The sequence below is a fragment of the Rhinichthys klamathensis genome, unplaced genomic scaffold, assembly GCF_029890125.1.
Source record: "Rhinichthys klamathensis goyatoka isolate OS25496 unplaced genomic scaffold, OSU_Roscu_1.1 h1tg000181l_1, whole genome shotgun sequence".
NCBI lineage: Eukaryota > Metazoa > Chordata > Actinopteri > Cypriniformes > Leuciscidae > Rhinichthys > Rhinichthys klamathensis.
The window spans coordinates 4,474,501-4,546,589 of record NW_026606709.1 but is presented as its reverse complement, the minus strand read 5'-3'; the positions used below and the strand labels follow the sequence as shown (position 1 = coordinate 4,546,589).

At 39.3% G+C, this 72,089-nt stretch overlaps 1 protein-coding gene and 1 long non-coding RNA gene across 2 annotated transcripts; one reads left to right on the top strand and one right to left on the bottom strand.

The window, feature by feature from the left end:
* The first annotated feature begins 19,458 nt into the window (after positions 1–19,458).
* LOC130094850 (protein arginine N-methyltransferase 8-B) lies at positions 19,459–70,286 on the top strand. The gene is made up of 10 exons (XM_056261343.1): positions 19,459–19,783; positions 32,702–32,941; positions 34,107–34,262; positions 45,038–45,101; positions 51,075–51,217; positions 51,346–51,433; positions 53,881–53,996; positions 56,159–56,309; positions 58,060–58,181; positions 69,859–70,286. The coding sequence occupies exons 1-10, from the start codon at positions 19,715–19,717 to the stop codon at positions 69,940–69,942; spliced, it is 1,233 nt and encodes a 410-aa protein (XP_056117318.1). The 5' UTR covers positions 19,459–19,714; the 3' UTR covers positions 69,943–70,286.
* On the bottom strand, positions 22,954–51,463 carry LOC130094853 (uncharacterized). The gene is made up of 3 exons (XR_008808009.1): positions 51,326–51,463; positions 51,006–51,195; positions 22,954–22,991 (listed from the first exon to the last, which is right to left on the bottom strand). It is a non-coding gene; the product is annotated as an uncharacterized LOC130094853 (long non-coding RNA).
* Positions 70,287–72,089: the final 1,803 nt, after the last annotated feature.

Here is a 72,089-nt window from a genome sequence, read left to right as displayed (position 1 = left end):
TTATGAATCAACACTGAACTTACTTAAGCTGCAATGACACTATTTTCTTCTAGAGCTGCTGTACAGCCAAGACTAACTTTGTTGCATTATTTTCCTAATCTCTGTAAAGCTGCTTTGAAACAATCTGTATTGTATTGAAATAATATTGTCAGATAAATACCTACACTAAGTTTAGTGTTTTGTTCTTCCCTCATATTTTAAAGTATTTAAAATATATAAATATAAAAATATTTTCCTCATAATTTGATGGTTTAAGCAAACTTGTAGGGTCATTTATTTATTTATTTTAAAACTCGTTTTTGGCCACCACTGTATATTTGGTATGGTCAGTGTCACAATAGTGCTATTCAATAGCCTGCTAACTGTGGACTGAAGGGTCCGAGTCATCACAGGTGCACTGCTGCATTTTTCCAGTCGCCAAAAATGTAATTATTACTTTTATTTCATTGCTATAAAATTCCTTAAAGGTAAGTTACAAAAAGAATAACTTGCTGATTAAACTTTTTTTTCGTTTGATCAACTCATTTAACTACAATACATCATATTTTCGTTGAAACTGCATGGCCGCGTCCTCTCTGCTTAACACTTAGGAACCTTTATGAATCACGCTTATTCTTAAGTTTAGGAATAAGAGTAAAATTATGTAATAATTCTTAGAATTTTGACAGACTTGAGACTAAATTTTTACTCTGAGTGGCTTTATACATACGGGCCCAGGGCCCGTATGTATAAAAGTTCTAAGAAATGCTCTTAAGAATAGTCTTAAGCTTTGACTTAAGTGTCAAAAAATACTTAGTAAAGAGTAGGACTTTTCTAAGAGTAGGAGACATTTATAAAGCAGCTAAAAGCAACTTTCAGTAAAGTATAAGACTGATTCTTAAGTGCTGACTGAAGTGGGACTTAAGTGCTGTGAACTAAGGACTACAATGATGTGAACCCAAAATGGCCGCCCTGAACCTCTGAATCAGCCAATAGTGAGCCTGCAAGGGTGAGGTCACAGCAGCATGACACAATTAATTCATTATTTAATTAAGACATAACAATTATTTCAATGTTTCAATTGATTTAGAATAATTCGTTTTTGCTTTGTGCAAAAAGATTACAAATAAGTACATGCATTTATTTCACACAATTTTAATAGCGTTTCAACACATTAATTAAATGGACAAATGTGATGCTATTTAAGTAATTAAGCTGATGAATCACATAATAAAAAATTGCACTCACAGCTGTATATAAAGGAAAGACAAAAGTTGCAAATTGGTAAAAAATGGATGCAAAAAGAAAACCAAACTGGTCCAAGGAAGAAAATCTTCTTCTAGTGCAGTCAGTCCTTAAATGGAAGGACGTGATAAGAGGAAAATTCAGTCCGACTTTAACAAGCAAAGAAAAGAAAAACGCATGGCAACAGATTGTACTGACAGTAAATGCAGCATTTCCTCGGACAAGACGTTCAGCAGAGGATTGTGAGAAAAGGTGGTACAATGTGTTGGCAACAACACGCAAGGAAATTGCAGCATATAAAGAAAGCATGCGAGCCACAGGTACATTTTATTTTAGCTTATTAAACCATTTTATATGAAATGATTGTCTACATGTGGTCAGCAGCTGAGTTCTTGTCAAACAGGTGGGGGCCCTCCATGTAAACCTCTGTCTGAGATTGGTGAAATGGTAGAGGAGATACTTGGTACGGCCAATCCCTCTATTTGTGGCATTCCAGATGCCCCAGACCCTGCACTTCTCAAATTGAAGGAGTTACAAAGATGGTAAGAAGAAAATTATGCATGTAATAATGTATGCATGTAATGTGCCTTTTTAATAAATTGATAGTATTTCAATCACCACATTGAATTGAATAAACATGTTTGCACTGTTTAATATTTTCTGCATGTGAATGTAGTGTGGATAATTCTGGAGGCGGTACATCAGATGCATCTTCTCCTGTATCATCTCAGGACATCTCCCTGTGTCCTCCAGATGACCTTCTGCCTCACAAGACACTGGATTTGCACAGGGCGCAGCCACTGAGGATGACATTGAGTCCCTTAAAAGAAAAAAGCTCAAATTGCAAATTAAGTTGCTGGAAATTCAAAATGAATATTACTCACTAAAACTGAAAAGAATTAAGAATACTCAATAATTGTTCATATTGTAAAATTGTGTAAGGAAAAATTAGTTTGTTGTTACTTATTGTCTACAAGTTTGCTTACCCAAAATGTGAGTTAGCAAAGCAGTCCCTGAATGATGCTCTCCCCGAAATGCTTTGTAATGTGTGTTCGCTGGTATTGTCATCATTCTCATCATAATCATGATCACTGTCATCATCACCATGATCGTCATTTTCATCGTCGTCATCATCATCATCATCATCAAGCAATGGGAGGTTACGAGCTTTGCAAATATTGTGCAAAATGCCACAAGCCATAATAATGCGACAAGCACGCTCAGGTGAATGTCGAATCTCTCCATGAAGGACATGGAATCTTCTTTTCAGCTGTCCAATTCCTCTCTCCACCACGGCTCTTGTTACTTTGTGTGCTCTTCATGACGCAAAAACAATGAAAGAACATAGGTCAGATAAGTCAAGAATGCACTCATTGAACAAAATTGGTATCTTGTCTACAGTTCAGTCAAGTACAGTACCTGTTATAATTGAGCTGCTGTTCTCCTTGAGGTCTTCTGTAAGGGGTGAGAAGCCAGTGTTTTAAAGGGTAACCTGAGTCTCCCAGCAGATGACATCCAGGGCGAACATAATTTTGTTCGAATAACCCAGTGAGGCCACTCTGGGAAAGAATCCGAGCATCATGTGTTGACCCTGGCCATTTTGGCACAAGATCGAGGATCTTGTAATTGGCATCAAATACGACTTGAACATTGATGCTGTGGAATCCTTTTCGATTGATGTATGTCTCCTCATTTATACTTGGAGCAATGATGCGTACATGGGTGCCATCGATGGTTCCAACAACTCCAGGGAAACCCGCAAATCCTCATAAAATCTGCTTGCTTTTGCCGTATAGTTTGAAGGTCAGTTGGGAAGTCAATGAACTGCCTTACTATGTCTGGTGTAGTTAGTGCAGCAACAGTGGTATTTAAGACCCTGCTAACTGTGGACTGTGATGGCCCTAAGTCATCACTGGTGCATTGCTGCATTTTTCCAGTCGCCAAGAAACGCAGAGTCATTATAACTTTCATTTCTGCAGTTAAGGCATTGTTTCTTACAGTGGGAGAAGTTATTGAATTTCTGACTAGGTCAGTAACAAAAATAATACCCTGACGATCAAGCCTGTATCGTTTGATCAACTCTCTGTCATCATATAATTCCAACACATTCTTACGTTGTTGGAAACTGCGAGGCCTCCTCCTCTCTGCTGCCATCTTGTTACTCCTAACTGGTTAGGAGACCTCTCCAGCTCTCTTAAATAATTTAGGAGCTGAGACCTAGTCTTAACACTTAGGAACCTTTATGAATCACACTTATTCTTAAGAATAAGAATAAGAGTAAAATGACGTCATTCTTAGAATTTTGACACACAAAAAAATTTTACAAAACAAGAACAAAAAATTTACTCTGAGCGGCTTTATACATACGGGCCCTGGGCCCGTATGTATAAAACTTCTAAGAAATGATCTTAAGAATAGTCTTAAGCTTTGACTTAAGTGTAAAAAAATACTTAGTAAAGAGTAGGACTTTTCTAAGAGTAGGAGACTTTTATAAAGCATCTAAAAGCAACTTTCAGTAAAGTATAAGACTGATTATTAAGTGCTGACTGAAGTGGGACTTAAGTGCTGCAAACTAAGGACTACAATGATGTTAACCCAAAATGGCTGCCCTCAACCTCTGAATCAGCCAATAGTGAGCCTGCAAGGGTGAGGTCACAGCACCATGACACCAATTATTTAATGTAATTATAATAAAATAATTTAATTAAGACACTGAAACTTTAATATTTAAATGTATTTTTTTAAATGGCTTTGCATTGTGCAAAATTATCACAACTTAGTATTGAAGGGAAATTGTCAGATTCACCCTTTATTCAAATAGTATTAAAAATGTGTTCAATATTTTGTAAGCGTATTTTGTAGTTGTGCCTGGAGTCAATTGTTAATTTGTGATAACACAATGAAACATTCCAAATTGACATAATTTTTAGCTAAGCTGTCATACAAATAAATTATGAACAGGTGAAAAAACTAGAGAGGAAAATCAAATATTAATAAATGATTATGTTGCAGACAATATATGATTTTTTTTCTCCTGTGAGCTTTTTAATTGTAATATCTGTATTCTCCACCAAGGTGGAAAATTGTCTTTGGCTCACCAGCCATTCAAATAAATATATCATCACAGGTGCACTGCTGCATTTCTCCAGTCGCCAAAAATATAATTATTACTTTAATTTCATTGCTATGAAACTTTTTAAAGGTAAGTTACAAAAAGAATACCTTGATGATTAAACTTTTTATTTTTATTGTTTGATCAACTCATTTAACTACAATTCATCATATTTTCGTTGAAAAGTGCATGGCCTGACCTCTCTGCTGCCATTTTGTTACTCCTAACTAGGTTAGGAGACCTCTCCAGCTCTCTTAAATAATTTAGGAGCTGAGACCAAGTCTTAGCACTTAGGAACTTTTATGAATCACACTTATTCTTAAGTTTAGGAATAAGAGTAAAATTATGTAATTCTTAGAATTTTGACAGACTTGAGACTAAAATTTTACTCTGAGTGGCTTTATACATACGGGCCCAGATCTTTAGAGAGCACGCCAGTGTTTCCCTCATGTGAGACGTGATATTAATATTAATATATTAATATAAATATTCTTGAAAAACAAAGTGACATTTAAATTGCACATATACAATCAGGATCTGTACAATGACAGAATCAAATGGGAACTAAATCACTTTTGAACCACCCACCATGTTTTTTGAGCCACTGTGTAATTTGTTTACTAAAAGTCATTTAGCTCCTAAATATTTGATTTAGGATTTTTTTCTAGTCTAGAACCCTGTTTTATTTAGGAGTATGCTGTGTAGATTGAATGTGATGGATGGAGCTGCCATGAAACACAGTAGTACAAAAGCAATAAGTAGACAAACATATCTCTCTGTTCTGTTATTCTCTCTGGTCGCACACAATAGCAAAAATACTGCAAAACCAGGCAGAATGAATGAATCTTATGAATTGTGTCATTATTTTTATAATGTCCAACTCAACTCATGAACTGAACTGGTATGTATTATGTGTACTTGAGGCTTGCGATTTGAACACTGAAAACCCTAATGAAACCTATGTACAATATTATTGACTTGGAGTATTACCTATTTTTAGTATAAGGACCAAGAACTGCGTCATGAGCTTCTCAAAAAAATCATTCAAAGTAATTATGTAATCGCTACATAGAAAAACAACCAAACTTCCCTACAAATCGCATCCAGAAAAACAAATAGACCTACAGAATCTGTCACCCATCCATCGCATTCCGCTATGCTATTACTGATTATCAGATGTTTATTTGCCATAAATCTTGTAGAAGTTTTGTTTTCAGGATTTGGAATCTGTGAAATATCCATCTCTGTCATCGACAGTTGTCTGCCTGTGACATGACAATTATTCACGTCTAATTCCAGTGAAGCTACACTTCTGGGACAGAGAGCCGGAAGAACATGAAACTTCAATCTGTAGCTTGTTCACTGTGCTGTCTCAGATGTGGGCAAACACATCAGAAATGTCTGACATCCACCTGCATCGGTGCCATCAAGGCAAATATGGATTTGCAGCTCATCTGAGCTCCCTGAATTACTTGTCACAGTGTGAAAGAATTCTGGCTCTCATTTTGTGAATATGAAACTGTCAAATGGTCAGAAACAAACTTGATAATACAGTTTGTCTTTGTATTGATTTGTAAGGGGAACTACTTTCAGTGGAAGGATATTTTGGGGGTATGAGCCTTGAAATTTGTTGGATGCTACATTGTTCCTGTCAAGCACTGTGATTCTAATGGTTTGTGATTGTGTGGCTGTAATGGGTGAGCGCTAACTATACAACGACCTTAAAAAAAAACATCACATGCCTCAGGACAAAACTTGCTAGGAGACCACTGCTAAATCTCTGTAAATGTCAAAAGGTGTTAAGGGCAGTATGGTGGGTTGTATGCCATAAGCACATTTAAAATGAGAACATTGATGCAATATTCACATGCTGGTTGTGGGCCACCATTAGCTACCAACATTCTTGGTAGTTACCAATATTCTTCTTAAAAAAAAACATTAAAAAAAACATTGCAAACAATAATACATTACCTAAATTAAATATGCATCATATATAGAGTTCTTATGTTTCTTCAGAAGACTTAGATTAAACCACTTGATTCATATGGATTTATTTTATGATCACTTTATGAACGAGTTTTGGGTGAATAGAATTTCAATGCGGGACAGAAATATCTCAGACTTTATTTAAAATATATGAATAACGAAAGTGTTATGGGTTTGGAACGACATGAGGGTGAGTAATTGATGACAGAATTTTCATTTTTGGGTGATCTACCCTATATAGAAGTACTCTGGCCCACTAGAAAAGCTAAATTAACGTAATGTATTGGATGTAGTGAATCTATTGTACAAGTAAACCCATTGTAATTATTTTTTTAAGTTGTAAATAAAACAGATTATTGGCGTATGCTTTCAACTGACACCGTATTCAACTGAAAACAGTTAAAATTTTATGCGTTTTGGCCGTTCATTTACACGACAATAGCATTTTGGGGGCCTGAAAACGCAAACCTTTGAAAACAGGTTTTGAAACCAATGCCTTTACATCTCCTTGTAAACAACAAAAACGTGAATTTGTGTAAACGGTGACGTCATGCTAATGCATTTTACATGTTCACGCATGCGTATTATGTGTTTGAGGGGTGTTACTTGACAAAGTGAAATCGCCAAATACAGCCTTTTTAGTCATTTTCGCAGACCCATGTGAACGGGGATTGTTTTGACAACGTTGTTGTCTGTTTCAGTACATCATTGTCATGTAAACATACCCTCAGTCACTCATCGCCTGGCCTTGAACGTGAACACTGACTCCTTACCTCTTTGCTGTTTCAGCTAGTAACCCTTGTTTATCTCCTGTGTTGATTCACCTGTGTTTCCTCCATCTCTCCAACGATCTCCTTGTCTTCGTGCCTGAACCCTGTATACTCACCGTGTTCATCAAGAGGTTTGTGCTTCATCCAGTTCTTCTACCATCATCACCATTCACTGCAATGAAAAGAAATCCAAGTTATCCACCAGCATTAACTCAGTAACTGTTTATCTGCCATTTGCTGACCTGAACTGTCCCATTCGTCCATCTGTTCAATAAACAATTGTTTGGATTGTTTATATCTGTCGTTGAGTCTGGTTTAGCCAGACAGAAAATAGTTTCTGCACCAAACTTTTTTCAAAATGCTTCTTCCACATAAACTTAGCAAAATCCAGGGACTATATAATGTGATAAAACGAATGCAAGAACATTAGTGAAATATCGATTGCATAATTGGATCACAGTCAGTCAGTCCCATTGTTGAGACTAGACCTTGGACAATTATCTTTCCAATACATAGGAGTTTTCCATTTTATATTTAGCTATCTCTCCTACTCTGCTCATAAAGGAGAAAATGAACACACGTATCCCAGTCTGCTAGCTTTCACATCATAGCTAAGCTCAAGATAGTTCCTAGTGAAGGGTACGGTTTACAAATAACAAATTGTAAATCATAAAAACAATAAAAATGGTTTCCATTTCATTCCCGTGGTGGTCTTGAGCAAAAAAATCAATAAATGTGTATTTATACTGTTGTCACTTGAAGTTGAAGTGTCTCAGGTAATTAATTGGGACAGTTTTGTTTCACATTATGTTATTCTGTTGAAGACTAGTGCTATTTGTTTACTCTGCTAATGCTGTTGTGTTATGCCCCCTGGGGTTATAATTTCAACACAGCTGTTTTCTTAATAAAGAGATTCCATCTTGCACTAATTGTTTTAGCTTTAATGGATGAGGGGGAAAGATAAAGAACGTTATGTTCACTTTTATATATCCACATGTCTACACCACTCATATTGTTTTACAGACCTCTTTGTAGAGTCGCCTTCATTTTTCTCATGCAGCATGAACAGATGAACTCTGTGGATGTGAGTCCTTGTCTCAGAATCCCGAGCTGAGCACACAGGACTAATCTTTCCTTGGCTCATTTTCTCCCTAATGAGATGAAGATCAAAGATGATAGAGGTTCCAAAACAAACAGCTGGCTCTATATCAACACAGAACCCAATCAATTTCCACACATCCTGGGCCTAAAATGAAAACACTCAGATAAGCGATTTATTATAAAGAGAATCATAATTAGGAAAGGGGCGTCGCAAATTCGGTGTGAACTTAGCTTGACAGCTCCGATTAAATCTTGAAAGATTACTGTGAGGTCTGCCTCTGGTAGAATCAAACCTTCTTTTCATTTTTTTTTTTCATTTTTTTTTGCGAGACTTTACAAAAGCTCTTTGAAGAAAAGAAACAGCGTATGTAGATACTCATGCCAAAATCAAAGAAAATTATCTTAAAACCCTTTAAAGAAAACATTAATTTATGATTTTGGGGATGGTTTTCCCAAAAGCAAGTAGTGAGGCCATCTACTCTTGAGTACTAGATGGGCTTTTCTTCAGTAAAGGCAGCTGTATTATGCATCTAGAGGACAGGTTATACTGTAGCAGGTGATCCGTGCGCTCTAAGGACCGGTGGAGAAATCTGCTGGCTCTGTAGGCACTAGGCAGATGCCAGAATATGACACTTTTTGTGTCGCTGGCATTAAATCTACTGGGGAAGTATTCAAGTCCTAGTAACAAGTAGGTCACTATGACAACAGCATTGGCAAAACTATGATGCACTGATTTAAAACAGGCATGTAAAAATACTGTATAAAAAATACTGTATATAAAAACTGTATATTTTTTTCAGATTCACCTCAGAACATTCCTTTTTAATCGTTTTCGAAGTAAATACAAAAAAACACAACAGTTACAACAGTTTGTGTGTAAATTTATGCGTTTGACCAACGTTTTCCACTTCTGATGTCATTTAGCGAGAAATTACTATTGTAATATTTAGATATTTGCTTAGTTATTGTCTCAAGATGAAGAAGACGGATGAAGACTGGATACAAATGTAAACATGATTTAATAAAACAAAAAGGCAGACGGGCATAACAGAGTGCATAACATACACATACAACAACCAAATACAGAAAGGAACTAAATACACAGAGATAATGAAATGAAAACAAACAGGTGTGATGATTAGATGAGTGTGTGCAGGTGTGAGCCAGGATGGATTATGGGAAATGTAGTGTGCTGAGGTGACTTGTCTGGTGACTGAGGATTGTGACAGTTATCACCAAAGCTCGCTCTATTTTGCTGTTGATCAATTATGCTGCCTCAGAAGTCTGTCCGAAACCTGTTTTGTCAGGTACCTTTTTGTGCAAACACTGCCTACAAAATCATTGCCTGATAAGGCAGCGATGTCTCGTTTATGTTCATGTGCTATTTTGTTTTCCCGTCGATCTCCTGCGTGTTACGTATTGGATTTATTTATTAAAGAATGTTTTTGTTGATCTCCTTTGTCATCGTGCGCTTTACTACAGCCACAACATTACAATTTAATGCTGTTTTGTGATTTTTCCTCATAAAGCCAAGCCCTGACTTTTCTTTTCACCTGTTCTCAGAGCCGTCAAACAGATTTGACTCAGAGATTTACTGTGGCTGAAGTTACCTCAGGTTTCCTGCCTGACTCAAAAGGGCTAAAGGCAGACTGTATTATTGAAGAGAGTGCTGTTCTTTTCTCAGGTTAGCTCTGCAATGGCCCATTTCTCATGGATCATTAAATATGAATACCACCCCGTCAAAGTGTAAAGAGAGGAAAAGAGTTGCATATCCTAAAATAGACCGAAAGAGAGAATAACCAAATGCCATATTCATCACATCTCTTGTTTAGGCTTATAAGATCTCCGGTCCGATTTTAAATCCAATATACGCATCTGCGTGTCTATAAAGTTTGGATCAGCTCCAGCACTGCAGGGTAACACCAGCTGTAGAGCTCTCTCTCGGAACACCATTAACCAGGGCCAGATGCCTAGTGCTAAATATGTCAAATACATCACAATGTCATTGCCACAAGGTAACACACTCCAGTCTGGCCACACACACAGTTTAAATACACACCCACAAACCGCTAAACATGACACAGCAGCAGTCTAATTAACCTGAGAGTAGGCCTAACATGCCACCTGGACTCCTTCCATTAAACTGCACACACACAATCTCACACACAGACACATGTGCATTGATGCAAACCCATACAACACTTTAAATGATGAGCTTGCATTCTGTCTATGGCTGTGTTCCTAAGTGAGCCACCTTGGTTCCTACATAGGCAACTGTTTCCTACAGCCCCATTAACACTATCAGTGTTCCTGGATGTCAGGACATTGTTTTGCAATAAAAATATTTTGGCAATAAAGTATTGGCGGCTGAAAATTCGGCTTTGCCATCACATAGGACAGCGCTACAACCAACCAGAGCAACGAACGGCTGTGGCTGTGTGAGTCCCATGCGTTTTTCCACCAGCGGAGCTAGTTGATATATTAAACTTTTGCCGTATCCAATCGTCAAAACTCCGAACACATCTTCCTTTTTTAAGAATGACTTAAGTTACGTTCTATTAACTCCAAGTCCTCCAGAGTCGCGGCCAAATCCGATTCGAAAGACCGCTGTTCGCCAGCAGCATCTTCTTTGTTTTCAAGTAACGTTAGCAGGGAAATCACCTATGGAAATCACGCGGAACCGTCACATCTCTGCCGTCATTGTTAAGCCCGCCCACCAACTCTATACATGTGATTGGCCTGACCAGAGTTTGGTTTTTCCAGCTCGAAAAGCCAATGGAGAGTTGCTAGACCACACTTTGCTGCAAAATAATTTTTGCTGCCGCTAGGGTGCATCTAGATTTCTAGGCTAGGCCACAATTTCCCCAGCACTTGTCTGAGCAGGATGGATTCCATTTTGTAATTATCTGTGGAGTTAAAAAAAAATCTGGTTATTATCTTCCATTTGAATTCCCTCCAGACATTAGAGCTGGTCACAAGATGCACCTCTCCACAAGCTTCCTCCCAAGTTTCAAGAGGAACTGTTTCATTAATTTCGGCCTCCCATCTTTCCTTGATCTGTAATGTGTTATTTGAATTCTTAGACAAAAATAACAGATATCCTTTCGAAATAATTTTGTTGCATGTCCAATTTGTATTTCTTTAAAATAACCTTCTATTGGAGAGGGTTTTTAAATAATTTCTAGTTCCTTATGCGTTGTTAGGAAATGTCTCAGTTGTAAATATCTAATAAATTCAGACCTTGGGAGTGTAAATTAATTTCTTATTTGTTCAAATGTGTGTCATAGTGAAATAATTGGTGCAGATAATCAAGTCCATATTGTGACCACTTTTTGAAACCCACGTCTTTACGAGATGGTGCAAAATCATTAAGATAGCCAAAGCTTGCTGCAGATGAGATTTTCTTAGACAAACCACATGATCTTTGTATAGTTCTCCAAATGTTTTAAGTCATTTTGGTCCATTCACCCATGGAGACATTTTTTAATGATACACTGGAAAAGGGTACTATTTTAGGGGGCATGGAACAGAGGCTCTTTTCAATATTGATCCACCGGGTTTGTGTGTCTTCTCTCATCCATGAAACCAGGGGCCTCAATTGAGCTGCCCAAAAGTAAAACCTAAAGTTTGGGAGTCCCAGCCCGCCATTTGATTTAGGCGATTATTTTAAGCCTTATTCTTGGCCGGTTTCCATGGGCGTCAGTTTGGTTTGAAATGTGGTGGGGACAGAGACGCATTCGGAAGGGCATTTTCAAAAGTGCTGGGTACAATGACGCATTCATTCTTTTTTCTCTTTCGCGCAGGTCATGGTTTGAAAGACGATGTCCTGTAGCTTACTGATTGAAATAAATAAAAATGTATGATGTCCGACCAAAAATGTGATGGTTCTTTGGGTTTAATTGGTCGTAAAAAATGAAATCTAATATAATGTTGTTAGTATCGTTAATTTTATGAATATGTATTGTGATAGTCCAGTGGCAGAATTTTTGCCAAGCGTGTCGGAGGTTGAGGGTTCTAGTCCGCACTCGGTATAGTTTTTTTCCCTCATCAAAACCGATAATGTTTATCAGTGGTTGTATATCAAGAATCTTGATATACTTTATCACTGATAAACATTATCGGTTTTGATGAGGGGAAAAAAACTATACGAGTGCGGATTAGAACCCAGAAGCAGGGACACGTTTGTGTGCATTTTGAATTGTGATTTCTCTGGAACGAATAGAATCTCTGCAACGGATTGAAGCGCGCGTCCGAGTGAAGACAACACATTTCAGCGCTAGATCGCGTCTTATTTAACAAATGAATGAAACGAATGCTGCTAGTTAACTGGAGATGTTTTATTTGTATTGGTACATCCGTGACGCGAGATGTTTCAAAAGTGGTGGGGACAATATCGACCCTGGCAAAAAGTGGTGGGGACATGTCCCACCCGTCCCCCCCGTAAATGACGCCTATGCCGGTTTCCTTGCCAAACAAATTAAGAAATTATTTTATTGAGCAAATCAAAGATAGATTTTGGCACTTCTATCCACCATATTCCTACGCCCATGAAGCTTTGCGTGAATTATGGGTGTAACTTCCGTTAAGCTGTAAACAATCAGTAAAAGCAGAGAATGTCTAATATGGGCTTTGGTAAAAGGCTCGCTCGATGAACGCAATACGTTAAAGTGTCACAATGAGATGACATTAATCGACTCACCCTTCAACCATTGAACATTAAAATTAAATTTAAAAGTTTAAAAGAATCAACAAGGCTATTTTCAACAGACCAAAAATAGCCCCCAAAGCGCGAGACTTTGGTTAAATATCACTGTAGGCAAATATATATCTATTTTGTACTGTATAACAAGCCATCAAAAATGTTCATTAACTTCAGCATTACGTGACACTATATCAAAGTGATTTCCGTCATTTTGACAGATTATAAATTGCATTTACCTGTGAAAACAAACCTGGAAAGAGACGTGAGGATTTGAGGAGAATAACGGGAGATTCTGCATTCCAGTGAATTATTAATGGAATATCGTAAATTAAATTCGGGAGAACAGACCACAAATGTGCTGTATATGTTGTCCTTTTTCATACTTTTACAGCGGATTGCAAAGAAAAAAAAGTAAATCATCATGAGGAAAAGAAAGCAGCGACTGAAAAGTGCTCTTGCCATAGATATTCTTGTTATAAGATGTCACGTTAAAATACCAAGTATAACATTATTCTCATGATGTCTGAAAATAAATCATGAAGGAAAATTGACAGCTCATCCAGTCAAACTGATGGATCAAATTTATTTGTAGGGCAACCTTGTGATTTTAAATGATTCGTTTTAGCATTTTTGCATGGAAGTTCCCCAAACCGGAAGTGCCCATAATTCAAAACGCAGTAAGGTCGTCAGGAATAAGGTGGATATAGGTAACATCTGAAACAAATAGAGTAATCTCGGCAGGATATTCATACGAATAGATTTAACAAGCATGTGACTTTTTAAAAACAACATAAAAAAATCGAAACTATTTAAATACCGGTACATAATAAATGTATAATAGCCTATAATATCCTCAGCTGCTCTAAGTAATAGACTTGGCTGCTTACAGTGACAAAATATATTAATTTATTATAATTAATAATCCATTTTAATTATGTATTTTTTGTAACCTATATACTTTTTGTCATTTAATGAATTTAAATATTTATATTCAATATTTCTCTTGCATCGTCTATTCTATGATCTTGTATTTTTTCGGAGATGGTCGCAATACATTCTGGGATTGCCTTAGGGTTCTCTGCAATTGATACATGCATTGCTACTTTAGAATTTGGCCAAATGAGGCTATCTTAGAAGGTAAATACCTTTTGGAAGGCAAATACCTTTTGGAAGGCCTTCGCATCGAGGATGTGCTTATGATGCCTTAAAATGCTGGCAGCTCACTAGCTTTGGAAAAGAGCACATGTCTCTGGGTGGAAAATAGACCAGACGGCCTTTACATCACACACACTCAGCTGGTCTATCTGTCTTCTCCTGCAGGGATTAGTCAGCGTCAAAGAGGCTCCTTGCTCTGTGCTGCCAGATTAAATATATGCTAGAAACGGAGAGCCAATGATAGTTTTCAAAGTCACAGTTGGGCATAGGTTATGGAGCAAATGGATGCCATCCACTCTGCCAAGACTTTAGGCGACAATCACCCTCCTGAGTGGATGTGCCTGTGTGTAACGGCTCCTGCATTTGTATACAGCACCGTAACGCAAAGTCTTGTGGAAAAGTCCCAATTCTTTTGTCATGACGTGCCATGTTGAAAACAAAGGCTCAAATGCTGAGGCACTGTACCCACACCTGATTGTCAAAGAAATAGATAAACCATTTCAAACACTTCAACATTCACAGGATAAAAGCACAGAGGGTGTTAATGTGAAAGTGCAACACTGCTGTATAGCTTAAAGGGAAGTGTGCACAGAAGAGTCAATTACTGCAAACAAGAGCAGCTTGCCCCTATTGTGAAATGGTGTTCCTCAAAAGTACCAGACATTACACTTTATTAACAACCAACCATTAATGAGCTGAATTGTTGTTTGAGTTCTGTGATGGTTACAGTAGAAACATCATGAAAAAGCACAGACGATACAAAAAACTTCTAGAACAAACTGCTGCAACTCTAATTAAGTGTCGCAGCAACCTTGCTGACACTGTGAAAAATATGTAAATGTTTTTGTTTATTACGATGCATGGACTAGATTTGTCAAAATATACAGAATGTTCCATAAGCACTAAGTTTTTAAAAAACTAATTCCGAGAGAATTTATTCAAATTGGAGGGTGTTTTATCCATTTTTTTTTTCATTTTCATCTTTTTTTAGTTTTTAATGTTGCTGTTTGAGCATGAAAAAGGTCTTCAAAGTTACGAAGCACAAAATCCTCTCCAAATGGAGTTATACTCTATCAGTAAGCACTGTTTCTAAACTCCCTGAAACACCTTGATTGTAGTCTTGAGATTTCTTCCGGGAATGTACTTACACATCACAATATTCCTTATTTCCCGACCAAGGCATACACCTTAAAAAAAAAATTAAAAAGGGGACGAGGCCTGGTTGAGTTACATAGTTGAAACTCGTGGTTATGGTAAGAGCAGTGACATTTCCGAAACACACTCGAAGCGGTTGACCAATCACAACATACTGGTCCAGTCGACGAATCAGAAGGAGGGGCTTCCAAACCAAACAGAGCGTTACTGACAGAGTGAGAAAAGAGGTGCTGCAACAATGTAAATTATGTGAATGATAATGTGTTTTTTTAACAATCAACGAAATCCTATTCTAGTAGACCCCTAAAACAAAATCGAGACTTTGTAATATGTCCTCTTTAACCATTCCCTATCTGACTCAGATGCTCTGTTCACAAACCCAGTGAACTGCCTACATTTTGAGGCATCATAAACATGCTCTCACTGCAAAGCCAATAAGGTATTGTCAATAGTCTTGTAAAAGGTCAGAACAAACACATTAGTGATCCCAAAGAACCAACACTGCTGGCAAAACTACTACAGCTGGGTAGAGCCTCGACATCATTCTTTAAATAGAAACACTTTGGGTTCTTGTCTCAAATGCTTTACATCAGAAGAGGTCCATGGTGACATATTATAAAACTTTGATTCATATCCACATGCAACAAGCTTAATGAGCTTTCACACATGCCACATCCACCCGCCAATCATCCAATTAAAGAGGTCTCCTGGCTTGGGCTCGGCGTGATGGCTCAATTGTGGGTTAGCAGGTGTCACAACTGGGTATGATTATCACCACTGGTAAATATTGATATGCCTATTTTGGTATATTTATAAATTGATGCTCATAGAGAATCAAATATGTTGTCACAAAATATAATATAACTATAGTTATAATTTATATGACTATAAAATGTATTATAATAATCTTCTTTAGTAATATAATATAATTTAATTTAATATCCATTTTTTAAAAAATCCTGAATATTAGGCAATATTATATTATATTATCAAAAAATCTTTTTACTTTTTGCAATGAGAAATTTCATCAGCAGCAAATTGTGGTTTGCACCACACATGCCACAGAAGTGACAAAACACTAGGGGGCGATCGTGAGAAGTGAGTGTGAGATGAACCCAATGAACCAGGATCATAAACTAGGATTTCCACAACACAAAACCCACAAATGTGACCCTGGATCACAAAACCAGTCACAAGCATGGGTATTTGTGTGGCAATAGCCAACAATTCATTGTATGGGTCAAAATTATGAATTTTTCTTTTATGCAAAAATCATTAGGATATTAAGTAAAGATCGTTTTCCATGAAGATATTTTGTAAATTTCCTACCATAAATATATAAAACATTTATTTCTGTGAGTGAATGCAGCACAATTGTGAACATAAATCACTTTAAAGGCAATTTTCACTATGTTTAGATTTTTTTTGAAACCCTCAGATTCCAGATTTTCAAATAGTTGTATTCCGGCCAAATATTGTCCTATCCTAACAAACCATACATCAATGGAAAGCTTATTTATTCAGCTTTCAGGTGATGTATATGTGTAAATCTGAAAATTGAACCATGTGACTGGTTTTGTGGTCCAGGGTCACACATGAGCAAAAACTAAATAATCAATCAATGGCCTTTGAGTTACCATGAAAACAACATATTCACAGAAACTCATACCAAAAATTCATCATGCCCCGTATATACATACTTCTAGATTGTCCTTAACCCAGCATATCTGCAGTCAGTTTTATATTTTTTTCTATAAACTCTGAGATTGCGTAAAAACCTGGCAGATCTCTTGTCCACCCACTTGGTGCCCAGTTTGGCTTATTCTTCCTGAAACACCCACAAGCCCATGCTGCTGTTCAAGCACCACAACTCCCACAGCTCTCAGAAGAGTGCAGAATATCCCCTCATGCTCCGCTGAAAATTATTGGCTGCCATAATCCTTATCTTTTAATGCAAATAAAAGCGAAGAAAGATTATTTCAAGTGACTTACATTTCACTTGTATAATTAAGTCTTGTAAACCCACACAAATTCCTCACACTTCATTCCTATATTTAGTTATCCTTAATTGTATAAACTGAATTTTAAAAAAAAGTTTAAGATATAGTGTGCGAGAATACGTTGCATAATAAAACCAATGCAATAATACGATTAAATAGAGTGAACAGTAACACAGACATCATTCTGTATTATTCTTGATATTTATTAGTTGCAGACTACCATTATCATTCCTTCCTTCCTGTTGCGTTTTATTGTATTTTTTTTTTTCATACAGGCTACCTATCCTAGGAAATAAGAGGGCCATATCTTGAATTGCTGCGCTTTGTAAGATGAGAGTGATCTGATAAGGCAAGGCCAGGAAAGGTAATCCATAGAACATCACAGAAAACAGCAGCTCTTCAGCGAAGTACAAAGAGAGAGCGGATGTTACATGCTGTCATTAGTTCTTTGAACCAGGAGTTCCATTAAACATCATTGGCAACAAGATTCAAAGATGAGCCCGGCAGTGTCTCAGATGATATGCTATGGTTTTACTAAGGAACAAGAGAGATATGATAGAAATATGAGGACACTAAAGCATAGAGTTGATAAAGGGGCTAAATTTATTATGAGGGAGGTGCATATCACATTTTATTTTAATAACAATCTTGGGGTAATATATGTCAAATAAATAATAAAAACAGCTATTTCTAGAAGATTGACATGTCTGGAGATTTCAACTTGCGATTGTAAACGTTTTAATGTCTTGAAAGTGCTAATCTTTTCTTTATGTATAAAGGGTTTAATCATTCATACAGTACAGCTCAAAAGTTTGGAAACATTACTGTTTTTAATGTTTTTGAATGACGCCTCTTATGCCTATCAAAACTGCATTTATTTGATCAAAAATGAAGAAAAAAACTGTGAAATATCATTACAATTTAAATTAATGGTTTAATATATTATTTATTTTTGTGATGCAAAGCTGAATTTTCTTCAGCCATTACTCCAGTCTTCAGTGTCACGTGATCCTTCCGAAATCATTAATATGCTGATTTGATTCTCAGTTATTATTAGTGTTGGAAACAGTTGTGCTGCTTAATTTTTTTTTTTTTTTTTTGGAACCTGCGAAACTTTTTCAGGATTTATTGATGAATAAAAAGTTAAAAAGAACAGCATATATTCAAAATAGAAATCGTTTCTAACAATAAGTCTTTACCATCACTTTTTAATAATGTAACACATCCTTGCTAAATAAAAGTATTATTTTCTTTTAAAAAAAACGGTATGTATATTGTTACAAAATATTTCTATTTTAAATAAATGATGTTTTTTTAACGTGTTATTCATCAAAGAATCCTGAGTATCACAGGTTATAAAATATATTAAGCAGAACAACAGCATATTCGAATGATTTCTGAAGGATCATGTGACACTGAAGAATGGAGTAATGGCTGATGAAAATTCAGCATTGCATCACAGAAATAAATTATATTTTAAAGTATATTAAAATAGAAAACCATTATTTTAAATTGTAATACTATTTCACAAAATTTACTTTTTTTTTCTTCTGTATTTTCGATCAAATAAATGCAGGCTTAATGAGCACAAGAGATTTCCTTCAAAAACTTTAAAATTAGTCTTTTTTTTTTTTTTTACTTTTGTGACCGGTATGCATACATAAATAAATAACCCTTTCAGTGCAAGAGAAGACGAACCAGAACGCTAATTTAAGTACATTATTAGTCTACTAATTGACGTTTACCGTGTGTGGGGGGCTTCAGTATTACAGCAGCACTGGGACCTGCTCAGCTCCTGAATCACATTTGATTCAGCCGGTCAGAGGATGGAGGCGAGGTGAAAACAGACCCCATTGGCTCCCGCTGCTCCATTTAAAGGAATCCAACTGATTCGTCGTTTTAGATCCTTCAGCATCTCATCAGAGGAACTTTAAACGTTGCCTATTTTCTGAAAATCTTCGAAGATTCGATTTGGAGCGTTGAACAACGTCTTTGAGTCACTTTTATACGTGAGAGAATCTCTTCAGTGATCGACGAACGATTTCAGAGCAGCAGAAAGCATTTTTCTTGCCTCACTGAAACAGCCTATTATAATAAAGAGAGCGATTTTCACACAAGGGATCTCCATAACATATTTAAAGGGTTACTTGGGGACTTTATTCCAGATCCAAGGGATGGAGACGTGAATGATTAACACTTTTACTGCCTAGCTGATCTCAAATTCCTCAAGCCATGGAAGGATGGGGGTAATAGGCTACGTAATATTTTTCCCACTATATGGAGAGTTCGCCATGCATGCGCTTTGGGAACCACTGCTGTAGGTAACTTTTACACCATGGATTTAGGAGGGCTTTCAACAAGTTTTAGGGCTCGTTTATCTTCTGGAACGTGATTCGAATTTATTCTGTGATTTGTTTGAGCTTATTAAGCAAACGGCTGCGGGAAAGACTTTGAAGAGGTTTTTATCATTCATTTATCGCACGATCCGGAGCAGATCCCGCTGGCTCTTATGGGAATTAAACACTCCTCCCGCTGTTTGCTCCTTAGGAGAAAAATGGCGGATACGGAAAGCACTGAGGTAAGCGACGTGGATTAACAGATCAAATAACGAGACAATTGTAATTAGCCTAATGTCAGTTACGAAGCCCCAGTAGATCATAACGTAGGCTACATTTAAAAGCAACATTGGGTTCGAGGTTTTGAGTTTTTATACCAGTGTGCGAATTATAATGACTGTTTAACGTGTGTAAACGAACTTCTGTTTATTTCGCGGCTCAATAGTTCTCTCGCGCAACACAAATTGTATTTTGCCATCACTTGCACACTGCACAGTTCACAGGTCATCTCAAATGTAGCTACTATTTTAAGGAAAACAATAACGTTTTTTTTTTTTTTAAGGAAATGAAAACCAGTAATTGGCTAATGTGCTAAATATTGACAGTAGCCTATTTGTGTTTTTTTCCTAACGGGAGGCGTCGGCGTACTGTTGCAATGGTTACCTCAGCATTCGCAATAAGCGTTTATTTTGCGCCTGGTGATGAGTAGCCTATGTAGCCTATATAACTTGTACGGTTATAGCCTACATTATTTGAAAACGCTGTTGAAAGGTACGCCTACACGAGTTTGTAAACACAGCCACGTGCGATATTAGGAGAGAACGTTTATTGTTTGCAAAGAAAGTCGGTTGCAATAGTTCTGTCTACGATTGTGTAGTCAAATGCTGCTTTGTGGTGGACAAATGGTTAAAGATCTGGGCAGGTTAACTCAGAGCCGATCCTCCCTATACGCACACTACGCAAGCTGCGTAGGGCCCCGCAAATTACTCAAGGCCCCGCCTCCCCCTCGCGTCAAAGCGCGTCAATCAAAGTTTACAACATCGATGAGATAATTAAGCGGAACTATCCTTCTGGTCACGAAAAGAGAAACTGAGAAACTGAGAGAAAAACACCATGTGAGTGAATTGCGGGAACAGCGATCAGGTAAACTTGTGTTCTCTCCTCTCCAAGTTTGATGTCAGCACAGAACAGAACAGTAAAGTTAAGTTGATGTGCATCTCTCTCTATCTGTCTGTCTCCAGCCCGATCTCATGAAAGCGCGTATTTATACCACAAATTTAATTTCTCGTGCCATTTATACGCCAAAAATAGTTTTTGCGCCATATGATACGCACTTTTTGGCGTGTAATATGCACGCACTCCACACCCCTAATCCTACCCAAGAGATTTACAGTGCGTAGCATATGCACGCAAAAAAAACATTTTTGGCGTATAAATAGCACGATGAATTAAATTCGTGGTAGGCTATAGATACGCACTTTCATGATATTACGTTTGATAATACAAAGGGCAACGGTTTTCGTTTATAAACTGCAGCTCGGAAAAGATAACCGCATCGCGCGTTAACATGAGTTCATATGCGCGTGCACGAAATGTAACGCGCACTTTCCAGAAAAAAAAAAATCTATGGGGACCAGTTACCAGTACAATATGGGCGTTATGGCACTCCTCATTAGGCGCTCACTTTAAAACAAGACAATGGTTATCAAGTCTCCAAATCAGAATAGTTACAACCCTGCAATAAAGCAAGATGGAAAGCAATCTATTGATATTGACTATTGCATTTAAAATGTTGATTGGCTGGACATACTGGTCAATATGGATGCACATCAATCAGTAAATAATAACCATTAAGTATCAATTATTGCTTTTATCATTTAAAACACAGTGACATGCAATGGCAAGCCATTTTAGCTTTTATTAATTCACAGGATGCATTTTTGATATCAATAATTAAATTTGTACTATTTAAAATGTGAATTATTGATATTAATATAAAATATGTCTATTTCTGATATCAGGAATTACATTTTCATTAGTACTAACTAAACGAGGGAGGATTGTAGTGGGAGAACTGGGGTGTCAGGTGTGACTGTGGCAATGGCAAATGGTTTACATGGCTCATGGGTCAGGTAGGAGGGCCCCTTAACAGATTTTTGCTTAGGGCCCCAGGGATGCCAGGATCGGCTCTGGGTTAACTTAACTACATAGCCTACCTTTGTGCAAATTCTGCAATCCATTTAGAAAGACATTTATCCACAAGTCTGCTCCAGAGGGATTGCACCTGTAATAGCTGCGTAGCAATGATTTGGTGCTACTTAAGAACCACTTTTCCTGGTTTGGAGCTGGTGCTTTGCGTGTGGAAAAACAAAGAACCGAATTGAAACTAGGCTCTGGCTCCGAACCAGCACCAGCTCTGCCTTGGTGGAAAAGGGGTGAGACACTTTTATAAAGCATAAGCTAATGACTAATTAGTGATTGATTTCGTAATTGTCTTGAGCAAAGCTCCTTGTGCTCTGCTAGAGTCTGGTCGCTGTCCTTGGTGCTGGACCTACGTCGATGAGCGCAGCTAAGATAATAGGAAATAAAGGGATAGATTATTCTGCCATCATTTACTCACCCTTAAGTTGTTCCAAACGTGTATGAGTTTCTTTCTTCTGCTGAACGCAAAAGAAAATATTTTGAAGAATGTTGATGGGCACCATTGACTTCCATAGTATTATCTCCATACTCATTGGTGCCCATCAGCTGTTTGGTTACCAGGGGTGATAACGTAACGAATTACAAATACTCACGTTACTGTAATTAAGTTTTTTTTTTTTTTTTTTTTTTTTTTTTTAGAAATTGTACTTTTTTGAGTAGTTTAATTGTGTAATTTTACTTTTACTTGAGTATACATTTTAAGTGATGTACCGGTACTTTTACTCCGCTATTTTCCGTGGTCGATACTCGTCACATGCTTATTTTATTTTATTTTATTTATTTATTTTTATCCATCAACGTGATTGGATCGAGCAAATCGTCGTCAAATCAAATTCTGCATAGGAAACTGTAACCGTTATCCTACTCCTGGCTGCTGTGGATGCTTCAAGCATCAATTCAATCGAGATATCAGCGTCTTCCTCGAATAGGTGGCCTACATTTCACATTTCTGCTCTCTAAATGATCTTTATATAGGCTAGCCTATCTACAGGGCCTGACATTTGGTGTGAGGTTGGGGGTATTGCGTACAGTGTAAACTCCCTCAAGTGCTACGTTCATAATATGTAAATGCGGTGAAATCCCGCTCCCATTTAGAGAGACGCGCGTCGCGATGTGTGCACTATTGCGTCTTTCCCTCGCGCTCGTCATGCAGCATCACTTGGAGAAGTCAGCAGCTCGTTGAGTCTTGAGGAGTTTAGTATGAGCACGCGATGCGTGCTGTGAAGGTGTGTTGGGGACAGTCTATAACTGTGGAAAAACACCTTCTGTACTGAAATTGGAGGACCAGATTCAGTATGTGCTGACCCATGGCGTTAACTTGAACTGCGTTTCTGTCAGTGCGTGATTACAGCTCGTTAATAAACAACGTGTTTTGATTGATCCATTTCATCCAATCCGCCTTCATTTATCAAGTCCACTTGTGCAAAAACATTTTTCAAGTTCAGCATTTTTGTTGTTGTTGTGGTTGTGTGGATGCTTGCTGCTGATAAAACAGCTTCGCCGAGACTACAGATACATGCATTTGTTTTTGTGTGTGTGTTTCTTTAGTAAAAGTTTCCCCGGATATACTTCCCTATTTAATGTACAATTTTCCTTACGAATATTATCAGCATTACAATTTGAGTAAATGTAGCTGTATAAAATGTAAGGGATGATGCCACCCTTCTAGAACAATGTGCATTTACGTTTAAATTGTAACATATTGAATGGCATGTAATTGCAGTGTAATTAGTTTTAGCTCACTCACTATCGTAGCCTGTTTCAGTGCATTGGGTGAGGTAAGTGATAATATTAGTGATTCTCATTTCTTTCTCAAACCACAAAAACTGGTACCGTTTTTGAGAGAAATGTTTTATTCTCTCTATTTAACCCATCTCATGGTGTGTGATGCTGAACTATCGTGTGAGTTTCTAAAGGTTTTTGAATTCTTTGCACAGTTATGAACATTGATATTTTGAGCCCGTTCTCATCCCAAGGCGTCATACATGTGACGCTTTGGACATTTCGTCGAAATCTTACGCACATGGCATCCTTTAGCGTCAATATGAGACGCAGAACCCAAGGCGTCATACAGGTCACCTATATGACGCCGAAGGATGAGAATGTGTTGGATATTTTATGTGCAACAATAGCATGACTAATGGTACTGTTTTGGTACTTTTACTTTAGTATGTTTTTTCAGCACTCTTTCCACCACTATTGGTTACCGATATTTTTCAAAATACTTATTTTGTGTTTACTAGCAGAAGAAAGAAACTCATACTGGTTTGGAACAACTTGAGGGTTGGTGAACTAAACCTTTAATTATTATACACAGATTTAGATTTTAAAAAAAAGTTAAATACTGTAAAAATATTAAATAATAAAGTAAAAAACATCTTTTATATTGCCCATATTAAAATAATTGCAGACTTAATTTATTGTATAAAATTACAACATACATGATATTTTGCCCTGAAATGTGACAACTTGCACTAACCTGACGTAACTTTTGGTCAAAATTGCCTTTCATTAGTTGAAACTTGCCTGAATGTAGCCCACCCACTGTTGCAAACTTATTGATGCCCCTTATTTAATCAAGGATTGACTTTGGTGAAAACAACATAGATAGCATTTATTCAATTGCACTTGTTTTATTGACCCGAAACCTTATTGTTACTGAAATACTGAGATTTTGCAAGCTTGGAAATGATTGCATTACAGCTTTGGAATAACTTTGTGTGTCCATAAAGGAAGACACAACATCTTAACATATTATCATCTTAAAATTGAAATTGGCCCTGAGCCCACTCCTGTGAGCACTTCTACTTGAGTGTCCCATTACAGCATTTAGCCAGAGTTTTAGTTGAGGGCAGCGAATGTCAAAGAAGTCCGTTTGCAGTAGGGCAGAAAGCTAAAAATCGGAGTTATCAGGTTTTGGTTTCATTTTCCCTGTTCCCGTTTTTCCTGTGTTCCTGGTCGTTATTAGTTTCCATGGTTTCTGATTTATCACACACCTGTTTCTGTTCCAGTTGATTACCTCACTCTGTGTATTTAAGCCCTTAGTTCCTCTCAGTTTTTTGTTCAGTCTTGTTTATGTTAATGTGTAGTTTCCTAGTTGGTTTTCATATTCTCCTTGTTACTTTGACACTACTCAGAATCAGATTCATGCGTGTTCATCTACACGTTACAATACTGAGGTTGCAATCCAGTCCTGCCATTGAGCAAAACGCTTTGATGAATTCCAGTTTCATTAGTGGCCTTGAACTTAATGCAATCCTGAATGAGGGATTAGCCAGCTGGAATGTATTGACATAGTCATGGAAGCATGAAATCTAATCCATGTTCTTTAAAGGATGAAGAAAGGGGGCGAAGCTGTTGTTAAAAGTTCCTCGCAAAGTTCAGCGCAGCAGTAGGCCACCGCATAATGTCAAGGGATCTTTAAAACCCTCTGATAGATGCTGCCTGACCTCTGAAACCTCTCCCAAAATAGCAAAGACTGAAGACTGCTCTGCACTAGGGCTGTTAGTCAAATAGGGTTCCACAGAGAGTATGGTGTGTTTAGTGTAAGGTAGACTTTTAAAAGAAAAGTTTACTAAACAAATTATAATTCTGTCATCATTTTCTCTCCCTCGTGTCATTCCAAACCTGTATGACATTTTTTTATACTACAGAACACAAAAGAAGATATTTTGAAGAATGTTTTTGTTCACAATGAAAGTCAAATGGGTTCAAAACAACATTGAACATTTTTACTGAACAGTCAAAAAAAAAAAAAAAGACAATTTTCCACAAAAGAAAAAATAATAATACTTGGCATCAATGACATGAGAGTGAGAAAAAGACAGAATTTTCATTTTTGGGTGAACTACACTCTTAAAAATATTGGTTCTTAATTGGCTTCTATGGTTCCATAAAGAACTTTTAATATCCATGGAATCTTTTCATTGCACAAAATGTGCTTTATAGTGAAATAGGTTCTTCAGATTATTGAAATATTCTTAGAAAAAAAAATGGTTATTTTAAGAACTTAATTTAAGAAGAATAAGAATTTTAAGAAACCCCAAATGGTTCCTCTATTGCATTGCTGCAAAAACACTTTTTTGGAACATTCATTTTTTTTAAAAAGTGTATCCTTTTAAGTAATTGCCAATATCTGCATCTGGATGTTCTTGAATGACTATGAACTTGAATGCAGTCATTTGAGAGGTTTTACAGCCTTTTCAATAGAGATGTTGTTATGCTCTTCAAGGTCAGCAGTGGGTTTCAAAAGTATAAAGCTTACAGTTATGGTTCTTCCTTGAGAATACACCACTTAGCTCTGAAATGCACTCTAGCAGTTTCAGCCCTTTTACATTATGCCCAGCCAAAGCAGAGAGGGCTACCCATAAATCTGCAAAATTCATAAGAGCTGTTCTGAATACATTAATGATTTAGAAATGCAATGCAAAACAACTCTTAGGTTGTTCCCTGTCATAAAATAACACCAGAGAAAAGCTATGGCAGTTCTATTTGTGAAAGGATCCCAAGAGCACCTATTTTCCCCTTACACGCATCAATCCAGTTATGTCACGAAAAAACTATTAGAGTTCTCAAGAGCATGGTTGAAAGGTGGAATGTTGGCGAAATGTGCCATTTGTTGAGGTTAAAATTAGAATGTGAAATGAGATTTGTTAGCTGACTGGAGGGGCAAGGACATGAGTTCCCCTCTCCCGTCTTTCTAATAGATCCGAACACCTTTATGCCTCTTGATACAGCTGCTCTTCCCCTCTGCTGACACTCATTATTTGAAATCCCCTGAGCTAAAAGCCTGCACACACACATACCGATTTGCACATTAATGCACATACAAAGACATATCTTCACTATCACAAAATTGCAAAACATGAGAAATATATGAGAAAACATTATATGTAGGATATTAGCTCTAAACATTATGAGTTTTGTGCTTCTTTAAAGGACAAAAATGTTCTAGATCAGAGGTTTTCAACGTTTCCAGAGACAGGGGCCACTGGTCTCAGACTCTGGACCCCAAATGAAATAAAACAGTTGGATTTTCTTAGTTGTTTAATTTAAAGAAACTTTCTTTAAGTGTCTTAGTTCTTAATTACACTTTTTAATTGAATTAATATTTTACACATTCAAATTTTGTATGTATTATTATTATTTCATTATACATATATATGAAGACCTCCGATGCAAAAGCCTCTAAAAGCCACCTCTGTCAAAAATTTGATAATAATATTGAGTGAATGCTTTCTGCACATATATACTCATCAAATACTTTCACTTCAAACTCACCAAATCCCAGCCTCAGCCCATTCAGAAATGCCGGTATTTGGGTAGAAACCTATACATAGGAGCCTGATAAAAGTGTCAATATTAAACAAAAAATTTAGACGGACTTAGAGGCTTTTGCATCTGAAGTCTTCATATATATATATATATATATATATACACTCACCGCCCACTTTATTAGGTACACCTGTCCAACTGCTCGTTAACACTTAATTTCTAAGCAGCCAATCACATGGCGGCAACTCAGTGCATTTAGGCATGTAGACATGGTCAAGACAATCTCCTGCAGTTCAAACCGAGCATCAGTATGGGGAAGAAAGGTGATTTGAGTGACTTTGAACGTGGCATGATTGTTGGTGCCAGAAGGGCTGGTCTGAGTATTTCAGAAACTGCTAATCTACTGGGATTTTCACGCACAACCATCTCTAGGGTTTACAGAGAATGGTCCGAAAAAGAAAAAACATCCAGTGAGCGGCAGTTCTGTGGGCGGAAATGCCTTGTTGATGCCAGAGGTCAGAGGAGAATGGCCAGACTGGTTCGAGCTGATAGAAGGGCAACAGTGACTGAAATAACCACTCGTTACAACCGAGGTATGCAGCAAAGCATTTGTGAAGCCACAACACGCACAACCTTGAGGCGGATGGGCTACAACAGCAGAAGACTCCACCGGGTACCACTCATCTCCACTACAAATAGGAAAAAGAGGCTACAATTTGCAAGAGCTCACCAAAATTGAACAGTTGAAGACTGGAAAAATGTTGCCTGGTCTGATGAGTCTCGATTTCTGTTGAGACATTCAGATGTTAGAGTCAGAATTTGGCGTAAACAGAATGAGAACATGGAACCATCATGCCTTGTTACCACTGTGCAGGCTGGTGGTGGTGGTGTAATGGTGTGGGGGATGTTTTCCTGGCACACTTTAGGCCCCTTAGTGCCAATTGGGCATCGTTTAAATGCCACGGCCTACCTGAGCATTGTTTCTGACCATGTCCATCCCTTTATGGCCACCATGTACCCATCCTCTGATGGCTACTTCCACCATGTCACAAAGCTCTAATCATTTCAAATTGGTTTCTTGAACATGACAATGAGTTCACTGTACTAAAATGGCCTCCACAGTCACCAGATCTCAACCCAATAGAGCATCTTTGGGATGTGGTGGAACGGGAGATTCGCATCATGGATGTGCAGCCGACAAATCTGCGGCAACTGTGTGATGCCATCATGTCAATATGGACCAAACTCCCTGAGGAATGCTTCCAGCACCTTGTTGAATCTACGCCACGAAGAATCGAGGCAGTTCTGAAGGCAAAAGGGGGTCCAACCCGTTACTAGCATGGGGTACCTAATAAAGTGGCCGGTGAGTGTATATATATATATATATATATATATATATATATATATATGACATTAAATATATTAATATTTTATAACTTAATTTTCAATAACATTAGAAATTATGTATAATATAATTTATATATTTATAAATACTGTGTGTATATATATATATTGATTGATTGATTTGATTTTTATTTAAAAGGGACCATGTGCAATTAACCCATTTAATCCCAAATTTTTCCCAGACATAAAAATATCCAAATCATGTGTCATTAGTATCCCTTTGAAACAATCAATCATAATTTTTTTTAATTTTCTTGGAAAAGTGTGTGAAAAAGTGAGTTTTATGATCGGTCACAATTGTGACCGGTGGGATAATGTGTTGTATCAACCATTGGACAGACTGAATATAGGTCTATAGAACCTGTGCAGTGTGTTTGTGTGTGCATGTGCATGTGCGTGTGGGTGTGCGTGTGCGCGTGTGTGTGTGTGTGTGTGTGTGTGTGTGTGTGTGTGTGTGTGTGTGTGTGTGTGTGTGTGTGTATGTGTGTGGGGTTTGTGGTGTGCGTGCGTGCGTGTGGGGGGTGTCTGGTGTGTGTGTGTGTGGTGTGATGTGGGGTTTGTGGTGTGTGTGGGATGTGTGGTGTGTGTGTGGGGGGTGTGGTGTGTGTGGTTTGTGTGTGGGGTCTGTGGTGTGGGGTCTGTGGTGTGTGGTGTGCATGCGTGTGGGGTGTGCGGTGTGTGTGTGGGGTGTCTGGTTTGTGTGTGTGTGGGATCTGTGGTGTGTGGTGTGCCGGTCTGTGGTGTGTGGTGTGCATGCGTGTGGGGTGTGCGGTGTGTGTGTGGGGTCTGTGGTGTGTGGTGTGCGTGTGTGTGGGGTCTGTGGTGTGTGGTGTGCATGCGTGTGGGGTGTGTGGTTTGTGTGTGGGGTCTGTGGTGTGGTGTGCGTGGGGTTTGTGGTGTGTTTGCGTGTGGGGTGTGCGGTGTGCGGTGTGTGTGTGTGGGGTGTCTGGTTTGTGTGTGTGTGGGGTGTGTGGTGTGTGTGTGGGGTGTGTGGTGTGTGTGTGGGGTGTGTGTGGTGCGTGGGGTGTCCGGTGTCCGTCGGGTCTGTGGTGTGTGGTGTGCGTGCGTGTGCGGTGTGTGTGTGTGTGTGTGTGGGGTGTCTGGTGTGTGTGTGTGTGTGTGGGGGGTGTCTGGTGTGTGTGTGGGGGGGGTGTGCGTGTGTGTGGGATGTGTGGTGTGTGTGGGGGGGGGTGTGGTGTGTGTGTGGGGTGTGTGGTTTGTGTGTGGGGCCTGTGGTGTGGTGTGCGTGGGGTTTGTGGTGTGCGTGCGTGTGGGTTGTGCGGTGTGCGGTGTGTGTGTGTGGGGTGTCTGGTTTGTGTGTGTGGGGGGTGTGCGTGTGTGTGTGGGTGTGTGGTGTGTGTGTGGGATGTGTGGGGTGTGGGGTGTGTGGTGCGTGGGGTGTCCGGTGTCCGTCGGGTGTGTGGTGTGCGTGCGTGTGCGGTGTGTGTGTGTGTGGGGTGTCTGGTGTGTGTGTGTGTGGGGTGTCTGGTGTGTGTGTGGGGGGGGTGTGCGTGTGTGTGGGATGTGTGGTGTGTGTGTGGGGGGTGTGGTGTGTGTGTGGGGTGTGTGGTTTGTGTGTGGGGTCTGTGGTGTGGTGAGCGTGGGGTTTGTGGTGTGCGTGCGTGTGGGTTGTGCGGTGTGTGTGTGTGTGTGGGGGGGGTGTCTGTTTTGTGTGTGTGGGGGGTGTGCGTGTGTGTGTGGGGTGTGTGGTGTGTGGTGTGTGTGTGGGGTGTGTGGGGTGTGTGGTGTGTGTGTGGGGTGTGTGGTGCGTGGGGTGTCTGGTGTCCGTGGGGTCTGTGGTGTGGGGTGTGCGTGCGTGTGCGGTGTGCGTGCGTGTGCGGTGTGTGTGTGTGTGTGTGTGTGTGTGTGTGTGGGGTGTGCGTGTGTGTGGGGTGTGTGGTGTGTGGTGTGTGTGTGGGGTGTGTGGTGCGTGGGGTCTGTGGTGTGTGGTGCGCGTGTGTGTGGGGTGCGTGTGGGTTGTGTGGTGTACGTGTGTGTGGGGTGTGTGGTGTGTGCGGGGTGCGTGCGTGGAGTGTGTGGTGTGCGTGTGTGTGCCTACCTGTAATTGCGTGTGTGTGTGTGGAAAATTAGGTAGAATTAGTTAGCTAGCTAGTCTTTGTGTGTGTGTGTGTGTGTGTGCGTGTGTGTGTGTGTGTGTGTGTGTGTGTCTGTGTGTGTGTGTGTGTGTGTGTGTGTGTGTGTGTGTGTGTGTGTGTGTGTGTGTGTGTGTGTGTGTGTGTGTGTGTGTGTGTGTGTAAAATTAGGTAGAAAGTTAGGTAGCAGCAGAAAGTAAGGTAGAACAGTTAGCCTATGTGTATTAGCATGTAGATACAATGGGTTATCCCACCGGTCACTATTGTTGCCGGTGACATGTTTGTAAGTTCTATGACCACATTAAACAAAGTTAAGTAATTGCAAATGCATATATCAATACTAGACACCTTAAACATGATGTGTACCAAAAATCTAAGTCCTATCTTTATGTTAACATGCTTTACTGATCTTTTCTTTGGGAGCTTTCTTGCTGCCATCCTCTTCTCTTGGCACAAACAGGAAATAAACAGCTCTGGTCATGTGACAATTTACAGTAAACATGTGACACTGCACATATTTCATTGAGACCCTTTATTATTTCAATATCTGTTGGAAATGCACTGATAGATCATTCAGTAACATTTTTATAGCCTTAGAAATGAAACATTTTTTTACGGTCACTATTGTGACCGGTGGGATTAAATGGGTTAATAACATAAATGTAAACATTTGATGCATTACACCAGAGTTATATATATACAGTATATATGTGTGTGTGTGTGTGTGTGTGTGTGTGTGTGTGTGTGTGTGTGTGTGTGTGTGTGTGTGTGTGTGTGTGTGTGTGTGTGTGTGTGTGTGTGTGTGTGTGTGTGTGTGTGTCAAAGCTTCCAGTGGCTCAAATGGCCCGTTTATACCCGTTTGTTGTCTGTAATGTGGGATGATGGTTCCCTTTGAGGAAGGGCCAAGCTTCTCTGCAGGACGTAGAAGATCTAATCAGAGCCAGAGAGGCTCACCATATGTAATACTTGTCTTAAGTCCTTTCCACGGCAATCTAACTGTCCTGCACTCCCTTTGCTCTTAAGGCACAATCCACCTCTGCCAGGTCTCAGAAATCTGACAGACAAGTACTAGACATTCTTGGACAGGACTATTTTTAAACAGCACTGAATTGTCACTGTTCATTTAGCTTTTTTTTTAATGTCATCAATTAATGTCCAGGTCATATTTCACCCCAAAACCCGTTTACACGACAATGGCGTTTTGGGTGCCTGAAGACACTGTTCTTCTGTTCGTTGTCTTGTGTTGAAGTTGCGTGTTTATCTGTATTGTTTCAGGTGTTTATTGAATGTGAGTTTATCATTATTCTGCATCAAGAATCTTTGTTTGGATTATCAAGTCAAGCCTGCATGTGACAAAAACAAAGATTCAATACAAAGTGCGTGCATGTAACGGGCAAAAAGCTCAATGAGAGTGCTCAACCACAAAATAAATTTGATCATGTGATGTAGTTCTGTGGTGTATATAAGGGCTTATCAGTGTATGTGTTCATTGTCTGATGAAGAGCCACTGGGCTCGAAACGTCACCTATGGTGAGAACATGAAATAAATATTTTTATATTTTTGGAGCTGTGGTGTGCCAACTTTTCCTTCCTTTTTTACAAAAACAAAACAAAAAAACTAAATATTAAAGATCCTGGTTTAGGACCATTATGATTTGTTTTTGCATTGTGACTTTATTTTAATTAAGCACATCAATTATAATTCATGTTATTTATCAAAATACATTTATTAAAACAATATAAAATCGTCACAAAATTTTTTAAAAAATAAACATAATATAACAAATAATCTATAAATACCTTACATTTAAATTATACAGTCACTTCAATAAGTATTTCGACACTTATCTGAACAAATGTTATTGCAATAGAAACATATCAAACCAAATGTCATATTATGCAAAAAATGACATTAGACCTTTTCAAGTTCACAGATGTCCCAACAGATGTTTGATAACCAGGAGGTGTCCAAATACATTTGTCTTAATTTTTAACAGTATATCTATTGTTTTATCGTTTAATTGTTTTTTTGCATTATGTGTCCATATTTCCTAGTTTGATCATTTAGTTCAACATTCAAACATTTTTAAGGATGGTTAAAGTGTCAAAATTCTTTTTGGTGCCACTGTATACCATCATTTTTTCACATTACCATGATGAGAATTTCTCTCGTTCTCCCCGTTTTAGCAACAGCCCCTGAGTGCCGCCCCATCCCAGTCGGTCCAGCCTTCTCCTCTGCCCAAACCAGTGTCATCGGTCCATCATGCCCAGCGGCCCACACACCCGTCCCTCGCGCCTCACACCCCTCACTCAGCCAGCTTACCCAGCTGCCCCGGCAGAGGAAAGATGGCCAAGTTCCTCAACCCCGATGAGATGACCTCCAGGGATTACTATTTTGACTCGTATGCACACTTCGGTATTCATGAGGTATGAGCACATTAGAGCAGTGGATGCTTGCATTTAACATAGATGCTGACACATATGATGTACTGTAGGATATAAGTACTCATGGTAATCAACATCAGTCATGTTGATTTATGCTGGGAGTTATATATAATGCAGAGTATGCAGAGAAATGGAGCAGGAGAGAGGGACGGGGTGGGGGTGTCATTGAATTATAGGATGAGTGCAGAGAACGGGAGGTTCAGGCGAGACCTGCAAGATTAATTTTGTTCAGACTCATTTTTAGTATATAGGTCAGATCTTTTTTCCCCTTCTCTCATCTAAGTGTGACAAGAGGCATACACCAAAAAAGCTGCATAGATCTGAGAAGACATGCTGTAATGGTGACAGCAAGTTTTTTACGTTCTCACAGGTTGTCAGAGATCCTTATTTTATGTTTTTACAATAAAGCTGAATAATAACCTTGGTAGTGAATGATTATGTATTACGGTCATATACCATAGTTTTATAGTACTCCAAAGTACTTCAAAAAATAATGTCCAAAAAACCAAGACAATACCGTGATGCTTTGTCGTAGGCATTACAATTCCCAAAATCGTCACCTATTGGCAGATTACTGTATTTAATTTTTATTGAATACTATTACTAACAACATAAAAGTTATTCTTACGTTTACTAAAAAACAGTAAAGATTTCTCAGCAAAAAGACACATGTGCCACGATCTGAAGGGCACATTTTTAAAAAGGTCTATATATATATCTTGTAATCAAATGTGATACAGTAGGCTTTATGGGTTAAACATCATTAAAACTATTGAATACTTTTTTTTTTGCCTGTGTTTCAAATCCGGGTGAGATAGCTTATTGTATCTAACTAGACAGCATTCATGGGCCCAAACCCTTTCTAAAACAGGCCGTTACAAGGTGTAATGGTGCATCAAATCAAAAGATATTTCTATTATATATACCATTGTATTTAAGCGGCACACAAAGGAACAACAAACCATGGTACCGTGCCCAAACAACCATGATTGTCCTATGGTACTTTTCTGTTGTTTAAAAAACTTTTCTACTTTTCTATTTTTTGTACTTTTCAAACGTTGTCTAGGTAGTCAGCTCACCAGAATTTGAAACACAATTTTGTTACAAAGTAGTAAAACGTTTTTTTTGTGCATGCATGGATGTACAGGAAATGCTAAAGGATGAAGTGAGGACGATGACATACAGAAACTCTATGTACCATAACAAACACATCTTCAAGGACAAGATCGTGTTGGACGTGGGGAGTGGTACTGGCATCCTCTCCATGTTTGCTGCCAAGGCCGGAGCCAAGCACGTGTATGGGGTAAGAGGGCGGCCCTCCTTATGCCTAAAACCACATGAGCCTGTAGCCTCCTACCCTGCTGGAATGATCCACAGAGCCCAAAATAGCATCATGTGTTGCAGTCGCACCAAGAGCTTTTGAAGGTGTATGCGAATAATCCTCTTTTTTTAGAGAGATATGATCATATATTACCACCAACTTATTTCCTAATAAGGATCATAAATATAAGTTCAAAACAGAAGAAAACGTATGTTTAAAGCCATGACAAACAAATGAATTTATAGCGGCTACTCAATCCAATGATGATACCGCTGAGAGACTAAGCACTTGTGACGCATAAACAAAACATCGATGAGGCAAATTATCTTTTACTAGCAATTCTTTATTGCTGGCTGATGTTTCTTGATAGTACAAAGTTTAGTGGTCAACAAAGAATACATCGCCCCTGCTCACCCCCTCTCACCTAACTTAATCAGTGAACAGGTGACTAATATTCACATTCCCACGTAATCCCGTGACCCGCCACCAGGATCACGTGACAATCAAAACATTAACTCTTTCATGTCTACTACAGAATTGTTTGTTAAAAATGATTGCATTTTAACACAAATATATATGTATATACACCTTATCACTAATTAATCATTCAATATTTATTATATATCAGCCAATATTTTATTTATATATCAATATTTATACCATACTTCATGTACTTGCTTCAAAGCAGCTTTACAGTAAAAATAAGTATCAATAGTTTAATTATAGATTTAATTAGGCTTTAAAAAATAATTTAGTAACACTGTTAAATGTCCTTTTAAAAATGAATATTAAATATATTGAATATTATATATTTTTTTTCATAATGAACATTATGTTGTGATGCCAAATTCAGCATTCTAGAATACAAATACACACAGCAAGACTTGTGACAGAATAGTTTGATGAACATGAAAGTGAAGTTGAACATTGCTCATGGCCTGCGCAGTCACCAGATCTAAATATTTTAGAGCCACTTTGGGGAATTTCGGAGGAGCAAGTCAGAAACCGTTTTCCTCCACCAGCATCAGATAGTGACCTGCCCACTGTTCTGGAAGAGGAATGGCTCAAAATCCCTCTGTGCAGGACTGGTATCTGTGATTCGCAAGAATTAAATCAACATTGAACTACCATGTGATAGCATCACTATAGCATGACACCACCATAGTACTTTTTTTTATAAGGGTCCCCTTCTGTTTTTCTTTCTTGCAATTCCCCTATTTGATTCCATTTCGCTTCCTCACTTCCTGACCATTCAGACCTCTCCCCCTTAATGCATTCCTCCCCAGTGGATAGTGAAGGTTTTTAGCGGGCAGCCTTTATTGGCCGTGCTGATGTATCAGGCTCTAACACACTACATTGTGAGGATGTGGTAATTGGCTCTTCGGATATATCTGAGAAAAAGGCACACCAAAGAAATAAGTAAAGGTCAGAAGGGCCACATTAACCATGTGGTGCTTGTTTGGCACTTTCTCTTTGAGAACTAAAGCCAGAGCTTGTTAAGCCAAGTTAGAGTATGAACGGAGAGAAAAAACTCGATTTTATGTGTCCTGCCATCCTCTTGGGACAGAATGTTCAAGAGCAGTTTTTAGAAGAGAACGAAACTACCTCGGGAAGCCTAGCCATGTGTTGGTGTCTGTCTTGAGTCGCGGTCTCTGCTGTAATTGAGCTGATGTGATTTGCACCTCGCTGCTCTTATCCAGTTGCACTGTGATAATGAACAATTCTCTGAATGGCTTCATCATATTCATCCAATGCCAGAGAGCGCATACTCTCCTCAGTGTCTATGTTACAGTGCTCATTGCAAACGAAAAACACTTGCTCAATGCAGAATATAAACTAGATTTTTACATTTTGCTTTCCTGTGCAAAATTGGCTGCCACACTAGGGTATTCTGCATGGTATTTTGATATTGATATCCACCTTATTTTTAATGTAGGAGCAGCTGTGGCCATTATTAGCCATTTTTGCTTTCGGTGTCAGCTGAATTTTGTAGCAACACACACTTTCATAGCACAAATGGTTTTACAGTTTACTGTACTTTTGTTATTCTTCTTGATTCTTAATGAATCAAAAGTCTTACAAATTCAAATGCCTTGATTTTTTTAGGTGCATTAAAAAAAGATGAAAGATGAATATATTGTTCTTGTCCCTGCTTCATTGTAAGTTTATAGGATTTTTTTTTTGTTGCCCATTTTACTGTCTGCCAGGCAAAAATTATACATAGCCACAGCTTAAATGAAAGTAACACTATGTAGTTTTTCAACCTTTATAATATATTTACAAGACTCTTGTGATGGTGCATCGACTTACAATAGGTTAAATGACACGTCTGCCATAGCCTGACGTGGTCTGTAGCGCTTTTACTTGCACTATGTAACTAACTTCGAGTTTCGGGTAGTAAACGGAACACAAAAAGAACTACAAAATTCGACTGCTTTACGGCATACGTCACTTCGCCCACCACTTCCTCAAATTGTCTGTGGCCATTGTTGATTCCAAAGCCGGTGCTGGATAAACAGCGAGCGTGCGCGTGCGACAGTAGGCTGCGGTAGGCTAAATTATTTACGACAGCGGTAATGGACAATTCCACTTCCAACCTGTAGGGCGACCGCAGAGGAAAAGTTCCTTGGTGTTGCTTTAAATGAAGCAGAATGAGTTACACACCAAAGTGTAAAGAACAAACTGTGTTTGGACAATTAGTGCCTAATCAAACCCTAAAAAAATAATAACTTATATATAAATCTTAAACTTCACACACACATATGCTATGCAGCCTCTAGATTAAATATTTCAGACCCTCATTTTCTCGGTTGTCACCTACGGTTACGAAAGCTGGACAATCCGGAAGTAAGATCGAAGGAAGATTGACTCATTCGAAATATGGTGCTGGAGAAAAATCCTGCGTGAGCCATGGACAGCGAAGTCAATCATAGAGGAAATCAAACCGGAAATGCCACTCGAAGCACAAATTATGAAACTGTGTTTGTCATACTTTGGTCACATGGTTCGAAGGGAAAGATCACTGGAAAAGTATATCACAATTTAAGGGTACAAGGTGCAGAGGAAGACCGCCAATGATATGGATCGATATGATAACAAAAACGACAAGACGGACGTTGGAGGATCTCATCAGACTAGCACAAAACCCGAATCCTTTTCAATTCTTTAGTCAATCAAGTCACCAAGACTCAAATTTGAGCTGATGGGACATAACAACAACAAGATTTTAAGCTGAGTAGTTTATTGTTTTGCACTTATCATCTGTTGTTCATGTGACTAATATTAAATATAGTATATATATATTTTTTAAATAGTGCATGGATATTAGATATTTGATACTAGATATTAATTTGCTTTGATATTGAAGAAAAATGAGATAACTTGATAAATAATGTGATATTCAATACAATAATGCTATAAGTTTCTAAAATCAATTTAAATTCAATTAAAATATATATTAAAAAAAATGAAAAATATATGACCAACATATCTGTTTCACATTATTTCAGGGAAAATCATCATCAACTTTTATTTACCAGACTCTTGGTCCATTCAGAAGGCACAGACATAACATGCAACATACACAAAAATGGATACATATACAAAGAGATAAAAAGATACAAAAAGATAAAAGAAAAAACTACAATACGGCATTTCTATAAAAGACACTTATACCAGCCTTTCCATAGTGATGATTGGTATCGTATGGCACTAAACCTAGGATTTACTAGCAGCATAAAAATGCTGTTCTGGGAGTCATTCAGGCGACAAATGAATTTGTAGATGAGTCTCCTCAGTAATGCCTGAAAGGTGCTGACCCCTGCATTACAAAACAGGTCACTTGCACTAGAGCACCTGGGTTTGTTGAGCAGTTTCCTCATACAGTCGTTATAAGCAACCTTAAGCTTCTGCATACTAGCCTTTTTAAATTTAGTCCATAAAGGAGCAGTATACAAAGGAGTGCAATATGCCTTAAACAGGCTAATTTTGACGTCATCCGTGCACCTGTGGAATTTTCTTTCCAGCATGTTAGCTTGGGCATATAATATGCGACGCTGCCTATATAAATCCTCATCATCAGATAACTGATCTGTAATGTTATGACCCAGGTATTTAATTTTATTACAAACACTCATCACTTGTCCTGACAGATAAAAGTCTGGAAAACAAAGATCTTTGTTCACTTTTGTCCTACACATCAATACAGCACTCTTTTTGGCATTATATAACACTTGAAATTTCACCCCATATTCAGAGCAGATATTCAGTAGCTGCTGAAAACCAGCACTGCTGGGAGAGAAAATGGCCAAATCATCAGCATACATAAAATGATTAACCAAGGTGTTACCAATTATACAACCTGTTTTGCATCTTGATAATTGGTTGGAAGCCTAGTTCACACTACAAGATTTTAAGCCTGCAAATCGTTGAGCTTCAAGCTCACGTGATGTCATGAGCTACAGCCAATCAGAGCAAGGCATGTTCGCGTGTTGTGTTCTTCTTCGTCTTCTTCGCCATAGATATCATATACGGTAATAAAGGCTAGATGTCTTACGGCGGAGTCACTTCCGGCATCACCGTTCGGCCATCTTGTCACAGGCAGGCTCTGATGTAAGGTGAGTGATCAGCATGAACACAAATCCTCTTATCTCGCTGAAATCTTGACGGATTTACAAACGGTTTGGTTTCTTACAAACGTTATTAACATGGCTATAATTCTGAATGCTTGAACATATATGTTATAATTATTCATATGTATGCAGTGTCATAACTACATCTCTGACGTTTATAACAAACCAAACCGTTTGAAAATCGGTAGAAAATTGAGCAAGTTATGGTTATTTAAAAGTACATGCACCATTAAAACACAATGTTGCGAGTGAGCGAGCTGCCTGTGACAAGATGGCCGCCACGTGCGGATGTCGACCTCCATTGGCCAGCAGCGCGGACGAGACATCTAGCATTTATTATATGATATCTATGTTCTTCGCTGGGTATTGGCGCGGGTGCTGTTTCGCGTCATTTTCGGTTCATTTTATCGCGTGATTTTTCGTGACAAAACGTGGTTTGTAGGATCAATCACGTTGTGTCGTGTGGTGTGAACTAGCTCAACAACTTGAACACTCCTGATTTCACAGAGAGCAAGTCATGTAGTGTGAACCGCACAGTTCAGCCCGACGTTTTAAAATCATGTAGTGTGAACTAGGAACTCATCCATGTAAAGGTTGAAGAGATCTGGTGAAAGTAGCCGCCACCCCCCCACCCCCCCCCCACCCCCCCTCCCTCCGACGAAACTTCTGAAAGTTAACAGACAAGTTTTACTTTTGCATAAAACAAATCAGATTTTTAACAATGTAAATAAACAAACAAACAAACAAACAAAAAGAAAAACAATTTAAATACCACCAACACTTTGCTCAACTTGGTATAGTTACCTGTATGTCAACATGAAAACATCAAGTATATTCAGGTAAACAAAAATGTGACGGCAGCCATGTTGCACCAGAATGCCCATCAAATACCAGCTTATTGGTGGAGAGGAGACAAAATAACCTTGAATTTGGTTACATGTCAAAAAATAACTTGGGAGATGTATGATTTTCCATCATGTAAGCAAAGTCAACAGTGATTACAAGGTGTTTGGTTTCATTCCTTCACTCTTTTAATTTCTTTGTTCTCTAATTGATGACTAGTCTATTCTTGGGCTATAGTTTAGACGTCCATTAAATTTTCACTCACAGCCCAGAATTTGCCTTGTTTAAGCCTAGACGTCTGGGCTGTGTTTGGACGGCTATTAGACGTCTTTTAAATCCAAAATTGCTTGCTGGGTTTCCTCCCTTATTGTCTTCCTCACATGGCTTGCTTGCTTAGTCACATTTCAGCATCCATACTAAAATTGTTACAGATTCTTTGGACAAGAAAACCAGCATGTCCACTTTGCTTGGTTTCAGAGATGTGTGTTGACATGTAAATATATTGTCTGATGTGCTGAAAAGTCTTTTAGAGGGTGTGCTGGTGGCAGACACACAAAGATATTTTTGCATCAGCTTGCTTAAGTGGAGATAATTGATCTTATGAATTTCCCACCACGGCTCCTCCTCAGTGTGAAGTTTGGGCATCAGAATGTAGCTGTTAAATTCCACTTCAATGATTGGTCAGAGGATTCCGACGGAGATGTAGATGTAAAAGGCTTCTTAAAGACTTCATCCTCTTTGCACTGGCTATGGCACTTTGGCTTGGCTGATTCCCTGATTCAACACCTGCTGATGATGAGACGTCAACAGCAGGCTGTGCCTCCCAGAAAAGAAAGTAAAATAATTCATATTTGCACTCAAGAGCTCCAATCATTCTTGCCATTTAAAATATTCTTAACTTCTGAATTGCCTTAATTTCTGATATTGCCCATGAACTCATTTGTGGCAGTTTTTCCTTACAAATGTAGTCTTTTTTAACCTTGGGTCAAGAAAAGGGGCAATGTTCAGCAGAGTTTGGGTTGTGTGATCCCAACGCTATCTCACGACCAATTCGTACAAGTGCGTACGAGGTGGCTAATTCGTACGAATTCGTACAACCTCACTCATACGAATTCGTACGATTTGTCTAAACCCCAGTGATGGCTAGGTTTATGGGCAGGGTCAGGTCATTCGTACGAATTCATACAAATTGGGCAACTCGTAAAATATGTACGATTTATCAAAAATCGTATGAGTGAGGTTGTATGAATTCGTACAAATTAGCCACCTCGTGAAATACGTACGAATTGCAGTGAGATCGGGTTGGTGATCCTCATATTTTGCCTCCATGTAGGCCAGCATTTTGGTTTTAGTTGAGAATGTCAGCACTGTGTCTTCTCTGTTTTTGTCTTCAGTAAATGAAGAACTTGCTGTAGATAAGAAATGTTCATGTAGTCCTCCACAGACAGAGCATCAGTGAACTCTTGAAGTGGCTTCAATGCCTTGTTTACTGACTCAAGGGCCTCACCCAGATGTCGTTTTTCAGAGAGAATTTGTGACAAAACCCTCTGCTGTTCCAGTATCTTTTCCATCATTTGCTGCTTAGTGCCCCATCGTGTTGGGCACTCTGTGATCAGACTATATTCTGGCAGGTTAAGTTCGCTCTGTGCTTTCTTCAGTGCTTCTTTCTTTTTCCAGCTATGGGAGAAATGTTCGACTAGCTTTAATTATATTGGTTGTGTTGTCCGTGATAAAACTCACTAGATACGCCTTACTCAAATTCCAACCAGACAAAGCCTCTCGCAGTCCCAGAGCTGTTTTCTGTCCTCACTGGGAAAATATTCTGTCTGTAAGCACAGACTTCTCATTTTAAAGTCTTGGTCAATACAATGAACCGTTAAACTAATGCACAGCTCTGTTGTCCTACTGGACCAGAGGTCTATCGTACACGCAAAATGTTTGACATCTCTCAGTTCCAACTTGACACGGTCGTGAGCATGCTCGTACATTTGGGGGATAGCAGTTTGGGAAAAATAAGAGCGAGAGGGAATGTTATAGCATTTGTCTTTGGTATTCATCAAGTGCACATAACCTGGTTTCCCGACCATGGCGATTGGAACATATCCTTTGCCAGATAGCATGTTATGGCCTATGTTATTTCTATATGATGCCAGGAGCTTGCAGGATACGGTGTTAATCTATCAAAGTTTGATGCGATGGAGTGTTAGGTTCGGGAACAAGGGTTGATTCATCTGTGCTTGAAGATTTTTCTGCCAAGCATAGCTGATACAAATTGTTGTGCTTCGTCTTGAGGTGACTGCAAAGATTTGTAGAGTTTCCCTTTCGCGTTGCCACTCGAGATTAAATGTTTCACAAATAACTTCAGTCTGCATGTGTTCATCTCTTTTAAAACCAAAATACTGCCATCGTCAGCAGCAGCAGCTGCTAGTGCCTCGGGCTGACTCATCTTCTCAGATTAGTTTACAACGAGAGCATCGCAGCTTGTTGATTGTCTTGCGTCAGAGCACGCGCATGCTATCATGCACACACACGCAGACATATCCCAATTCACGAGTTCACACTTATAAATAATCCCCTTACAAGACACCTAAAGAGCATAGACATAGTTCACACATAGTTCTCATAGTTCATAGTTCACACTTACAAATAATCAGATGCGTGTTTGGCGTGGTGTCCGAGGAGAGGGCTCCGAGCTCAGTATTTTGGCCCGAAACCAGAGTACTCCCCCCAAAAAGTTGCGAACCAACGTGGGACAGCAGCCATGAAACGATACTGACAACCCCCCCCCCCAAAAAATGCGGAGTGTAAAGCTGACGGTGCACTGATTTGGGGGGAGGGGGTGAGTCACTGGACCAGGAGGACTCTTGCATCATCGGCGGGATATATATATATATATATATATATATAAAGGCCTCCTCTCGTGCTGATTGGCTAGATTATTTGAACGTGTTCCTCCCGAACTTTGTTAATAAAACATCATCTAATATCTGCGTGCCAGTCGCTATGCTATCTGCATTGACCCAAAACTATAAATGACTTTTTGAAGTAAATCATTAATTAATCGCAAACCATTGCGATATGCACATTTGCTTTATTTCGATCATTTTTTATATATCGTTCAACCCTATTATACTGTATAGCATACATGTTATGTAACATGCACCTATAACTTGGTGTCATTTATCACTGAAATTATTTTGATTTCCCTCAGTTTGCAAAGCAGTCCTTTTCTTGTGTCCTCACACATGTCATGCCATGGGTTTATTAGCTAATGAAACTGTATAACATTTACCCTGATGCAAAGACCTTTCCATTATAAGAGCTTTACTGTGAACATTTATTTTTCTTTGACAACATGCATTAAACCAGGAAGTCCATTAATGCTTAACAAGATACTTCTATAATATATATATATATATATTTAATATTTGAGCTTGTCATGTTTGCACAGTTTTGCCCTTCATCTCTGTTTACTGCAGCTCAGACCCAGGCACTTTCCTCTCATCTTGATCATGCACATCAAAAACTTTTCTTCTGAAAGTGGAAATGTGCTGACTGTGTTATGGGCTTCTCTGATTACTTTTAAACTCAATGCTGACCCACTGCAGTACGTGAAACTTTTACAAAAACCGATGGGGCTGCCATGTAGGAGAAAGCGAAGGTTCTGAGAGTTTGTCAGTTGAAGCGATGCTGACTGACTCCTCGTGCAACACTCGAGTTGACGGCGATGGCTTTGAAAACAAACGACTGCTGGGAAAACCCAAGGGAGGTCATGAGGCAGAAGGATCTGTGCTGTCAGGAATCAACCTCTCACTTAAACTGATGGCAGCTTCCTACTTACTCTCTCCTCCTCTTCCCTTTAGCCTCGGGCCACTGACAGCCCTGTTACTATGTGTGCTTACTTTACTTGTTTTGCTTGTTTACATATATTTCAATATACATATATAACGGGACAGGAATCTGGACTGTTTGTAAATGCAAAATAATGCTCTTTAGGCATTAGCCACTGAGGGCTGATCAGAGGAACATGTGTAATAGGCAGGTTTGCAAGTTGCAAGAATCAATCAGCACTTTATGTTGAGAGACTGTAAAGGATGGACAGTCTGTGTTACCTATCAAACAACACTACCATTCAAAAGCTTGGGGTCTGTAAGGTTTTTTTTTTTTTTTTTTTTTTTTTGAAAGACAGTACTTTTACGGTGCATTCCATTAATCAAAAGGGACAGTTAAGACTTTTATGAACAAAATATTTTTATTTCAAATAATTTCTTTTAACTTTCTATTAAAAAAATCCTAAAGAAACTCATATTGCAGTTTCCACAAACATTAATAATAGTAAGAAATGTTATATGCATATTAGAATGATTTCTGAAGGATCATGTGACACTGAAGAGTAATGATGCTGAAAATTTTATTGTAATTATATTTCACAATATTACTGTTGTTACTGGATTTTTTTTATCAAATAAATGCAGCCTTGGCGAGCATAAGAGGGTTCTTTCAAAAACATTGAAGAATCTCACCAAACTTAACAAGTGTAAGTGTAACAAAACATTGAGTGTAACAAAACATAATATATAACAATTAACTATCCTCCACAGACAAACACACATTTTTGCAAAATTCTAAATCTGTCTAGCACTGTGTTATTTTAGCACCACTATCCAAACAGAACTTCAAAAATAGTGACATTGGTCAGAAAAGCAGAACGTCCCAACACAAACTCATGCCATTGGTTGAGCCAATGTTGCTCTGTCGGGGAAGTTTTGTACGTTTCTGTAATAAAAATGGAAGTTGTTGCAATCAGGTAAGCCACTGTGGCTCTTTTATCGTACATCATAAATGACGAAACGCAGAAAACGCTTTCATGTTATCTTGCATTTGGATGCCTGATGTTTGTGAATGCGTTCTAGTTCTAGTTAAGTTTATTTTAAGGTTTTTTTTGTTTCGCATTGAAGGATTTATTGTTTCCATCGTCGTTTATGGGCATGTCTTCTTATCAATTGAGCTCAATTGAGCACGTACATTTGAAACTGAACATAATGGTGACCTCTAGGAACCAAGTATTTTAACATTAACCAAATCACAGTGTTTCTATAAGCTATGTCTTGTCTGAAAGAGGATATATAGATAGGGAAGGTAAAACACTGTCTACCACTTAAACCAGCACCTATAACCAACCATTAATTTATGTGCTTGAAGCACAAGACAGCGGGGAATAACAACTGTAAGTTAGATTTTTATATTGTTCTGTTTTTTTTTTTTTTTTTGTTTTTTTTTCAGATTGAATGCTCAAGTATATCAGAATACTCTGAGAAAATCATCAAGGCCAATCATCTGGACAGTGGTAAGCAGATTCGCTGTGTTTCGATATTGTAGAAGTGTGTGTTTGCTGTGTAGTTGGCTGGCTTGTGTGGGTGTGTGAGAAAAGCAGAATGACAAATAGGATGAGACACTGATAGGATAAAGAGTGGTCGTCGACCGTTCTTCTATTCAGCCTCCTAAATATACATAATTTAAAACCTCTGCAGTAATCTGAATATTAAGAGAGAATTTAAATTGCAAATATTCTGCTTTATAAATGATAAAATGACGATAAAGGACACAGCCTTTCCAAAAACAAATGTTAATCATGTTAAATGTTTTTGTTTTTTTTAAAGCTCCAGTCCGTAACTTTTTGGGGTTAAAAATGATCCAAAATACATTTTTTAACAAGTACATAACCAGCCAGTGTTCAAAACTTTCTGCTTGCCTTAGCTCGATTCAAAGCGGTAAGATTGTAATAATGATTTTGATTCCAGTGGTACTGGTGGATTTCCGCGGGAAATTCCAGCATGTCTTTGTGCCATTATGTCACATCTTTACACATAAAGAAGGAGTCTCGGCTAGTAGACTGTGTTGCGTGTGAGGATGTTGGAGGTGGAGATTTATAGCCTTTTTTCACACCACTTGATATAATTAAACTTATCAATTTGATGGCAGATCCAGAAAGGTTCAAACGACAATCACCAGTGACAACTGGAGATTCACCCGTTGTAAAATGCAAAAGACTTCGGAGTGGCTACAGAAAAAAAAGAGACTGCAACCGGACCCATGCGAAAGCAAGGAGAAATATCGGAAGGGCATTAAATGTAGTCACGCAATGCTGATGTTGTTAACATTAACAATTTGAGAACAAAGTATAATTTGCACACTGTAAATTCTAACAAGTTCAGTTTACTTAAAAAAAGTTTGGAAACCGATTGCCTTATTTTTGCAAAGCAAACTTAAAAGGAAAACGGAAGTTAAGTTAATAATCGGCTAAAAGTAAAGAAAGCTACATCTTCCCAAGTAAATTAAGTATAAATATCAAGTTAGTTTAATGTCAATTCTAGTTAACATACTAAATAATATTTTCTAATCTTACTTAAGATTTAATAGTAAGATTACTTGAGTAATTCCATTTAACTAACAGTGTTATAATGTGTTCTGCAACCATCTTAAATACTATTATTCTCAACATGGTTTTAATCTGCCATTTTAAGCTATGGAGACTTAAAAAAATATGTGCAATCGGTTTCCACATTTTCTTCAAGTAAAGTGAAATAGGAATAGTATGTTGAACTGACAAATGCTTAGTTAGTATAGTTCACTTACACAAGAGTTCTAGACACTAAAAAAAGAACTGTAGAGAGTACTTGATAATTTACTTTAAATACAATTTAATTGTTACCATTGTTGTGTTTTGCATGCTGAATGTTGAAGTCTGTGTAATTCAAGTATAATCAATTACAAGATTGTCACTTTTATATTTAACTTTTATTTGGGATTATATAAACCCAATTAAAAGTTTCACAAGGTGTTTAGGACATAATAGACCATTAATAAATAGATAATTAATTGACATGAAATAGAGTTATACAGCAATCATACACACACATTCATACATATATGTATGTGTATATATGTATGTTTATATATATATATATATATATATATATATATATATATATATATATACACACACATACATACATTCATTCATAAATTACTTCTCTGCCTTTGAAATCATATAATTGATTTCTTGTTGCATCACTGCATCAATGGTAAGAGAATAATAATAATAAAAATGAAGTTCCAAGTGACCAACCAAAGGGAACATTAATCGCCATAATGGTGACTAAAAATATTTTAGGAAAATCAACATGTCAGCTTATGTGATGTTCTCTCAAAATTGACAATTCAACACTCAAGATGACTTTGGGAAATGAGTGAATGCAAACAGAGAGAAATAACTGCAGAAGAGGAGGAAATGAGTGAAAAGTCCATTAAGATTTTTCCCGCTACAAAAATCACACTCAAACCAATCAATTAATCTTTACTTGGTTTTTCTGAGTAAACAAAGCATAGCGTGTGAATACATATTACTAGATTTTTACAATTAAGTTAAGACATTAAGTAAAGTTTACTAAAAAGTGTTAGTTAGTCTAGTCAAGTAATGTTTACTTGGGTTTTCTGAGTAACAAAGGCATAGCATGCAAACAGTACAGATTACTAAATTGTTTTAAGTAAGTTCAACAAATTATTGGAAATTAAGTAAAGTTAACTAAAAAGTCTTAGTAAGAACAACTGTTAGATTTTACAGTGCATGGTTTGACGTGATATGATAAGCGATCGCTAGATTTTGTGACGATGCAGCAAGGAAGAAGCAAAGAGAGAATCCAAATGCAAGCACTTTAATAAAACAAACAGGTAATCCAATGGAACTCAGGACAGGGACAAGAACAGCAAACAACTTCAACGTCCGACAAAACACAACTGAAACACAGAGGTATAAATACACAAGCAGACAGGCTAAACAAGATAACAAGGGGGCGTGGTTAATCCGAGACACCTGGGAAGACTAATCAACAAAACGGGGAACAGCTGAACATGGGACAAGACACATGGCAGGATCACATGACAAACAGGGAACCACATGACAGACAAGAACAAGGAACAAGACACAAAACCCACACCGTGACATAGCCCCTCCCCTATGGGCGGCTCCCGACGCCCATAAAAAACAAAAAACAATAGTTCAGGAGGGTGGTGAAGCGGAGGCGGTCTTGGGGGGAGGGATGGAGGGCCAGGTCCATGCAGGGGAATGGGACCAGGGCATTGCAATGGCGGACCTGGGTCATGAAGCGTTGGCGACCAGGGCTGAGCAGGAACTGCAGACGACCCTTCGGGCGGCCAGGGAGGAGACGACCCTTCAGGCGGCCAGGGAGGAGAGGACCCTTCAGGCGGCCAGGGCGGACCAGATAGTTCCAGCGCCCAGGGCGGAGCAGGATGCGCAGGCGGCCAGGGCGGAGCAGGATGCGCAGGCGGCCAGGGCGGCGAAGACCCTTCGGGCGGCCAGGGCGGCGAAGACCCTTCGGGCGGCCAGGGTGGGCCAGGGCGGCGAAGACCCTTCGGGCGGCCAGGGCGGCGACGTCACCGGCTCGGGAACAGACGACACCGGCTCGGGAACAGACGACACCGGCTCGGGAACAGACGACACCGGCTCGGGAACAGACGACACCGGCTCGGGAACAGACGACACCGGCTCGGGAACAGACGACACACACACTGGCTCGGGAACAGACATCACACACACTGGCTCGGGGACAGACAACACACTCACTGACTCGGGAACAGACATCACACACACTGGTTCGGGAACAGACAACACAGACTTTGGCTCGGGAACAGACAACACAGACTCTGGCTCGGGAACAGACATCACACACACTGGTTCGGGGACAGACATCACACACACTGGCTCAGGGGAAGTGACGTGAACAGTCTCCGGATCAGCCATCTTGTCCGTAGACCCTGGCTCGGAGGAAGTGACGTGGACAGTCTCTGGCTGTGCAGACGTGACGTGGACAGTCTCTGGCTGTGCAGACGTGACGTGGACAGTCTCTGGCTGTGCAGACGTGACGTGGACAGTCTCTGGCTGTGCAGACGTGACGTGGACAGTCTCTGGCTGTGCAGACGTGACGTGGACAGTCTCTGGCTGTGCAGACGTGACGTGGACAGCCTCTGGCTGTGCAGACGTGACGTGGACAGCCTCTGGCTGTGCAGACGTGACGTGGACAGCCTCTGGCTGTGCAGACGTGACGTGGACAGCCTCTGGCTGTGCAGACCTGACGTGAAGGGAGGGCTCTGGACAGAACCAGTGATGAAGGCGGTTCTGTACTGGACTGGACCAATGGCGAAGAGGGCTTTGAGCTGGACAGGTCCAGCGGCGAAGACGGCTCTGGACTGCATAAGACCAGCGGCGAGGGCTCTGGGCTGGACGGGACCAGCGGTAAAGGCTCTGTGCTGGACTGGACCGGCGGCGAAGAGGCCTTGGTGCTGGACGGAACCAGCGGCGAAGAAGGCATGGTGCTGGACAGAACCAGCGGCGAAGAGGGCTTGGTGCTGGACGGAACCAGCGGCGAAGAGGGCTTGGTGCTGGACGGAACCAGCGGCGAAGAGGGCTTGGTGCTGGACGGAACCAGCGGCGAAGAGGGCTTGGTGCTGGACGGAACCAGCGGCGAAGAGGGCTTGGTGCTGGGTTCATGGGCTGTATCGGATGTGTGTGCTGCCCATACACACAAAACAGCCATGGACCCCACAATGAGCACAGTGTCTTCCAGAGAAGCATGGACGGTCTCTGGCTGGACGATCTCTGGCTGGACGGTCTCTGGCTGGACGGTCTCTGGCTGGACGTTCCCTGGCTGGACGGTCCCTGGCTGGACGGTCCCTGGCTGGACGTGGCTGACGTGAAGCTCTGGCTGGACGTGGCTGACGTGAAGCTCTGGCTGGACGTGGCTGACGTGAAGCTGGCTGGACGTGGCTGACGTGAAGCTCTGGCTGGACGTGGCTGACGTGAAGCTCTGCTGACGTGAAGCTCTGGCTGGACGTGGCTGACGTGAAGCTCTGGCTGGACGTGGCTGACGTGAATCTCTGGGCTGGACGGGACCAGCGGCGAATGGGGCCCTGGGTTGGACATCACCAACCCAGGGTCGAAGAGTGGCCAGCGTGGAGAGTGGTGTCGGGGCTCCTCTCGACCACCTCCTCTACTGAGGCCTCCACGTGTCCCGCGAAACTTGACCAACCGGGTCCCCTCAAAAGAGTGGCCTCTCCCCCGCTCGGTGGTTGGAGAAGAGACACTGGCGAACATGCTGCTGGATTCAGTGTTGGTCGGTCGTTCTGTGACGATGCAGCAAGGAAGAAGCAAAGAGAGAATCCAAATGCAAGCACTTTAATAAAACAAACAGGTAATCCAATGGAACTCAGGACAGAGACAAGAACAGCAAACAACTTCAACGACCGACAAAACACAACTGAAACACAGAGGTATAAATACACAAGCAGACAGGCTAAACAAGATAACAAGGGGGCGTGGTGGTTAATCCGAGACACCTGGGAAGACTAATCAACATAACGGGGAACAGCTGAACATGGGACAAGACACATGGCAGGATCACATGACAAACAGGGAACCACATGACAGACAAGAACAAGGAACAAGACACAAAACCCACACCGTGACAGATTTAATCAGTGCGATTTACTGCAATGCTTTTTTTCCCTTAGTTGGTCAGAACAAAAGTGGATGTTACTTACTTGTTCAGATGACATTTTCCGGTGAAAATTCTTATGTTGGTCATACTTCCAAAAAGTAGAATCTGTGATTCTGAATGACAGTATCCACACCGGCACGGCGACTGACAGCCGCACATTCTCCTCAAAACATTGGATTCAAAACTTTAATTCTGTTCAGTATCTGATTGGAAATGATGGGGAAAAAATTGCTTCACAGTGCCGTTATTAGTAATCATGAAACATGTCAACATCTTTTAAAATGCATCACATATTACCAAAGCTAAAAATGGTCCAATTAAACATTTCCCTTTCTTTTTGTTTTCAGTTAGCCATCGGTTAGCAAGCAAACAGCACATTGTTAACAGGTTATGGCTCTTTCAATTAGCTAGAACATAATATCACTATAACATGCTCAGTTTTCATTCAGGCATTAGACCACTGCAATATCTCTTCATGGAAGTGCAATAAAAGTGGATGTTTTACATTCTCAGCTGGAGTCTCTCTCTCTCTCTCTCTCTCTCTCTCTCTCTCTCTCTCTCTCTCTCTCTCTCTCTCTCTCTCTCTCTCTCTCTCTCTCTCTCTCTCTCTCTCTCTCTCTCTCTCACACACTCACTCACTCACTCACACACATTTTGACCCACATCTTTTAACTGACCTTAAAAATTCAAAGAGTAGAAAGGATCTGTCAAGCATCTCCATGGCCTTATTTGTCTGTGTGTTCCAGTTATAACCATCTTTAAAGGGAAAGTGGAAGAGACGGAGCTGCCGGTAGATCAGGTGGACATTATCATCTCAGAGTGGATGGGCTACTGCCTTTTTTATGAGTCCATGTTGAACACGGTCATCTACGCCAGAGATAAGTGGCTGGTCAGTGTGTGTGTGTGTGTGTGTGTGTGTGTGTGTGTGTAATACAGGAAGTATGGTTTTGTGTGAGAGTATGTGTACAGCCAATGTCTCTAGAGAGTGAACATAGACTCTGTGTTCTTCATCTTTAGAAACCTGGAGGTCTGATGTTCCCAGACAGGGCTGCTCTTTATGTGGTGGCCATTGAAGACAGGCAGTACAAGGACTTCAAGATTCACTGTGAGTCCCAATACAGCAGCTGCCAGCAGTGACCTGACAGAGAGAGAGAGACGGCACATGATTAAGGGCTACTTTTTCACATTCCTCTTATAAACCTGCTTTTAAAATGATTGTTTTCAGTGTTTAAAAGACCATTGAACAAAAAGAGCAGCAATGGGCAGGAACACACACACACAAACACACACACACATACACTAGGCTTGCTGTGGTAGTCCATGTTTCTGGTGTACTGGCATACTTCGACTGTATACCGATAAATTATGGAATGTATCAATTCATATGCTACAATTATAAACTGAAAGCGTTTGCTCAGTTTAGCAGGAGTCTATACTCGCTTATTATGTGAGATGACTGACAGGACGATGGTGGGGGATTTGATGCGCAACAGATCCTGAGTGCCATTGACAGATATCTTATTTTGCAATATGTGTGGTCAGTACCGCCGCTCCCTATACACAGAGTACACATGATCGCAAATTCGAAAGCGATTTTTTTTTAATACCTTACATTTTGATAGCAGCTCCTTAATTCCCCTGGTGAATATTTCTTCACTGTGAGATCCCTAACCCACGCACAAACATCTCATTTCGATTGAAGAGGGTTTCGAGATATGTCCAAATATAGTCTTATCTACAAGTTTACAAATCATTTTATTAAGTATTGTTGTGTCTTTCAGTTAAAATGTCTAAATCTTTAAACAGGATACATTTACACAGCATAAGATTTTAAGAATTGTTTATGTAGATTGGATCTTGAATATAATTGTATTGTCTGACAATACAATTATTATTGTATTGTCTTATTTTTTTCACTTCTTTAAAGTGCCCCTATTATGTACTTTTGAAAAAGACCTCTCATGTAGTGTGTAACATAGCTTATGACTAAGTGAATGAAAACATCCTGCAACGTTTTAAATCTGAAAGTGCACCATATATAAAGTTATTGTCTTTCAAAAGTAGAAGTCGACTCTGAGTCAATGAAATGAATCGTTTTTCAAACGAGTCATAAGCCGTTTCGTTGTGACGTCAAGACGAAACATTAGCATATTGTCCGCCCACTGCGCAGACACCAGGGAAAACTTGAACCCCCTCAAACACTGCAGCTGATTCCTGTGGATACTGTACAGCATCATGTCGAGAAAAGAAGCTGTGCTCTACAATGTGAAGGTAAAGCCAGTTTTTTTTTCACTGGTTAAAGTTAATCTTTACCACAATACCACAACAGTAGCCCGAACCTTGTGCTGTGTTCCTGTCATTTTACTGACGACTGCTTCTCAAATCTCCGAGTTCAATGCAGGATTCGCAAACCGCTTGCTCTTGAAAGTTGGTGTTCAAAATACTAGTTTTGAGTTTTATATTGTGTAGGTCTCCTGCTACGGCTAACTCACATTATTACTGTCTTACTGAAATACTTCTGCTAATCAGTTGTGGGCCACTATTACCTAAAATTGTCTATTAATGCAGATTGTCTGTCGTTCTCACTACTTTGAGGAAAGATTAAGCATGGAGCAAGATTTGCTTTACCAACGTTTATGTTACATCAATCAATCACGCTAGAGCTCGGCTAATGTATGCACTGTTATTAATACAGTTTCCACATGTTCACCGCAATAAATTTGAAAAATACTCAGTAAATAAATAAGTACAAGAAAAATTATCGGTTTGTTGATGCACATGCACTTGTTAACGCTGATGGTGAGGAATTAGTTCCAACATCTCATAATGTACCTCAAACTGAGTAGCATATCACTGAGAAGCGTCCTGCTCGAGTCGTCCTTCTGATGGAGGTTCGGTTTGAATGACCAGTTCTTCCAATGTTCCATCATCGGACTTACGCTAGGGTGGCCATACGTCCGGATTTTGGCCGGACAGTCCGGATTTTAAGCCCCCTGTCCGGCGCAGCCTCAAGCCGGACACTCATTTGTCCTCCTTTTTGGAGTTGCGATGAATTGTTTAAAAAAATTAACCTATAAAAATCCCGCATAATGATAGCGGCTCTCTGATGCCCATAAATTAGTTCAAATCTCTTGGAATCTGGAGTCGCGCATGCGAGACAGACTGTATAAAACATACTGTATGTGCTCCAAACCTTGCATGCCCTCAGCCCCCCATTCCACAAATTTAGGGAATCCAGTAATTTTGTGAAATATTATATATATATAAATATATATATATATATATATAATAAAGTTAAATAGTGTAGCTTTAATCATAAGATCAGACTTGTTCAGGAAGATTTTCTTCAAACTGTTAAAGTGAGTAAGAGAAAACCATATGATAGTTTATGCTAATATCTTCTACAGTGCATATTTCTTGCACTATAAATAGAAAATCTGATACATTTTGAGACATGAAATAGAGTGCTTATCTTTACATTCGTGTAGAGTATTTTCTGGGCCTTAGTTATGGTCTGTTTATTAAAAATCAATTGTGTCTATGTTTGAGCAGGGTGGGAGAACGTTTATGGTTTTGACATGACCTGCATCAGGAACGTAGCAATGAAAGAACCACTGGTGGACATCGTGGACTCAAAGCAAATGGTATCCAACGCCTGCCTGATCAAGGTCAGCCATTAAAACACTTCTAAAGAAATCATGTATGTGCGTGTTTCTCACACATGTGTGGTAGACGAGAAGATAAAGATCCACAGAGAATAGCAGCATTAGTGTGTAACTGATCATTAGCTGCATCACTCAGTGTGACAGTTACATAATGATCCGTTGAAATGCAATTTCATTTCATTATAAACCACTGGAGAAGGTGCTGATGAGATGATCATTGGTTGAATCGGATTCATCAAGCCTGGAAAGTTTATGGCTCCACAGATGGACTGTGAAATGCATCTGCAAACCTCTCTAATATGGAATAAAAATATTTGAAACAAAAGGCTTTTCAGCTTTTCCCAGATATGAATTTAGCAGTTCTGTCACAACTAATCCAATTTAATCAAATCAAAGCAGGAAAACAATTTGATATGTAAAGGACTAAATAAAGGGATTTAAGAATTGTATATATACCATTGTCAATCATTGTCTGTACATTAATTTCAGATAAGATAACATGAAACCCCTATCTACAACCAAATAATGCTATATTTTTCTCAGAACTAACTAGTCACTAGTCGCCTTTAGCTAAGGATACACGGATATAAAAAATCTGATTGATTATTTTCATGTTATATAACATCGCTCAATGTATGGAATGAAAACAAATTGATAATATTTTATAAATATCGATTTATTTTATTATTATATCCTGATATCCTATAAATATGTTGCCTGAGTGTGCTTTTGGTGTCTTTCTTTAAAGTAATAATGTTAAATGTATAAATAATGCATTTTTAGGGGCCACTTAATTGTCCTAATACCATTTGGAGCCATTGTATGCCACTTTATTTTTCTACAGATTGACGCATGTCCTGAACTGACCTTTCCTCTTATGATATGAGGAAATTAAATCGTGATATTTTGTCCTTTACTCAAATCCTTCTTTCTTTAAAGTTTAGATAAAGTAACTTATAAAGATCAGGTCTGTCCAATGAAGCAAAGCGAGGGGATAATGGATAAAGGCACTTAAATTAAGTGCTAAATGGAAGTGTGAAGCACGCACTCACACGGACCTCCTCTATCGCTATGTTTGATACAGTGATTAATGCTCCATTTCAAACTTTGTGCTTTATAGCTGAATCTAAAGTAGATCGGACACATTTACAAATGGGAAGCCTGATGTCTAATGGAGGTGAGAGTGAGAGGAAACCACAAAGAGAGAGAGAAAATAACAGTTTCCTGTTGTTTTTCAGGCAAATATATCAGTGTTGAGACAGGGAGGCAGGGCTCAGTTTACTGTCGGGAAATGATGGAGTCTGAAATAGCGGTCTGAACGTACTGATCCAAGAGCAGTAATAACATCCTAACGTAATTACTGAAATGCTACCAGTACAGTATGACATTTCAGAAGAATTGATAGATAGAGAGAGAATAAGAGATCAAGCTGGATGATTTTTTCTCTCCCACAGGAAAGAGAAATGAATGGAAGCTTGTTTTCGCCTTGGAATAAAACAATACATTTAAAATAAACATTGTCTCACAATTATGATTATTCTTTTTTTCTTATTTTTTTATTCCGAGTTTATATTTTGTGGTTAGGACTCAATTGTGAGTTTTTTATCTTACAAAAATGAGAGGAAAAAAAATCTGAATTGCAGGATAAAAGTAGCAATTATTAGAAAAAAAAAGTCTGTTTACTCACAAATATGACTTTTTTTTCTCAGAATTATGATTTAAACTTTGAGTTGCAAAAAACTATGTCCGTATTGTGAGAATACTTTTTTTTCCCCTCAGAATTGCAAATTTATATCTCACAATTAAGACTTTATAACTCGCAATTGCGAGTTTATATCTCATAACTCAGAGGAAACGACTCTATGTAAGAATTGTGCGATATAAACTCACAATTGTGCGAAAAACCGTCAGAATTGTGAGACAGCAAAGAGATTCAGGAGATACCAAAGTCCGCAATCAGATGTAAAACATCTAAATACTTAAATTATCATTCTCATTCTACCAAGACCAAATGATCTGCTATCCATATAAATCTTATAGGTCTTATTTTTTTGCTTAAATGTTCTTTAAACATAGTTGATACGTCAAAGAAACAACAACTGAGAACATTATTAGGCCCTTTTGACCATGACATAGCAACTTGAGCTTTGCTTGTCTTTTCTCAGGAAGTGGACATCTACACAGTGAAGCCAGAGGAACTGTCCTTCACCTCCTCCTTCTGTCTGCAGATCCAGAGGAACGATTACGTCCATGCTTTGGTCACCTACTTTAATATCGAATTCACCAAGTGTCATAAAAAGACTGGCTTCTCCACAGGTGTCGTGTTTAAAAACGTCTATGTTATACACCTGTGGCCACACAGTGTGTATGTGAATGTGTACTTTGAGTTTGTGGTCGATGTCTGCCCTCTAGTGGCTCAGTTGTGAAACAGCAAAGCCAAAGACATTGCATTAAACCAAAACAGGCACCAAGGATGAAGAAAACCTGAAAAATAGTTACATACACACATATTTACACTCTATAACAAATAAAATAGCCTATACATTTTCATAATTACTTATTTATTATCATCACAATTTACCATTATAAAGTTTGTTAACGAGTTATTATTTCTGTTAGCAGTACAATTTCTATGACAATCTCATATAGGGTATAACCGGAGTCTGTAAGTCCTACTACTTTGCTGAGTTTGCACATTCATATTAATTTTCTTGACGTTCACCCAGTAGCCTCAACCTTTTTGGGCTGAAAATAATACTTCGGTAACCAGCTAGTGAGTAACAAAATCCCACTATAATCTTTATTTATGTATTATTTAATTATAGTATAATGTAGGAAAGGTTGATTAGGCTAAACAATTATGAATAGGCTGCTACCAAGCCATATCCACATGACTCAATTAATATTTACGCACCTTGATTTCATTCACGTAGATAGATAGGCTACTAATTTTACATCTTGACGGAATGCAGAAAGTGCCTATTTTTCTACAGTCTATGCTCGCGACGTGTTGAAGAAAAAAATGTTAATGACGCAAGACGCTGAAGAACAAACGCGATCTAGCGCTATTCATGAAACGCAAACGTACACCAGTTGGAATGTAATGGCGAGTAGCGCCCTCTGTTGGTCTGCTGTCTTTCTTTCCACAAGTCTTTATACTGTTAATATTTGTGTATAGGCTATATAATGTCATTTGCGTTATTAATTCTGTCCCCAAAGTCTTGTTTAGCACCTGGACACAAATTAGATCTGTATGCTCCTGGTTTACTTACACAGAGGATTTTTGTGGGGGTTTTGTTGTTGCATTTCTTCCCCCCCCCCCCCCCCCCCCCCCCCCCCCCCCTTAGCCTACCTTAGCAGTCTGATGCATTGTATAGTCAAGAGAGTACCTGACTCCCAGATGTCGAGTTGAAGTGTTATGTGTTGTGGGATTTTGATCTGAGGACTCTGTTAAGTTCTATTGACCTTTCAGGCTCGGCGTATTGCTCAGTCAGCATACAGACGTTTCCTCTTGGGTGGAACGGAAGCACAAGTGATCTTTCAGCTGGCAAGAAAACTAACACATAGACTCCTTTAGAGTGCTTTCTTCCTCTCTCAAATGCACACACACAAACATTTGCATCTTATTTGGCAGCAATCTTGAAATAAGTACAGGCTTGCACAGATTTATGTCTGGGAAAGCATAATCTGAATATGTGAAGTGAATTTGTCAGGGTTAGTACACAATTCACTTGTGGCCTGTTTCATGTCTATTGCAAAATAAAGACAGACAGGATGATCAGGACCCTGATATTTTGTAATAGGCTATTAATCAACTTTTGCATGGCTGCTTAGCAAATAAATATGTTAACATGAAATATAGATTTATTGATTGAATTATATATGATAAAAAAAGACAGCATGAAATGGTCAGTAGCGGCCATTATATAAACTATTTGCCCTATAAAATGCAGCAACCAATCAGAATTAAGTGTTTCAGAGAGTCCAGTAAGGCCGTAACAATGTGAGATATAGCCTATTATTTATTTAATGTTATTTATGTTCTCTTCTGTTTACTCCACTGTAGCACCAGATTCCCCGTACACACACTGGAAGCAGACAGTGTTTTATCTGGAGGAGTATTTGACTGTGAAAAGAGGAGAGGAGATAGTCGGCACCGTCAGCATGAAGCCAAACGAGAAGAACGTGGTTTGTGCCCTCATTACTAATATGCTTTCTTTCTTTCTTTCTTTCTTTCTTTCTTTCTTTCTTTGATTAATATAAGTACTGCTCAAAACATGCTTTCCAGACTCTTTAAATACACTGCTGTTCAAAAGTTTGAGGTCGGTATGATTTGATCCATGTTTTGAAAATACGTCTTCTATTCTCACAGCTGCATTTATTTGATCTAAAAATACAGGAATACTGCGAAATATAATAACCATTTAAAAAAACTTTTCCCTGGAAGCTTGTTTCCACCACTGAATTTTTTTGGGACTTTTTTCCCCTCACAATTGTGTGATATAAACTTATTGCGAAACCAGAATTACGAGATATAAACTCATATTGTAGGCTAGTCTCATATTTCGTAATTGCAATTGTAAGAAAAAAATCAGTCAGTCAGAATTGCGGCATATTATGGAAGCTTCTTTCCGCCACGGAATAAAAACAATTTAAAAGATAATTTCAACTTTTTATCTCACAGTTCTGACTTTTTTTTCTCGCAATTGTGTTGCAAAAGTCAGAATTGCAAGTTATAAAGTCAGAACTGCGAGATATAAACTCGCAATTGCGAGAAACAAAGTCAGAATTGAGAGAGATAAAAAGTCGCAATTAGGCCTACCTTTTTTTTTCTGTGGCGGATACAAACCCCCAGTACGGAGCGAATTATGTGCCAAAATTAAACAAACAAATCCAGCATTTTGCAAACAAACTCGATCTGCTTTGCAAAGGAAAACTCGACTCGCAAACAAACAGAAAGCAATTTGCAAAAACAAAGGTCAATTTGAGCGAAAATGCAGTGGAGTAACCAATATTATGTTTTACAAGTATAAATAAATGATCCTTGATAATATTTCGCAAATAAATACAAACCATCCTACAAATTGCATGTAACCTTTGAACAAATACCAAATATAGTGCATACAAATGCATATCTGTCTGTTATGATTGTGAGATCTCTCGGCTCGATTTTCTCACAAATGTGTCCAGGCAGATTTTCTCACAAATGCAGATGAGTAACTTCCTCTTCTAAAACAGTAGATGGCGCTAAAATAGGGGATTCATTTAGCACTAGTCTCCCGGGAGCGATATTTTTTTTCACAGGATGGTAGGGGAAGACTCATGAATATTCATTAGGGAACTCATCCCTGATTGGTCTTAACCCCAGTGACGGGTAGGTTTAGGGGCGGGGTTAGGGGTAAGTCATCAGACCCCCAGTGACGGGTAGGTTTAGGGGCGGGGTTAGGGGTAGGTCATCAGACCAATCAGGGATGAGTTCCCTAATGAATATTCATGAGTCTTCCCCTACCATCCTGTGAAAAAAAATATCGCCTCCCGGGAGAAGCACTGATTTGAAACGCGCTTGCCTTTGCCTACAGCTGAGGAAAAAGTTTCTGTCTTACTTTATCTATAAAAAACATCTTGAGGTTTTCCTTTGCTAAATGTTTATTACATATCTAGACAGAAATCCACATTAACACTAGTAACACTTAGGTCGGCGCCAAGGGCATTCACGAACCATTACAAATGCGTGAAATGCACGTACGGTGGTTGAGTGCGGTAAAGTTAGGTTTGGTATTCACAATCACCGGACATTTGTTTTCCCTTTACACTATTCTATGATCGGCAGTCTTACAAATATATCAATAGCAGGATTAGTTTTAACAGTATGTAACCATTTTATATTGACATGAATATTCATTCAAAATCCCCTACGTGCGCTATAGCTGCATATTTATACCTGAGAATACTTTGACGCGCTTTCACAGCGCATGGGAACGTCTGGCAATTCCACCAACTGCGGTAAACGTAGCCTATAATTTATTATTTAAAAGTACAAGTTGATTTTAACATTTAAAAACAGACATTTTCAAATCCCAAAGCTTGTAGAAGGTTACTATTGGTAAGACTGACTTACTACAGATGAAATTGTGCCAATACCTCCCTTCATGTATTTACAGTACACAATTATTTTTATTTTTTTATTTTTATAAAGGGTTTTTGGTGACTTAGCCTACAGGTGAGATGATGCATTATTCATCAGTGTGTATAATAAAGGTTGTGAAATTATTGCCTAATATAGTATTAACTCGACTTTAGTGCTGCAAGGATATTCCACAGCATCAAGATAATTTGTTAATGGTCATAAAGTGTGAGATAAGATGCAAGTACCGTAGCTAAACATTTCATTATTGACAGCTGTTTTAAAACAGAAATGTTAAATGGCCAACAAAAATAATCAGGCAAACTAATACAATTTTGACTAACTTTTTAATTGAAAATAGGCCAATACAATTTACGTAACATTCATGTGTGAAGTTCCCTCTCTCTGGGAATCTAAGCTGAAAGCTCTGCCAGCATATGTTGCTATTTACATTTTTTCTTCATTGGACACGTGCGAAATGACTAAATTAGTGATTATGTCTACACTGAACAAGTCTGTCGTTCTCATATCTTGTCTCATATCTGTGTAAAATCTAATTACCTTGTGGCATTTTGTCCAACAATGTTAAAGGCCCAGTGGCCTTGTAATAAACATTTTGCAAAAGAAAACTAGCCTGGCATGACAGACCTATATCAAGATGTTAGGTCTGGGAACTCTCCATTGACATGCCTCAATCCGAGGGGCGGGATAAACGGTTACCTTTCAAAATCCCTCTGCACGCAATAGGACAACGCTGCAACCAACCAGAGCAACGAACAGTTGTGGATGAGTGAGTCTGTTACAAACCCTTTTAAGTCTAGGGAGAATAAAGCGTGCAACATTAAAATACTGAACGTGTACTGGAAAAAGATCTCACACAAACCGGTCTCATTGAAGTATGTTCAGGATTTATTATGAGAAGCAAGGTGTAAAGAATACCTCTAGATAATTAATTAAATAAGTGTACCATTTAGATACAAATCATACAAAGCAAAAGTTCACAAAAGAAAGAGGTACAGAGAAAAGAACTAGACAGTGCCAAATCAAAGAAAGAAACAAAACCAAAACCAGTCTGGCTAATTATAAACAAAACAATTTATAATCTAACTAAATTGAAATTAATCAAAAAAACGAAAAATCTTCAGCGTCAGAGACGCCCTACATAAACTGCTCTTACTGCAAAACGAAAAATACAAAAGATGGCACGTGCCGCTAAACTAGTGTTCTATACACGATTGATCCCTCAGTGTAGCACATGTATATCACGTGATATCTCACCTGTTCTTTTCTCTGCCCCGTTAAATAACAAGTTTCACAACCCGACCAACGGCACACTACTCAAGAGAAAAGACGACCCAAATGGGCTTCTAAGTTCTCAAAGAACACAATTTCTCACACACTAAATTGGTACAGGGCAAATATGCGTCTCACACAAATCAAAGTGGAATCTCCCGCTTCCCACACAGGTGCACTCTTTATAGGCGCAGTGCGCCCTCATTGGTGGAGCCGCGTTGCATCATCACCGAGCGTTTCTATGACTGGCAGATGGATGGACCAATCAGGTAACCGCATCGTCCTGCTAAGAGTGAAAGTAAAGAGGAGAAAGAAAAGGAAAAGGAAACAAACAACAACACCAAACAAATAATAACATAGGACGTAACACTCCTCCCCATAAGAATAAACATCTCATGATTATTTCAATCCGATCTATAAAATTACACTCTAGATAAAGCATCGGCTAACACATTTTCTGACCCTTTCTTATGCTTAATTTCAAGATTGTATCCCTGAACCACCAACGACCAACGCATAAGGCGTTGATTCTGGTTATACATTCTTGCAAGGAAAAACCAGAGGGTTATGGTCTGTATAAACGACTATAGGAGCGCTCGAAGAACCCAGATATACTTCAAAGAATTGTAGGGCCAGCAACAAAGCCAAAGTTTCTTTTTCAATGACGGAATAATTTCGTTGATGTTTGTTAAACTTCTTTGAAAAGTAACAGACAGGGTGATCGACTCCCACATCATCCTCCTGCAAAAGCACTGCTCCAGCTCCCACAGCGCTTGCATCCACTTCCAGTTTAAAAGAACGTTCAAAATTTGGCGCAGCCAAGACAGGAGTATTGTACAGCAAAGCTTTCACTGTTTCAAATGCATTTTGACAATCGTCAGACCAGATGAAAGGATTAGCAGGGCTAAGCAAATTTGTCAAGGGATTAACTACCGTAGAGAAGTTTACACAGAAACTACGATAGTAGCCTGCCATACCCAGAAAACGTCGTAATTCTTTCCGTGAAGTAGGCGCGGGAAATTCAGTAATGGCAATAACTTTAGCCTCCACAGGCTTTACCTGTCCTCCGCCCACTTCTTTACCCAGATAGGTCACACTCGCCTTCCCAAAGACACACTTAGCTAGGTTGAGCGTCAACGTAGCTTTCTCTAAACGCTCAAACACTGTGCGAAAGAGTTTCAGATGTTCTGTCCACTCAGTTGAATATAGTACAAGATCATCCAGATAAGCATTACAATGAGGAACCCCAGCCAACACGGTTTGGATTAATCTTTGAAAGGTGGCAGGTGCATTTCGTAACCCGAACGCCATCACGTGATATTGCATAAAACAATCCGGAGTTACGAAAGCAGAGATATCAGATGCCCGAGAAGTTAGCGGAACCTGCCAATACCCCTTCAATAAATCCAACTTGCTGACAAACTTGGCTGACCCCAAATTGTCAATGCAATCTTCCATTCTAGGAAGTGGGTAACAGTCAGGCACAGTAACCGCATTAACACGACGATAGTCCGTGCAAAAACGGAACGACCCATCAGACTTATGCACTAACAGGCAAGGAGAACTCCAGGGACTACTACTATGATTTGCTAACCCATTCTGCAACAAATAATCAGTTTCCTGCTTCATAATAGTTCTCTTAACAGTGTTCATCCGATAGGCGTGCTGCTTAATGGGGAATGCGCCATCAACATTAATATCGTGCCGCAACACCGTAGTTTGCGACGGAACATCCCCAAATAAGGAAGGAAAGTCAGTGACAACACCCACAATGTCCTGCACATGAACACCAGATAAATGAGTAAGATGTGTCGGCAAATTCTTCAAAATTTCAGAGTTTTCCAACTTAGCACACTGCTGAGAAGTATTTCGTAGGATTATGTCATCATCTGCACCAGCCTCATCCTCCAGGTTTGATGGTAGTCCACAAATCAGAGCCACAGAAGATTCCATGGGCCCTATGGTCACCTCAGTGGATCCGTTCCGTGAATTATTTCTGGTGTGATAAGACTTGAGCATATTAATATGACAGACGCGCGACTGGCGCTTTCTGTCAGGAGTTCGAATAACATAATCAGTCTCGCTGATTTTCTTTAACACAACATAGGGTCCTGAAAAACGTGATGATAATGCAGAACCCTGAATAGGTAGCAACACTAATACTTCATCCCCAGGTTGAAAAGAACGAGAAACAGTTTTCACATCATATCGTTTCTTCATTCCAGACTGAACATTCACCAAAGATTTTTGTGCAAAACTGCAAGCATAATGCAGTCTTTCCCGAAAACGACTAACATAGTCCAAAATATGAACCTTTGACCCAGAGTCAGCTTCCAACATTTTCTCCTTGAGAATCTTGAGTGGTCCTCTTACAGTGTGTCCGAACACCAACTCAGCTGGACTAAAACCCAGTGACTCCTGTATGGCTTCTCGCACCGCAAATAACACCAGAGGAACACCCTCATCCCAATCATTTCCCGTTTCCAGACAGTATTTCCTGAGCATTGATTTTAACGTCTGGTGAAATCTTTCAACAGCTCCCTGGCTCTCGGGGTGATAGGCGCTTGACACTCGGTGTTCGACAGATAGTGATTTTAAAACCTGTGCAAAAAGTCGCGATAAAAAATTAGTTCCCTGGTCCGTCTGCACAACTCTAGGAAGACCAAATGTGGAAAAAAACTTAAGTAACGTTTTTATAATCACAGGAGCCGTGATCTTCCTCAATGGAATGGCTTCGGGAAATCGAGTAGCTCTACACATGATCGTGCACAAAAACTGATAACCAGACTTTGTTTTAGGTAACGGTCCGACGCAGTCGACAATCACCTGTTCAAACGCTTCACCCACTACAGGAATAGGTAAAAGAGGAGCGGGTTTAATCACCTGATTCGGTTTTCCCGTTACCTGACAAATATGGCACGTTCGACAAAATCTAGCCACATCCCTCTTTAACCCTGGCCAAAAAAAATGCCTAAGAATGCGATGGTATGTCTTCGTCACTCCCAAATGACCTGATAATGCATGATCATGCGCCAAGGATAAAATATATTGACGATACTCACTAGGAATGACGATTTGATAGACAGCATTCCAGTCTGAATCAGTGTCAGCCACAGAACTCCATTTACGCATCAACAGTCCAGCATCTATAAAATAGGCCGTGTTACTGAGACTGTTTCTATTCTCAAAAGTCTCGGATCGAACAACATTAGAGAAACACTTATTTAAAGACTGATCCTTCTTTTGTGCTACAATAATCCTCTCGCGAGTTACAGGCAATTTTAAAAAGTTATGATCATCAAGCACCCTCTCTAGACTTTTCACACTAGACTTTTTCTCTGGTGTAGCTTTCGTTATTTCTTCAGCAGTCAGATCTTGTACCATAAAAGTGTCTGCCAACTCAACATCAATGATCTTTTTCTTTGACTGCGCGCGAGTAATTACGCACGCCGAAAAAACCTCCGGATAATCTCGAGATAACTCGTCAGAAGGGGAATGCATATTTGGGGCATCTGCTACTTCTAGCGTAGGCATAACCTTACCCCCTGCCAAGTCATTCCCTAAAATGAAAGTTATTCCTTTCACCGGAAGCGAAGGACGTACTCCAACCTGAACAAACCCTGTAACAAGCGCACTCTTTAGATACACCCGATGCAGTGGAACCTTAACCACACCCATTTCTATACCTCGCACAAAAACACTCGAACCACTATATGATTCGGCTGACAAAGGTAATACATCTGCCAAGACGAAAGAGTGACTAGCTCCAGTATCTCTCAAGATATGGATTTCTTTTTGTTCATTTCCATTGTCAGATACAGAAAATAAACCCGGTTGTCACAAAAGGTTTATAACTCACATCAGGGATATTATCCTCCTGTACCACATTAGATAATACGGTACGAGGAATGCCTACAGCGCTTACCAAGCCAACACTTTTCGTCTGAACTGTCTGTTGTTTTCGTTTCAAGATGTTACAGTCTGCAATTAAATGACCTTGCTTATGGCAATAAAAACACTCCCGAATTTCTTTCGATGACGAAGGAACGAATTTCGGTCCACACTTCTTTCGGCCAAGCGAGCGAAGTCGCGATACGCTCAAAGGCGCAAAAATAAGAATCGACCTCGGTTTCCCTGAAATGAGGTACTAACGATATATATTTACCTACATCAAATGTATTCGTTGCCGAACTTGAACTTGCAACCGGAGAAGCACTTGCGACTCTAGAAGGAACTCTCGTAACTTCAGGAGGAACGGGCACGGCTGTACCGCCAACAATTTTCATAGCTTCTAATTCTAATTGTCGCATCTTCACTTGCTTCTCCGACTCAATCTCAAGGGTGCGTATTTTAAGACGCAAATCCAACTCTGCCTGTCGAGTTTGAGCTTTGTCCTGAGCTTCCATCTGTAAACGAGCTAAACGCACTTTTAACTTCGTATCCTCCTTGGACCCCGAAGAAACAGGTGAAAATGGATCAAACGGCGATAAACCTGTCCTCCTCTCAGTTCCAAGCACCGGTTCAGATAACTCACTTTGCACATTACCTTGATCCATCATATCAGGATTAGGAGAAAACCCCTCTGCACCAGCGAACTCTGCCTCTGAAACAGGTCCTACCAATACCTGTAATTCCACTAGACGATTCCACACAACATTTTTGATCTCCCTCTTAAGAGCCTGTTTCACTACCGGAATTTGAAAATGAGCTGCAACGGATAATAAATCATCCTTCCTACATCTTTCAAATAGCTCCACAGATGGGTTCTCAACGAAAGTTTGCAAATTAAACAAAGTCATGACGATTATACTTATCCAGCATACTATAATCCACGACATAAACACAAACTTAGTACGCATACAAAAACTCCATAACCTGTACCAATTACTCTGTTTCCAGCACATGAACAATATTTACGTTATCGGGAAAAATTATTAAAAATATCCCGGACGAGCCCCCATTAATGTTACAAACCCTTTTAAGTCTAGGGAGAATAAAGCGTGCAACATTAAAATACTGAACGTGTACTGGAAAAAGATCTCACACAAACCGGTCTCATTGAAGTATGTTGAGGATTTATTATGAGAAGCAAGGTGTAAAGAATACCTCTAGATAATTAATTAAATAAGTGTACCATTTAGATACAAATCATACAAAGCAAAAGTTCACAAAAGAAAGAGGTACAGAGAAAAGAACTAGACAGTGCCAAATCAAAGAAAGAAACAAAACCAAAACCAGTCTGGCTAATTATAAACAAAACAATTTATAATCTAACTAAATTGAAATTAATCAAAAAAACGAAAAATCTTCAGCGTCAGAGACGCCCTACATAAACTGCTCTTACTGCAAAACGAAAAATACAAAAGATGGCACGTGCCGCTAAACTAGTGTTCTATACACGATTGATCCCTCAGTGTAGCACATGTATATCACGTGATATCTCACCTGTTCTTTTCTCTGCCCCGTTAAATAACAAGTTTCACAACCCGACCAACGGCACACTACTCAAGAGAAAAGACGACCCAAATGGGCTTCTAAGTTCTCAAAGAACACAATTTCTCACACACTAAATTGGTATAGGGCAAATATGCGTCTCACACAAATCAAAGTGGAATCTCCCGCTTCCCACACAGGTGCACTCTTTATAGGCGCAGTGCGCCCTCATTGGTGGAGCCGCGTTGCATCATCACCGAGCGTTTCTATGACTGGCAGATGGATGGACCAATCAGGTAACCGCATCGTCCTGCTAAGAGTGAAAGTAAAGAGGAGAAAGAAAAGGAAAAGGAAACAAACAACAACACCAAACAAATAATAACATAGGACGTAACAGAGTCCCATGCGTTTTTCCACCAGCGGAGCTAATTGATATATTAAACTTTTGCCGTATCAGGACGGCAAAAATCCGAACACATCTTCCTTTTTTAAGAATGACTTAAGTGACGTTCTCTTAACTCCAAGTCCTCCAGAGTCGCGGCCAAAGCCGATTCGAAAGACCGCTGCATCTTCATTGTTTTCAAGTAGCAGGGAAATCACCTATGGAAATCATGCGGAACGTCATGAACTGTGCCGTCATTGTGTTAAGCCCGCCCGCCGACTCTATACACGATGTGATTGGCCCGACCAGTTTTTGGTTTTTCCAGCTCAAAAGCCTATGGAGAGTTGCTAGACCACACTGGCTGCGAAATAATTTTCGCTGCCGCTAGGGTGCGTCTATATTTCTAGGCTAAAAGAAAACCTCAAGGTGTTTATTACAATAAAGTAAGACAGTAACTTTTTCCTCAGCTGTAGGGCTTCTCCTGGGAGACTAGTGCTAAATTAATCCCCTATTTTAGCACCATCTACTGTTTTAGAAGAGGAAGTTACTCATCTGCATTTGTGAGAAAATCTGCCTGGACGCATTTGTGAGAAAATCGAGCCGTGAGATCTTACAATCATAACAGACAGATATGCACTAGATTTGGTGTTTGTTCAAAGGTTACATGCAATTTGTTGGATGGTTTGTATTTATTTGTGAAATATTATCAAGGATCATTTATTTATATTTGTAAAACACAATATTGGTTACTCCACTGCATTTTCGCTCAAATTGACCTTTGTTTTTGCAAATTGCTTTCTGTTTGTTTGCGAGTCGAGTTTTCCATTGCAAAGCAGATCGAGGTTGTTTGCAAAATGCTGGATTTGTTTCTTTAATTTTGGCACATAATTCGCTCCATACCATAGGATATAAACTGGCAATTGCGAGGGGAAAAAAGTCAGAATTGCGAGATTTAAACTCGTAATTGCGAGGAAACAAAATCTGAAAAGTCTGACTTTATAAGTCACTATTGCTAGTTTATATCTCGTAATTCTGACATTATAACTCGCTTTTGCAATTCATCGGCGTGTTGGTCTGAAAACGAGGCGTGTTCAGGCACATTGTTGGCCCGTTGCTATTTTGAGGCAACTGAAATAGACTGTTAGCCTGACTTCGTCATACTCATATTCTAGTCAGAATGTGAGTCTGATACTGCTCCATAGGGCTTTGATTATGAGGCGTGTCTTAACCGAACCAGGAAAAATAAACTTTTGGATAGACCTACAACCAATGAGAGCAACGCAGTAAGTCAACTACTTTGCATAGCACAGTTGTCAACTACAGAACTCAAATGCACGCACGCTGGAAGAAGTAAAATAACGAGTGTTGCTTCTTTTACTTGGCCCTCTATGAGTGCGACCAAAGGAGAAACCACAACGATCACAGGGTTTTCATTGCGCCCCATCTTCTTAGTTACAATCGGAGCCAGCTGATAAATTAAACTTTTGCCGAAGCCCGTAGGAAGGACGGCCGATCGACAAATTTCCGATCGACAAATGCCTTGATTGCTGTTCTCTGTTCGTCTATTAAAATGAATGCGCTGTCGATTTCTTTTACAACAGACGCGATAGCGGAATCTATATATCTCAGTTCTCCTGCGGCAGTCATCTCTGAGGGAAACCAGTTAAGCGCTCTTTGATAACGTGAGGAATACGTCCCTGCAGATCATCTGTCCATCATCGTATAAAGCCCGCCCTGGCAATTTGATTGGCCCGAACATTTTTTGACTGATCATAATTACTCCTCAATGGAGCGAGTCCAGACAGAACTTCCCGACCACAAAATGTTGTGGGCAGGGTTCGGGCTGGCATCCAGGCTAATAGACTGTGCCATTGACCAACAAAAACCTGGTCTAAAGTCAATGGCGCAGTATTTTTTTTTGTTATTTAAAGGACTGATTAGTAATATGCACCTATAGGCGGGTCCACAACGCACGTACACTCTGCTTATTACACACACAGGGACGTGCAGCAGCACACAAACTAGCCAAATATCAAAAATAAAAGGATTACAATGTAAAAGATTATTATAGTGTACAAAAATATATGGTGGAATCCAGCTTGTCCCGTAGATGGTCTGCTCGTGCGCTTTAACCTCACACACACACAGCTTTAACCTCGCGCACTAGCAGATCCGTTTGCTCTCTGGAGAAGCGTTCAGTCTTTCCGCTTGGAAATTCCGTCATGTAAATAGCAATCCGCCATGGCACGAGCGCAACTGGCTTTTAAAGAGACTCTGATTAGTTTTTTGCACGTTACACCCAAAACACACCAATTACTCAATAAGAGAATAGGGACAACCCTTTTAGACCATGCGCCGCGCGTGCCGACCATTTTTCCCGTCGTTAAACTAGCAAAAGTGGATTCAGACATGCCCTAAGTGCACTTGTGCCCTGCGCTTTAGACCATGCGCTTAGTTCGTTAAAATAGGGCCCTTAAAGTCATTACTGTCACTTTTGATTAATTGAATCAGTTATAATGCAATAAATCTAACTTTTGGAATGGTAGTGTATTATTCAGTTAGACTTTCTTTACTCAAATTGTTATAACGATTCTACAATTTAACGTTTCTGCTTCTTCCTGTTTTCTATCCAGCGTGATCTGGACTTTACCTTTGAGCTGGATTTTAAAGGTCAGCTATGTGAGGCCGCTATCGCTCACGACTATAAGATGCGCTAAGCATCCAGCAGAGGCGAGAGACGGTTCTTGACAGCATTCAGAGAAGTGGATGCAGGAGACGCTCCAGATCATAGCTACAGCAACACAGAGAGAAAGACCAGGACATACGTTATTCCTGGGAGTCTTGCCACTGTTTTTTGGAGCGGGGTGGCACTTCTAGCAATAGTGTCCTTGCCTTCGCCAACTATAGCCTGCACTAATACGCCATCTCTCCGACTGTTCAGGGGCCGACTATGACTGCACCCCACTGCAAACAAAAGAATGTCATGGGCTTATGAATGTTAAGTGTTAGTTTATGGTTACTTTGCTTTTTATATTAGGAGTGTGAGTTCATGTTGAAGGTGTGCATCTGAGTCCCAGACATTGCGAAGTTTAACATATTAAACTTACATACATAGTTTAATTAACACTTACATACCTGTAGTAATAATTCAGTTTAAGTAAATTTAACAACTTTATTGCAGTAGGATACGTCGTTATGTAGATTTAGGATCAGGTTTTGATCAGGCCTATATGAAGATCAGAGGAAAATGAATCAAAATCTAATAATGGAAATTAACAGCCGAACGTGAGTTTGCAATACAGTGATGTGATGAACTTGTGCATTTGTTTTTCTAGTAGCTTTATGAGATTGCAATATGTAGTGTTAGTGTTAATTATGATTCTAGGTGTGTGATAATTACATTTCCACTTGCATCTGCTAACAGAGCACAGAGCTGAAAATATAGAGAGAGAAACAGCACATAATTTATACATATCAAAACATATGCCATGTGGAATGTTGGCTCTGTCTGCGGTGAGATCTTGATGAGCTGGACTCAGATGGCATGCTGCTCTTCACCTGTGCTCTTATAAGAGTCTTTGCCAAGGCGATGACTGGGATCAGGTCCCGTCCCGGTACATCTGTGACCCCCGTGTCACAGCTGATTATACTGTTCAAGTCCTCACCAAAGACATTCGGTTCACTAGCAAAGCACATTGTCCTTTATTAATATGTATTGTTCATAATTAGGTCTGATAGAATGTTACTGAAATTTGAGGTTTACATGTTAAAAATGTTTTAAAATGATAATTTTGCCATAATTTCAGCATCTGTCAAGATAATAGTAAATAACATAGGTTAAAACTAATAATATATTAAAGCCAAGTAAAATGTTTAGGTGTAATAGCATGCCATATTGAAAGCATCCTTGACTGTCTGTAAAGGTTGACATAATGCTGTAATGAAAGATAAATATGTATGTATTGATGTAAGATGTTGGATGGTAAAGCAGAAAATAAAAGCCATTTGTCCTTTAATATGCAGTGTAATACTCATAGACAGTAAAAGTAATACTTGATTGTGCTCTAAATGAAGTACAACTTGTAGTCCACAAGGGGGCGTGAAAATATTATGAAAAACAGACACACTGGTTATGGCATTTTGCACAGTATACTGCTTACTATAATATAAACTAGCTTAGCTGATGATGTCATGTAGGTGTGTATGATGATTTTTTGCCGTAGCCAGCTCCTATATTCAACAAAGTGATATTGTTTTGTTTTCAGCTGTAATTGTCAGTACAATGATGTGCAGCCATGCTATCGCCTCTTCACCCCAGAGGGAATGATAGGCCTACATGAGAGCAGCCATGAGAGAATTGACATCCAGTTAGTATGCCAGGAGTAAAAAAAAAAAAAAAAAGAATTCATGAAAATTGTACAGACAGTTTAAAGTTTATAAATCGTCATGTTACCTTTTGCTTGCTAAGATTTCAACTATTTTAATCGCTTTTCGCGTTTAAAAACGGTTCCTTCGTTAACAAGCATGATGTCAGGAATATCGAAATAGAAGTTATTTGTCATTGTCCAGTGAAAAACAATGAAATACAATAATGTAAGCCTTTCTCTGGCAAAATCCAGATCTATAAAATTCCGTTTTTTAGCTAGTTTGCTGTTTCCTTTTCAGGGGACCAAATGCTCATCCTCCTTGTGAAGATTTCGTGTTCAATCAACAACTCTGAGACCACAAACTTATCAAAAAGGAAGGAGACAGAGGACTTACTATTGGATGGAAAGCAGTTATGCCGCAATACTTTCAAATTCCTGCACATGTAAGTAAACTAGTAATGACCCACCACTTACAATTTTGGAACAAAAACCTCAAT

What these genes read in the sequence shown, in the direction of transcription:
- LOC130094850 (XM_056261343.1), top strand. Translation starts at nt 19,715, where the DNA reads ATGGGAATTAAACACTCCTCCCGCTGTTTGCTCCTTAGGAGAAAAATG. An exon ending in CAAGGACTTCAAGATTCACT is followed by an intron (nt 51,434 to 53,880) that starts GTGAGTCCCAAT and finishes ATGTTTGAGCAG; the next exon opens with GGTGGGAGAACGTTTATGGT. An exon ending in AGCCAAACGAGAAGAACGTG is followed by an intron (nt 58,182 to 69,858) that starts GTTTGTGCCCTC and finishes TTTTCTATCCAG; the next exon opens with CGTGATCTGGACTTTACCTT.